General features: G+C 37.6%; 6 protein-coding genes, 1 long non-coding RNA gene and 1 other non-coding gene across 10 annotated transcripts; all 8 read right to left on the bottom strand.

Moving 5' to 3' along the window:
• Positions 1–13,506: 13,506 nt before the first annotated feature.
• On the bottom strand, positions 13,507–13,939 carry LOC138882599 (uncharacterized). The gene is made up of 2 exons (XR_011404147.1): positions 13,799–13,939; positions 13,507–13,711 (listed from the first exon to the last, which is right to left on the bottom strand). It is a non-coding gene; the product is annotated as an uncharacterized lncRNA (long non-coding RNA).
• Positions 13,940–25,136: 11,197 nt separating this feature from the next.
• LOC138884037 (uncharacterized) lies at positions 25,137–26,540 on the bottom strand. The gene is made up of 2 exons (XM_070164776.1): positions 26,415–26,540; positions 25,137–26,372 (listed from the first exon to the last, which is right to left on the bottom strand). The coding sequence occupies exons 1-2, from the start codon at positions 26,538–26,540 to the stop codon at positions 25,137–25,139; spliced, it is 1,362 nt and encodes a 453-aa protein (XP_070020877.1).
• A 3-nt stretch (positions 26,541–26,543) lies between these two features.
• Positions 26,544–28,052, bottom strand: LOC138884036 (uncharacterized). The gene has a single exon (XM_070164775.1). The coding sequence runs from the start codon at positions 28,050–28,052 to the stop codon at positions 26,544–26,546; it is 1,509 nt and encodes a 502-aa protein (XP_070020876.1).
• Positions 28,053–28,795: 743 nt separating this feature from the next.
• On the bottom strand, positions 28,796–30,858 carry LOC104223945 (vinorine synthase-like). Of its 2 annotated transcripts, XM_070165263.1 has the most exons (3): positions 29,889–30,858; positions 29,493–29,777; positions 28,796–29,388 (listed from the first exon to the last, which is right to left on the bottom strand). In XM_070165263.1, the coding sequence occupies exons 1-3, from the start codon at positions 30,770–30,772 to the stop codon at positions 29,364–29,366; spliced, it is 1,194 nt and encodes a 397-aa protein (XP_070021364.1). In that variant the 5' UTR covers positions 30,773–30,858; the 3' UTR covers positions 28,796–29,363. The 2 variants fall into 2 exon arrangements, with proteins under 2 accessions (XP_070021364.1, XP_009773787.1); XM_009775485.2 differs by having other exon boundaries at positions 29,493–30,857.
• An 8,065-nt stretch (positions 30,859–38,923) lies between these two features.
• LOC104223946 (transcription factor MYBC1-like) lies at positions 38,924–40,667 on the bottom strand. Its single transcript, XM_009775486.2, has one exon. The coding sequence runs from the start codon at positions 40,187–40,189 to the stop codon at positions 39,287–39,289; it is 903 nt and encodes a 300-aa protein (XP_009773788.1). The 5' UTR covers positions 40,190–40,667; the 3' UTR covers positions 38,924–39,286.
• A 3,251-nt stretch (positions 40,668–43,918) lies between these two features.
• On the bottom strand, positions 43,919–55,285 carry LOC104223947 (calmodulin-interacting protein 111). Of its 2 annotated transcripts, none has more exons than XM_009775487.2 (11): positions 54,847–55,285; positions 53,915–54,070; positions 52,760–53,586; positions 51,970–52,174; positions 50,592–50,799; positions 48,962–49,413; positions 48,080–48,506; positions 46,893–46,973; positions 46,610–46,800; positions 46,322–46,510; positions 43,919–44,555 (listed from the first exon to the last, which is right to left on the bottom strand). In XM_009775487.2, the coding sequence occupies exons 1-10, from the start codon at positions 55,138–55,140 to the stop codon at positions 46,367–46,369; spliced, it is 2,985 nt and encodes a 994-aa protein (XP_009773789.1). In that variant the 5' UTR covers positions 55,141–55,285; the 3' UTR covers positions 43,919–44,555; positions 46,322–46,366. The 2 variants fall into 2 exon arrangements, with proteins under 2 accessions (XP_009773789.1, XP_009773790.1); XM_009775488.2 differs by having other exon boundaries at positions 53,920–54,070; positions 54,847–54,934.
• A 10,557-nt stretch (positions 55,286–65,842) lies between these two features.
• Positions 65,843–69,201, bottom strand: LOC104223949 (G2/mitotic-specific cyclin S13-7-like). Its single transcript, XM_009775489.2, has 8 exons — positions 69,122–69,201; positions 68,025–68,155; positions 67,620–67,844; positions 67,418–67,543; positions 67,070–67,318; positions 66,769–66,927; positions 66,500–66,678; positions 65,843–66,390 (listed from the first exon to the last, which is right to left on the bottom strand). Exons 1-8 carry the CDS (start codon positions 69,156–69,158, stop codon positions 66,075–66,077), a joined length of 1,422 nt encoding a protein of 473 aa, XP_009773791.1. The 5' UTR covers positions 69,159–69,201; the 3' UTR covers positions 65,843–66,074.
• LOC138884471 (small nucleolar RNA snoR74) lies at positions 68,569–68,703 on the bottom strand. Its single transcript, XR_011404662.1, has one exon. It is a non-coding gene; the product is annotated as a small nucleolar RNA snoR74 (small nucleolar RNA).
• Positions 69,202–71,479: the final 2,278 nt, after the last annotated feature.

The following is a 71,479-nucleotide window of genomic DNA, read 5'->3' as shown; positions in this document are numbered from 1 at the left end:
AAAAAGGGTACCTTTGCAGTGGCGCGATGTTGCTACTTGTTGCCAAAAAAATTTCTTTGCAACGTTATGTGAATAACTAATTAAAATTTTCAGAACGGGAAGTAAGGGTGAAAATGGGTCGGGACGGGTCCGGACGGGCTAAATGGGCTAAGTGGGCTGGAACCGTTAGGACCGCTAGAGGTGGACTTGTGCCGGTCTCATGGACCGGTTCTTAGCCAAGAACCGTTAGGACCTAGCCCGTTTGGCCCACCAAGAGACCGGGATAGGATTGGGACCGTACTGGTCCCTTGGCGGGCCAAACGGACTTGGCTTTTGAAAAAAAAAAGTTGATGGGTGTTTAAAAAATAGTTGTTGACTATTTAAAAAATAGTCATTTAACCCCCTCCTCCCCTCCCCAAAACTTAGTTTTAACCCCAAACTTTTTATTATTAAACTTTCTCCCTATTTTCACTACAAATACCCCTTCATTCTTTTATTTTCCTACAAAATCAATATCAATCTATCACAATCTCCCTCCAATTTTCTTCTATACTTGCTACTATTACTTACTTTATTCCAAAAAATAGTCAAAAAATATTGAGGTTGTTACAATTTGTGAAAAAATTATAAAGTTGGTGAATTGAAGTCTTCAAATCTTCAACGATAATCAATTTTCAACAAGTTCTTCATCAATTCGGTAAACTTGTTCCAACTCCTAAGTCTTAATATTATAGTTTTGTTTATTTTATTTATTTGCTATTACTTGATTAATTAAGATGTCTTCCTTAATAAATATTTTTTGGAAAATTAATAATAAGGGAAAATCCAAGGCTGGCAAGTCTAATGGTATTGTTGTTCCTCCTCCCCTGCCCCATTTCCCCGAACTAAACCTCATACCTGTCCTACACCTGCTATTTTTGATACCAATCATAGTTTATTACAATTTATCGAGACTGAATTTTGCCATAATTTTGCACCCGTGAACATTTAGACCATGATTTAATAAATGCTCTCTATTCTAATAATTATAATACTATTGATAAAAATGATGATGAGGAAATTGATCTTGATGAAACTCAATCGGACAATGATGCACCCACTAGTCCTGCTCCTGATGTTGACCCAACTACTGATAACGCTGCTAATCCAAATGATGACCCATCTGATACTCCCGTTACTGCTCCTACATTTTCTATAGAACCTACCAAACGATGGGAAACATCTCCTGTTTGGCCATTTTTTACTCAACAAATTTCAAAATTAAGGCTAAGTGTAAAACTTGTGGTATGGAGTTAGCTTTTATATATTTTGGATCGCAGGGCTGGACCGGATCTCTGGCTAGACACATAAAATAACACCCTAAAGATAACGTCAAATATCAACGTCTGAAAGCTTTGGCTGAGGGGAAAAGTGTATCCAGTCCTAGTCAGCCTGACCCTAGTACCGGTTCAAATCAATTTCAACCGGGAATTAACTCTGTTACTGGTGGTATTTTATATTATGATCCAAAAAAAGATCGGGAAGAATTGGTGAAAATGGTAACTGTTATGTGTTTACCCTATAGTTTTCCTTCTGACCCTGCATTTGTGCATTATATTAGAAAAATATTTAATCCTACTTATAAAGGTTTTCCTCGTACAACCGTAAAGAGAGCGATATTTATAAATATAAGTATAAATAAGAACAATATTTGCGTTATTTATTTACTCATATAAATTGTCATGTTGCTTTTACAACTGATATTGGTAGAAGTAACAACGACTGTGATTACCTTGCTATTACATGTCATTGGATTGATGAGGATTGGATAATGCAGAAGTTGCATAATTGCTTATAAAATAATTGTTTCACGTCACACAGGGCAGTTTATTGCTAGCACAGTTACAGATAGTTACAGATATTGTTGCATTAATGATAAAATAATGTCGATTTCAATGGATAACGCTACTAATAATACAAATGATATAGACTTGCTTACCACACGCTAAATCCTGCATTTAGTAACATTTTTCATTTTAGATGTATTTGTCATATTTACCATTTAATTGTGGATGATGGTATGAGAATTTTAAATATTCAAATTGAAAAGGTTAAAATGGCTTTTAACTGGCTTTTTCATTCAAATCGTAGAAGTAGACTTAGAGAATATTTTAAAAGATGCGATGAATGTGGCCTAAGAGAAAAAAAAAAGGCTCCTAAACCTTGTCCAACTAGATAGAATTACATGTATGAATGTTTGGTTATTGCATATGAAAATAGAAACCCTTTTATAATGCTCAAACTATTATAAAGGTGCCTAAACTTCCGGAAGCAATAGCCTCAATTAGAATAAATACTCAAACTATTTATAATGCTTATCAAGTTGCATTAAATCATACTAGACCAAATATTCCAACTCCTTCTTCTTCTGATTCTCAATCTTGTAAAAGAACTGCGGGAGTAAGAGGACTTAGTGTTTGGGCGGGGTTTAGGGGTTTTTTTGGTTCTAATAGTAATGATTTTTCACAATTAAATAAGCTTGAAGTTTATTTGTCGTAGCAACTTGAGGAAGTAAATCCCGACGGCACCTTTAATATTTTGCAATGGTGGAAGGACAAAGAAAAACATTTTCCTGTTCTTTCAAGGATGGCCCGAGATATTTTAACTATTCAAGCTTCAACAGTGGCATCGGAGAGCTCTTTCAGTCAAGCAAGATTTCAAATTGGTGATTATAGAGCGTCTATGAGAGAGAGCTTGGAAAAATCAATACTTTTCAGAGATTGGATCAGTTCAAAAATAAGAAATTTTGGACATGCTGAATCACAACCAGAGGAAGAAGAAATGCTAGCTGAACTTGCTGAGGATGATGCTTCGCTCGACAATGGAAGCGACGATGACCAAACTACTTTTCTGCCACCACTAACGAAACTTCCTCCGAACCTTGAAGGATTTATGAAGTTTGTAAGAGATAGCATGTAACTTGTATGAACAAAAATTAGGATGCATTATATAACTTGTGTTTTGGCACATCTTGATTAGTTTCTTTTCTTCTCAATGGTGGTATTAGCACCTTGTTGTGCTTATTCCATAAGGGGGAGGAAGACTAAGAAAGATATTGCCATATTTTTTATTGTCATAATAAAATTACAAGGCATTGCTTTGAATATCTTTTTACAATATTTTTGTCTTTAAATTTGAATTAAGAAATTAGGTCACAATTCTATAATAAATTTACAAGGCATTCCTTAGATATTTTTTTTAACATTTTTTTGTCTCTAATTTCTAGTTAATCCTTTTTATTAATCACTACTTAGCCGTTTGGCCAATTTAACCCGTTGGGACCATGGGTCCGGTCCATTTAGCCCGGGACCATGAGTTTGTAGGTCCGATCCCGGGTCAGTTATTACAGAAAGACGGGCCTGGCCTGGCCCACTTGCCACCCCCTAATGGGAATGGGGAAGCCAGCACGTTAAGAGGAACAATGTACATTTTGGGGAAAGGTTTGACTGTTTTTGGAAGAAAATCATGGCAAGGGATTTGATTTTGCCACCTTTCTCTTTCTTTCACTTTTTTTCCTCTCATCTCTCTCTTTTATCCCATCACCAAATATTCCCCAAAATTTCATCTCCACATTTTCACAAACACATAATAGGCAGAAATCTACGCCCTTCACCTTCATCTTTCTCAGCAGCTAACACATTTTCTAATACTACTAGCTAAAACCATTTTAACTAAGAAAAAATGAATATTGAGCGGCAAAAGTTTTGGGCTACACTTGTGTTTCTCGTTGCCTCTGCTTTTGGCTACGGAGCATGGCTTATCTGTACAGCTGCTTCCGTTTTGTTGGCTGAAGTAGTTCTGGAACTACTCCGCCGCTGTTATATTTCTTACTACGGGGTGAATCTAGTACGAGCACGCCGTCATTGTGATACCCTATGCCCATTTGTCGCGCTCTGTGTAGCGGTTCTCTTGAACCACCTGTACCACAAACAAATTCAGCTATACGTAATTCTGTTTCCGCTTGCTGCAACTGTCTTCTATTTCGTCGTGCTGCTCATGAGTAGGCCGGGCCCTAGACAATTTCGGGTACTGAATGTACTCTTTTTGCTTACGGTGAATCTTGTCTATGGGCAATTTGGATTTGGACTTACAACTTGTCTATGGGTCGTTTCTTTCACTAACATTGCTGTACTTCGAGCACAAGCGCCACCACACAGGGATCGACTAGCAGAGGTAGAGGCAGACGCAGTTGATGATCTCCAGCATCTGATCACCATGGATCAGATCATGTCGAATCTAATTATACGTACATTTTATATTAGTGTTTCTGAGAAGATAATGGTTCTGATATTATGGGAATAATGAAGCTAGCTAGCCAGTGATTACTAGTAGAACCACGTCATTAGTTTTATTACTATGTACGTAGTATGTTGTTGGTTGGCGGTGGACCATTTGGTTTTGTACAGGATGTTGCTTCACTATTAGATATCAAAGAATCCCAGTCGTATGAGTTAGAAGAAAGCTACGTTTTTGGTTCTTTTAAATTGTAATGATGGCTGTAACACTGCCTTTATGCTACACATATATAATATTGTTAGCATTCTCGAAAAATATAACGTTGTTTGTTGGTAAAAAGAATATGGAGTGGAGTATATCATTTTGTATTGTACTGTTTTGTTGAACCAATGTCTAATTCAAAAGAAACTGAGCATTCTTCTATATCAGTTTTCAGTAGATTTTGGCAAAACCAAGTGTATTGGGAAGAAACTGAATTTATATTAAAGATGATGTGGCATGACACGTGGATTAGTTGAATGGTCAAAGAACAGCAATTGACTAAGAGGCACGGATGGAAACAGCCACGGGAAGAAGAATTTAAATAGGCACGAGACGACGTATAGATACGAGTCTCGTACCAATTTAAATTATTTACAGCCAACGATTAGAAGGCATTGAAAGCAAGGATCGGATGACATAAAGGAGTCCAAATTCATTATTAAATATTTGATACGTTATAAAGTTGGTATTTAATAGGAATGATTGTATAACGGCCTATTTAATGTCATTTATTACTCATGATTATATCATTAAAGCTGGTGCTTTATTCCTTTACCTAGAATGATCTATAAAAGGGAGAAGTATCATCATTTGTAAGGACACGGAATACTATTGAGAATTCATTGAAATACTTATCTATTTACTTTTTACCATTGTTCTCAAAAGTATTTTATTTTTGTCTCCTGATTATCAGTAACCCGAATTTCTTTTTTAGCTTTGACCAAGGACTTAGATTTTTGGTTAAATAAATTGGTTCCGTTACCGGGAATCTGATAATCTTTCCTTTTAAGCTATATCTTATCTATTGTCGTCACCATGTCAAACAATAACGCCGACAACAACAGTAACAACACATTGGGAAACCATGAGAATCAAATACATCAAAATCAAGATATCGTGGTTCCCTCTCCTTTAAATTCACCACGTCAATCTCGTGAAGGCACTCCTGTTACTGAATCCCGTGCTGATCAACAAGAGCAATCTGAACATTTTGAAGGAGTTACAACTGAAGCTTTGCAAAAGCTAATCGATGCACAAGTTGGCAAAGCTCTTCAGGCACTTGTTAGTCGATTGCCTGATGCGCCACCTACACCAACTCCTAATAATAATACATTGGAGAACCCCCGTTCTGGTCTTGATAATTCTGGAAACGGAGCAACCCCAAGTGAACCACAAGAAGAGGGACCAGGTAATTTAAATAATTCATATTTGCAAAATTTAGTACTAACCTTGCAGAAACAGCTGAAGGAACAAAATGAGCGTATAGAACAAATCCCTGGAGTTCCACCTGTAATAAAAGGAGTAGACATGGACAAATACTCACAACAACCATGGAAACCTAGTGTTGCTCCCCTTCCAATTCCGAAAAAATTCAAAATACCTGACATCCCGAAATATGATGGTACTACAGACCCACGTGACTGCATTTACAACCGGCGTGAAAGGCAACGACTTGACCAAACAAGAAATTGAATCAGTATTGGTCAAGAAATTTGGAGAAACACTCACCAAGGGTGCATTAACCTGGTATTCTCTTTTATCTGAAAATTCTATTAATTCTTTTGCTGAGCTTGCAGATTCTTTTATTAAAGCACATTCGGGAGCACAAAAAGTTGAGAAAAGGATGGAAGATATTTTCAAAATCAAACAAGGGGATTCGGAGTTGCTTAGAAACTTCGTTGATAGATTCCAACGTGAAAGAATGACTCTACCTCGTGTGCCAGACAATTGGGCTGCTATAGCTTTTGCAAGTAATTTAAATGACAAAAGTTCTGAAGCCACGAGACGACTCAAAGAAAGTCTTCGAGAATTTCCTGCAACCACATGGAATGATGTTTACAACAGGTATAGCACGAAGCTGCGAATCGAAGAAGATACCGTACCTAAGCTCCATCATGAAGAAAGGGGCGGTACCCGAAGGTCAGAAACCGAAAAAAGATCAGGTAAAAACAGGTACGATCCATATATGGGACCCGCAGGAAAGGACCCACGGTCGAAACAAGATAGCCAGCAATACGATCAAAAGTCAAGGAACCGGGATTCTGGCTCTTCTTCAAAGTTCAGGAATGATCGGAACAGACAAGAATCACGAGATGATGACAGGAGTTTAAAGGCACGATTCGGTGGATATAATTTTAATGTCTCTACCTCCGAGCTCGTAGCTGTTTTAAGAAGCATGGGAGATAAGGTACGGTGGCCAAAAGAGATGCGGTCAAATCCAAGTAGACGCAATCCGGATCATTGGTGCGAATTTCACAACGATCACGGACACAAAACTTCAGAATGCAGATTCCTGCAGAGTGAAGTAGATCATTTATTGAAGCAAGGATACCTCACTGAGTTATTTAGTGAGAAAGGAAAACAAGCTTATATGAAAAACAGACAAGAACCACCACAACCTCCTTCACCCAAGAGGACAGTGAATGTCATAAGCGGGGGAGAAGATATTCATGGCATAACTTACACAGCTTCCAACAAGGTTTCTAAGGTAACGATTACACACGGGAAACGGGTGCGGCAGGTCCTTGAAAATGAAAACATTTCGTTCGATGACGCAGATAACGAAGGAGTGACAACTCCACATAATGATGCACTGGTAATATCTTTACTTGTATATGATACTAATGTAAAGCGAGTTTTGATTGATCCAGGAAGTTCTGTAAATATTATATTACTAAGGGTACTGCGGGAAATGCAAGCTGAAGACAAAATGTTACCCAAGGCGCACACCTTGTCAGGCTTCGACAATTCAAGTGTAGTAACAAAAGGTGAGGTAATACTAACAACTTTTGCTATGGGTGTTGTGAAGGAAACTAAATTTCAGGTAGTTGATATGGAAATGGCCTACAATATGATCATGGGAAGACCATGGATACACGATATGGATGTTGTCCTATCAACCCTGCATCAGGTTATCAAATTCCCATTACCATGGGGAATTTGTCAAATTCGTGGGGATCAGCAGATGGCTAGAAGTGTCAACGCTGTAACAAGTACGAGCGCCGTAAATAAAGCAAAATAGCAATTACAGGAAACAGTTGAAGGTAAAAAAGATCAAACTTCAACTGAACAAGAGAAAACAGATTTGGACTCAAGGCCTGACACAATTCAAGAACCTGAAGAGAATGAAAGCATCAAAACGACGATTGAAGAGCTTGATGCAGTGATGTTATTTGATCAACAACCTGAACGGAAGGTTTATATCGGGGCTAATTTAAACACGAACATGCGAGGTATGATAATCGAATTTTTAAAAGCTAACTTAGATTGCTTTGCTTGGTCCCACGCTGATATGACAGGGATACCACCAAATGTGATGACTCACAAACTCAACGAGGACCCTTCTTTCACACCAATAAAGCAAAAGAAATGGAAACAAGGTGCTTTCAAGAACCAGGTGATTCAGGATGAAGTCCAAAAATTATTAAAAATCGGATCAATCCGTGAGGTAAAATATCCTACTTGGTTAGCTAACACGGTGGTTGTACCCAAGAAAAATGGTAAGTGGCGTGTTTGTGTAGATTATACTGATTTAAATAAAGCCTGTCCAAAAGATTCCTTCCTCTTACCACATATAGACCAACTAATTGATGCAACCGCAGGTCATGAACTTTTAAGTTTTTTAGATGCATACTTAGGATATAATCAAATCAAAATGGATCCTGGTGATGAAGAAAAAACTTCTTTCATCACAGACAGGGGGACTTATTGTTATAAAGTAATGCCCTTTGGTCTCAAAAATGCTGGGGCAACCTATCAAAGGTTGGTCACCAAAATGTTCCAAGAACATTTAGGGAAAACAATGGAGGTATATATAGACGATATGCTCGTCAAAACCCAGCAATCTCATGATCATATTTCTCATCTATCTATTACTTTTGAAATTTTGCGAAAATTTAATATGAAACTCAACCCAGAAAAATGTGCATTTGGAGTTGCATCAGGTAAGTTTTTGGGTTTTCTTGTTTCTAACCGTGGTATTGAAGTGAATCCTTCTCAGATCAAAGCAATAGAAGAAATCCCGGATATCCTTACTAATAAAAAGGAAGTACAACGATTAACGGGAAGAATTGCAGCTTTGGGGAGATTTATTTCCAAATCCTCAGAAAGGTGTTTTAAGTTTTTCTCTGCACTTAAAAAGCAAGATCATTTTGAATGGAATGAAGATTGTCAGCAAGCCCTTAGAAATTTGAAAGCTTATTTGTCAAAACCACCGTTGTTGGCAAAACCGAAGGTAGGGAAAAACTTCTCATTTATCTGGTCGTATCTGAAGTCGCGGTAAGTGCTGTTTTAGTCCGCGAGGACCAAGGTAAACAATCTCCTATTTATTACGTAAGTAAGTCCTTATTGGAAGCTGAGACACGATACCCACAGCTAGAAAAATTAGCATTAGCTTTGGTCATGGCATCTAGAAAGTTAAGACCTTATTTTCAATGTCATCCCATTGTTGTAGTTACTGCTTTTCCGCTTCGAAATATTTTGCATAAACACGAACTTTCAGGAAGATTAGCAAAATGGGCTATAGAACTAAGTGAATATGAAGTTATTTATCAACCCAGGACCGCTATAAAGTCTCAAGTACTAGCTGATTTCGTGGCTGATTTTAGCCAGGGGATGCATTTAGAAGCAGAAAAAGAATTATTAGTTTTTAATGGTGCGAACCCGGGGACTTGGGTTTTATACACTGACGGTTCATCTAATGTAAAAGGGGCAGGCTTAGGAATAGTCCTCGTACCACCTGCGGGTGAGACCATTAGACAGGCTATAAAATGTCATTCTATAACTAACAATGAAGCAGAGTATGAGGCTGTAATTGCAGGTTTAGAATTGGCACGAGAACTCGGCATAACACAGATTATAATCAAGAGTGATTCTCAACTCGTGGTTAATCAGATGCTGGGGACTTATACAGCCAGAGAGTCACGAATGCAAGAATACCTCGCAAAGGTACGGGAGTTAATAAAGCAATTCCAAACTTGGAAAGTAGTGCAGGTCCCAAGAGATGAGAATGTAGAGGCAGATGCTTTAGCAAACCTTGCATCCGCAGCAGACGTGGCAAACAATACAGATGCTTCAGTCATACATCTATTTCATTCCGTTCTTGAACCTGATAAAAACGAGGTAAATTTTAATCATCTAACATGGGATTGGAGAAATGAAATTGTTGCCTTTTTACAGCACGGAACCGTGCCTAATGACAAAGGAAAGGCTTACGCGCTTCGCAAAAAAGCTGCACGATATTGTTTATATCAAGGTAATCTTTATCGAAAGATGTTCGGCGGACCACTAGCAAGGTGTCTCGGTCCCTCTCAAACCGAATATGTCATGAGAGAAGTACATGAAGGACATTGTGGGAATCACGCAGGAGGACGGTCACTGGTAAGAACGTTAATTCGCACAGGATATTATTGGCCTAAGATGGAAGAAGAGGCAACCAGTTTCGTGTCCAAGTGTGATAAATGTCAAAGGTACGGCAATAATATGCACAGACCAGCTGAGTTACTACATCCTGTTTTAGCCCCTTGGCCCTTTATGAAATGGGGAATGGATATCGTAGGTCCACTTCCACAAGCAAAAGGTCAGGTAAAATTTCTACTTGTACTTACAGATTATTTCACTAAATGGGTAGAAGCAGGGGCATTTAAACAGGTACGAGAAAAAGAAGTTAAAGACTTCATATGGCGAAATATAATATGCCGCTTTGGAGTACCAAAGGAGATCGTGTGTGACAATGGACCACAATTCATTGGAGCACAAGTTACAGAATTTCTTCGAAGTTGGCAGATCAAAAGAATAACATCTACGCCATATCATCCAGTGGGGAATGGACAAGCGGAATCAACTAACAAAGTTATTATCAATAACTTGAAAAAGAGGTTACAAGATTCAAAAGGTAATTGGCCTGAGGTGTTACCCGGAGTACTATGGGCTTATCGTACAACGACCAAAACAGGCACTGGAGAAACACCATTTTCGATGGTTTATGGTACGGAAGCCTTAATACCAGTTGAAATAGGTGAGCCAAGCACACGGTACGATCAGGCAACGGAGGAATCCAATAATGAGGAGATGCGGGTTAGCCTAGATTTACTTGAAGGAAGAAGAGAAGCTGCTTTGATAAGGATGGCAGCACAAAAGCAAGTAATAGAACGATATTACAATAGGAAAGCACGCCTCAGATTTTTCAAAATTGGGGACTTCGTGCTTAAAAAGGTGTTCCAATCTGCAAAAGCTGCTAACTCAGGAAAGCTAAGTCCAACATGGGAAGGACCATACAAAGTCCGTGGCATTGCGGGAAAAGGAGCATACCAGTTGGAAACAATGGATGATAAAGTTTTACCCTCACATTGGAATGCTGTCCACTTAAAAAGATATTACTTTTAAGAAAGTACCTACGGTCAGGTATCATCATGTTAAAAATTTTCTCTTGGTTTATTAATATTTTACTAACGATTTTAGATGCTAGGCAAAATATCCTAACTCGTGCCAAATGATGAGTCACAACCTGCAAGGCAAAATGGAGTATTCTTAAATTCCTAGCCCAGGGTTACAATTAATCTGATGGAAATACACACGAGTTAGGCAGTCTTCATCTATAATCGCACCGTCGAGTCCCGTATATCTTTCTGTTTCAGGAAAAGGGCCAAAGTAAAAGAAATAAACAAGTGCTCGAGGCTTCATACTTCACCGCTCAAACACTTGGGGGACTACATATTATACACAGATAGGTGCAGAGAAACAGATACGAGTATCGAACAAAAATCGGCCACAAAGAAGCAAGTGTTGAGAAAAAGTTACGAAGTCTTCAGCATTCATGAGAACAACAGAGTCATCTCTCAAACTCATAAACAAAGTCACCTCTCAAACCCTTCTTAACATGTAAAGATAGGGTCATGACTATGTACTGAAACAGGTTATGAAGAAAAACCTTGTTTATTTTATGTTATTTACAAATCTGTTACAAGAAAAACAGTTACGAGAAAAGTTGTAGATGTATTGTAATACATGTAACAGTCAAACACTTGTTAAAAGTTTATGAATGAAAACTTGCCAAAGTTGTTTCATACAAAACGTGTGTTTTCCTATTACTTTCATCGTATTTTAACACCATTATGAAGTTGAGACGTCTTCTTCATTAAGTGTCGATAAAATAAAAGGGCCCTCTTTTATAAGCCTCATGTCAATAAGTCATGAGAAGAATCATAAAGCATTTTCAAAGGATAAAAATGCTAAACTATTCTATAAGTCCTAAATAAGTAAGGAAAAGGCAAGAGTAAAACACATTGAAGTACTAACAAAACTTCTTGATTTAATTAAAAAGACTAAGTAGAAACTTAGTCAATAAAAGTTTATACAAGTGCCCCATTATGATAACTGGGGACTTTCACCAAAAAATCTCTTAAAAACTAAGGGATAAAACCATCATCCAATTGAAGGGGTTAGCACATCAGAAGTTGCAACACGAACGATTTCAGCAGAGCTTGAAATGTTAGGATCAATTGAAGGGGTTGTCACGGAAGCTTCAACTTCCACAGACTGGGTTATAGAAGTTTCACCCTCTGAAGCTGGAATAGCAACATTTTCAGCTGAAGTAGGAATTGTAATCCCAATTGCTTTAGTATTCACTTCCTCATTTAAAAGTTCTTCTGTTCCAGGAACTTCAAGTGCAGCAGAAGGAGTATCAGTAGACTGTTGGCTTTTCTCGATGGTATCTATGACTTTGGCCAGTTCAGGCTGCAAGTCAAAACCTTCTTGAGCAGCTTCCGTCAAAGCATCACGACGAGAATTCAGGAAAGCCCAACTCACTTCTATGTTAAAATTTTCCTCTAGAAGTCCATATTCCTTTTCCCACATAGCAAGATCGTTTTTTAAAATTTGATATTCAGCTAAATGGGAATCAAGGGAAGCTTCAAGAGAAGCATGAGAACTCTTCAAGGCATGAATCTTGTCAGAAGAAGTCTGTAAGTCAGCCTGAGTTTGAGTCAAGCTTTGCACTAACTCTCCTGCATATTCTTCCTTTCTAGCCAAAAGTGCCTTCAGCTCTCTAACTTCTTCACTAGCTCTGGATAATTGTTCTGACAAAGAGCATTCCAAAAGCTCTTTGTCTCTTTTCAATTGGCTTGAAGAGGCTTTGTCAGTTGCCAGTTCGGAAGTTAAACCACGGTTTTGCTGCTCCAGGAGATTTTTATCTTCTTGCAACTCTTCTATGGTCCCTTGAGCATTTTCGAACTGCTCCTTCCAATTGGTTGCTTCAAGCTGGGCTCCCCTAGCTATTTCCTCAGCCTCGTGGACAGACTTTTCAGACTCACGAGCTTTTCTTTCCAGTAGGGAAATTCTTCTCATTAATTCCGTGCCAATAAGGTTAGCCTACAGAGGTAAGTCATGGAAATGAGAGATTGAAGATAATTTTAAAAAAAACTTGTTGGTAGAAATACCTTCAAAGTAGAATGAACTACGTCATTCATCAAAGTTAAGCAGCTATGGCTCTCCATCTTCTTCTTCTCGATATCTCCAATTAGAGGTTCGAGCCAAACATCAGCTCTGCCGGTCTTCCTCAAGAGGCTATGATTGGCAGGAACCTCCAAAGTAACACTTCTCATTGTCATATTTCCGCTGCTAGAACATGTCTCTGTATGATGAACAGAGGGAAGAGGAGCAGTGGAAGGAATGGAGGGAAAAGATGTAGAAACCAACACCGGAGCGGAAGCAGGTGCGGTCGAAGCAGCCAAGGGAACGGATATAGGAGCGGTAGAAATTGGCAAACAAACGGAAGTTGTCAAAACTGGTAAAGAAATACTTACGGCTGGCAGAGGAATGGAGGAAATAGGAACAAATGAGGAAAGAGGAGCTTCATCAAAAATAGGTCCGAGCTCGTCACTCCCGAAACCACTGTCAAAAAGGTGCTGAATTGACTCATTATTATCTCTTGGTTCGGCATCCTCATCAGATTGAATCAAAACAGGCTCGATGGCGGAGGTACGAGCAGGAGTGTTTTCAATTTCATTATCAATGATTATTCGTCTCCTGGCCCTTGGCCTGGTAATTAGGGAGGTACCCTCCTCTTCTTCTTCAGAACTTTCCTTTGTAGCTTTTCTTTTAGGCAGCAAGGCTCGAGCCTTATCTAAATCCAGAGCAGCATTCGCAGACATGCGAATGGCCATAGCTACTTCAGTCGTCATTCCTCTAATGCCAAATCCTGATTAAAGGATGGATATACATGATTAAAGTTGAGGAAAAAGTGCTTAACATGTAAAACAAAAAAAATTTAAAAAAGGGGGGATACCATGTGTTTTGACTTTCCAGCCATGTAAAGAAGAAATTGATTTCCAAGTTCTCTGCTCCCTAGTAGCAATCTTCAAAAGTGAGTCTACCCAACCACGAAAGTTGGGAATAGGTTCCACATCTCCCATGGTTGCTACAAAAAAACAAGAAGGGACGAGGTTAAAAACAACATTCTTTTGAAATTCTCAAAAGTAGGTACGGTAAATAAGAGGAAACCTACGTTCAAAAGTCCACTTCTCAGGAAAGGGAATATTTGTTTCGCCAATCAAGTCCACTGTACGGACAGCAACGTAACGGATATACCATCCACGATCTTTATCATCCTCAGGATTTACCAAAACTTTTTTGCTCCTTGCAGTTAAGGTGAAAACCCCATGGCGTATTAAGTTGGGATGGTATAGATGAATGAGATGAGAAAAGGTGAAATTGACATTGGCCTTGGATGATAAATATCTCAAACAAGCCACTGTTCTCCACACCAATGGACCAATTTGGGCCAAACAAATTGTAAAGAAACGACAAAAATCGAGAATAACTGGGTCAATCGGAGGATTAAAACCTAAAGTGAAGGGGTAAGTGTAAACAGAAGAATACCCATTTCTAAAAGAGGAAATTCTTTGATTTGGGGAAGGAATTGACATTCGGAGACTATCCTTCCAGTTACAATCTCTTCTTATGGTGGGGATTGTAAGCTCGGTTACTAATGTTGGGTAAGTATCGGCTCTTTCTAAATTTTTAATTTGTTTTTGAAGAGACGTTTTGTCACTTTCAAAATACAAATCGCCGGGAACTATATCATCAACTGAGGGTTCTTGAGAAGTATCAAGAATTCCCCTACTTTTAGAAGAAGGGGCTTTTGGGACAAAACTCCTTGAAGAAGAACCAGAGGAGCCGCCTCGCGTAGATTCTAACCCTGTTCGAAGCCTACTTCCTCCGCCTCTTCTGTGTCTAACAGGGGCGTTGGGGAACTGATCTAGAATTGGAACATTTTTACGGTTAGGGTTTGAAGAAGACATTGTTAAGAAGGAAGTATGTGCTGAAGATTTGTGAAGAAGACAAAAGAAGACAAAGTTATGTGTAAAATGGGAACCGTCAACTTTTTAAGTGTAATGATGAAAAGCCTATAATAAAGGCAGCTATCACTTCGTAAATAGTGAGAATGAAGAAGTCTCGAAAAAGGGTATGAATAGCGGAATCAATTAGAAAATGACACATGGACAGAACATTAAATGGAAAAGACTGCTGAGACGTTAGTACTGTCATGAGCATTAATTGTGGCAAAAATTCCTTTTACATGAAGATCCACTTCCCAATTATTTAATTGATAAAAAAATGGAAAGTGGGGGACTATCTGTATTGGGAAAAAACTGAATTTATATTAAAGATGATGTGGCATGACACGTGGATTAGTTGAATGGTCAAAGAACAGCAATTGACTAAGAGGCACGGATGGAAACAGCCACGGGAAGAAGAATTTAAATAGGCACGAGACGACGTATAGATACGAGTCTCGTACCAATTTAAATTATTTACATCCAACGGATTAGAAGGCATTGAAAGCAAGGATCAGATGACAGAAAGGAGTCCAAATTCATTATTAAATATTTGATACGTTATAAAGTTGGTATTTAATAGGAAAGATTGTATAACGGCTTATTTAATGTCATTTATTACTCATGATTATATCATTAAAGCTGGGGCTTTATTCCTTTACCTAGAATGATCTATAAAAGAGAGAAGTATCATCATTTGTAAGGACACGGAATAATATTGAGAATTCATTGAAATACTTATCTATTTACTTTTTACCATTGTTCTCAAAAGTATTTTATTTTTGTCTCCTGATTATCAGTAACCCGAATTTCTTTTTTAGCTTTGACCAAGGACTCAGATTTTTGGTTAAACACCAAGCAAAAAACATCTAAAAGGTAGATCAATTCACTGGCCTGTTACCAGACAGACAACAATGGAAAATGGATACGCCAGTGAGGTTTTCTACACAGAAGGGAAACCAGATGCCGAAAGAGCTAATACCATATAAGAAAAGGTATCCTCACCTATTGTAAATCGTTAAATATAGACGATTACAAGGATCGTGCACCTGACGAGTTTACAACTACTTCAAGCAAGAATGCGGTACTTTTTCTTACACTCATTCAGTACATTGATTCATCTATATGATTTTAGTGCTGGAGTCATTCAATAGAATGAATCTTACCTGAGTAACATTCAATTTTTCTGCCTCAAATGTGATACTTTATTACACTTACACATGCATTATATGTTTAGAAAACATACTCAAAATCAGGGGCAGATCTACCTTATGAGGTAGGGGTGTCACGCCACCCGCTCGCTTCACTAAAATTCTTGCTATGTACATAGTATCTCTGTGAATAAACGTATATATTGATAGAGTGGCACCCAAAAGTCACAAAGTGGACGCGGTTGCCATTGGTTCAATGTCCATTCTGAAGGATGTCGTCGGCCTCATGAATGCAAGGTCGATTCCTTGCTGGACCATCTCAGTTCTTTTTCCTGTTTTTCTACTTATTAAGGTTTCCTTCATTTTCAGTTGGACTGAAAATTCCTTATTTGTTTTTCTACTTATTAAGGTTTCCTTCATTTTCAGTTGGACTGAAAATTCCTTCTTTATCGGTTCTTGCCCTCCTTTTCTTCCTTTCATTTGCTAAATCTCTCTTCTTTATTTTTTTAACTTTAAGTCCTCATTTTGTTTCTATCATTATATCTTACTTTATGAGCAATTATTTTCAATAGGTAATTTGAATTGATTTTAATTAGCGTATAATTTCTTTCTTTTTAGTAAAACGATATTAATGTATATATTAGAGTACAATTTGAACAATATCTTCTATTTGGTTTTGAAAATTGATAGTCGTTTTGAGTCGAATATCATAGGTTGAATGTTGAAGGTTTTTCTTTGAAAATAATTGTCATATAAATCAACAATTAAAATCAATTCAAGAACAACACAAGTAAATTAATCTAGTCAAACAAAGAATATATAGTAGTTAAGTTACTCTTTAAGCAAGTTTTTATATTGGAGGCACTCTTTCATGAAATGTTATTTTACTTTTGCATTTTTATTTTAAAAAATTAAACTAAAATTGGACTTATTTGCTTTGTGAATGAAAGGTCTATTTGAATTAACAAAAAACTAGCAGAATCGATCTATTATTCCTAATATGTCTTTGTAGCTAGTGACATGTATACTGTATGCATAACATGTTGGCACCCGCAACCTTCGAATCCTGGATCCACCGCTGCTTAAAATAAAACTGAAAAACAAATACGAATTCCACTCATAAAAAGAAATAACAAAGGAACTGAAGCAATAACTTGATGCAGCAAGCTCTTCAATTATTTGGCAGATCCAAATGCGAGCAGCTGCAGCTCTAGATCATGCTCAAAAACTATCATACTGTCTTTGTCCTTCAAGCATATTGATCACGCCCAACTATGCCTTATAAAAAGGACAATGCGGACGTTGCAAATATAACCCGAGTATTACGCCCAGGGTCGAATCCACAGAGAGTTAACCTATCAATCACTATCTTTGGACCCACTAAACTCTTCAGAACAAGCTTCCCAAATGTTTGAATCACAAGTTGATGGTTTCTATAGTAACTAAAATTGCAAGTAAATTAAACAGCTGTAAACTAAAATGTTAAGGTTGTAAACAATGATGAGAAAAAAGCTAAGGTAAAGATTTCCCCTATTGATGGAATCCCTTCTGTTTATGCTTCATACAAATTTACCAACACACCTCTATCAATCATGAACACTTTTCTTACCGTAAATCTCTCCCGAGTAATCACAGTAATATACTATTGCACTCTCCTGAGATACACTAGCTAGCTTTAATTAACACAGTTCACTTAAGATTGTACCCAAGGCTTCGTTATCCCTAATTCCGCCTTTAAACCCGCAGTTATAGATCCCTCTTATACTTTGGGAGTGGTGTTGCTCAACAATAACCTAAATATGCACTCTCTCCCAAGTTATGCACACTAAATAGGCACAGCTAATTGAGGATCCTGTCAATTAACTACAACATACACAAAGTTGAACAAATAAAGATTGAGACTAGCAATTTGTATTAACATAAACAAGAAGTTCATCCCCAAATAGGTTCCATCAAAACCTTAGACAAAGGATTTAGCTACTCATAACTATGGGTAAATAAACTAAAACAATATTCATCATAAAACTTGCAAGAAAAATAAAGAGAAGAAGAAACCAAGATGTTTTGGGTGATCTCTCACACTTGTTCTTCTTGCCAAAAATACTCTCCAAAACAATACATGTCTCTCTTGGGCGAAGTCTAGTGTTTAAAATAGGGTTTTGGGCTAAAAATCCCGTGTTTTGCACTTTAGTCCCTGAAATTCCCGCCTCCTGCCGCGGTTCTGCCGCGGTAGAACCGCGGCCAAACATGGCCTCTGATCTTCCTTCTATCCGCGAACATCCTTCACCGCGGTCGCGGTGGAACCGCGGTCGCGGTGGAACCGCGGTAGACTCAGTTTTCTGATTCTTCAGCCTGTTTTGCGTGGTTCACTTGGGATATTTCATGGTTGGCCTCTCTTTCTTCATTTTTTTCACTCCAAAAGTGCTCCCTAGCCTTCCTTAATCATATATAACCTGCAAATCATGAAAAGCACTAATAAGAGCATTTTGTTATCACTTTTATTATCAAAACTATGCAAGAAGGCGGTTATTTAGGGTCTGAATAAAGTTAAATTCACCTATTATCAACACCCCACACTTAAACCTTTGCTCGTCCTCGAGCAAGCTAAACCACACTTCTAGGCCTAACCATTTGACGCATTACCCCATGTATGTCACACCTTCCATTTTGACAGAACAGCCTAAGAAATGTGCCGGTCACACCCCAGTTGCAGACTCTACTGCCATGACACACTTGCGCTCACTCTAGTTACTCTAACAGAGGTGAAGACTTACTTTTTCTTCCTGAGTCACATTCCCTCACATTAAAAATCTGAGAGCAGTTCACACGCATAAAATTTAAACACAAGGAATCGAAGATATCAAGAATTCACTCACTCTCAGAAATAACATTCATATGCCACAAAAGATGCACCATAAGCTTTCCCGTAGTGTACTACTCTACTAATGGAGCTCATTCAATCTAGGATCAATTAGGACTTTATTTGGTTGTAATGTAGGCTGAGGGACGGGTAGGATACATTTAGATATAAGAGTGACTACAACTCCCTTAGCACTTTAATACTTATACTTTAACATTCAAACCTCATACTTATGTCAAGCCAAACTCCACCTTCACATCAATATACATCAACTCCCAAATTATTTAAGCACAATTATATCAAAATTCACCACTATCAAAGAATATTGTTTTTTTATTATTCTTTTTCTTTTCAATTCAAGTGGCTCTTGCTTTTCAAATCAATGCACCCTTTCTCCTTATTTCATTAGAGCCACTCAAAAGCCAAACCAACCACCTCATACTTTAATTTTTACAAAGTTCATAAACAATTCAAGTGCTCATGAGAGGTTACAATGGTTCACAAAGATGGTTAATTCAAGCAATTGGGTAAGGCTTGTAATGTGGTTGCCAAAGAAACAGGATTACAGGCTCAAAGGGGTTAACTACGATATATAACAATTAGGCGGGTAAAATATACATATCTGGCTCAACAAAGAAATGCTTATATCACTTCCAAGAATAAACAAACTACTATTTCGCTTTGCAAACACACCGGGCAAGTTCTAGGCATCAAATGCAATGCACAGAATACCACAAACCTCACACACACACATCATGTAACTCATTCTGAATCAGTTTATCAACACACTCATACAAGCGTTCGAGCAAGGCAAGATGTGCAATATTAAGGCATAGATTTATAAGTCCACAATTGAGCCCAGACTTCACACTCTCAAGTTCGTTTCAGTTGTTTGCAGGTGTGTACATCACGGGTAGAATTCTAGCCTTTACCTATCTCAGTTCTAACTACAAACGGAAAATCTACCTAACCCGGTTCAAGCAAAACCCTTGGAAAAGAACCGTGGCCAAAAGAAAAACCAAGAGGGGCTTGCTACACTACCTAAAAAGAAAAAGAAAAAGAAATAAATAACAAAATTTTTATGGACTACTTCCCTCAAGAGTACTGTCCAAGTGGTCCGTCCTCAGGAAGAGTCCCTTTTTTTTTATATATACAACTTGGACCCTCAAGAGACCCGTCGGCAAGTGTCCGTCGTTGGGTCAAATCAGACTCCTAATATAAGAACAGTTACTTATATACAATAACATCAATTTCATGCTACAACACACACAATATCTATGTACAGTACACATATAACTAGAGCAAGTCTCCCACCCCACACTTAAAAATAATGGCATGTCCTCATGTCATATCAAGAAAGTAAAGAGCAGAAGGGTAAGAAGACTTCCATGAGACTCAATCAGAGTCGGAGACGGTGTTGGGGTACACATGGCAAGCTCTCCCCAAAGCACGGAACCAGGCCATGAACTTGTTCTCAGACCGGGCCTACCTCTGAGACATTGCATCCATTCGTGTGTGTAGGCCATCCACTGAGGCGCGGAGATCCACGACCTCTTCCTCCATGGAACGCAGCATAGGCCTGGTAGACTGAGATCTGGCGAAGCCTGCCCCAGTATGGGGGCGCCGAGAGGGTCCCGCACTGTCAGTCGATCTCCTGGACGGTGCACTCAGAAATGGGTCATCATCCTCATCATCTATCACAATTGTTGCACGTGTACCCCTGCCCACTCTGATGCGTGAAGCTCGGAATGGTGCCTCAGGTGCCAACTCTCCATCGGCAGGACCTGTGGGGACCCCCCTCCGCAAGCATAGTGCAGTCACCAAGGAAGGAAGTAAAACCCCTTTGACAACAGCGGTCCCCGCAGGACCATTTCGTCACTAATTACCCGGGCTACATCAAAGTCCTTCTTAGTCACGAAGCACCATGTCAATAATTCTCTGTTGAAGTTCACATCAGTGGTGTTGCTGGAGGGCATGAACCGGCTGCAGATGACAGTCAACCAACACTTAGCCAAATGCGTGAAAGAATTGGAATTCAGGGTGCTTTGGTCTTTGATCCAGATGGGGTGCCCCCCAGCACAAAGTACATCCGTCATAGCCTCCCACGTGACACATGGTCTGTCATGGTAGAAATCAACGTCGCTTGTGAACTGGGGCAGCTGCAATACCTGTTGGACAGTCACAATAGAGGCATCCACCACTATGCCTCGACAATCACCTCCCGCAGCATATGTGCAGGGCAGTTCGCGTAAAACTCCCTAACAATCATCCGGTTTACCGGGCCGGGGGGATCAAAGAGGAATTCCATTTCGCTCCTCCGAATTTCTTCATACATGTCCTCCTGTTCCACGCGGAGGGCTGCCCGGTCAATTTGAATCTCGTGAATGAAGTTCTTTCCAGCCTTCGCATTAAAATCGTCCTCAGCTCATTCCGATTCAAACCGGGACTCGTCAAATGTCGGCTGGAGGGATGTGCCCGCCCCTCTCCTTTGCCTTTTACGTGCCATAGTACCTGTAGGGAGTTATCAGAAAAAAAAATCAACTTCATCCTAATTAGTGCCAGTCAGATGGGTACTCAGACATCGCCACCTTATGGCACCAAAACAATGCCCCCATATAATTCTTCATGACAACTAGCCGCACAAGCGGGGTGGTGAAGGTCATAACCTCCATAGGGGCCTCACAACAGAACTACTTACCACATTCTGCCAACACCACCCCACACTTACTCCTGTGCATATCTTTCCAAACATAAACAACACCCCCTATCATCGAGTACAACACTCCACAATTAGGGGTGGGTAGAACCCGCCCCGCAATATCACAACAACTCCAAAATTGTGGCCCACATGGTGCCTAACAACAACTATTCCCAAAAGATTAGATTTTTAGACCAAAACATCACAAATAACATGAAGTCCAAACACCTTAACACCAACCAAGTTCACAACATTATCATACAACAACGAAAATCAAGAACAAAGCGAAAATTGATAAAAATTATACGAAGTCTACCCAGGTTTAAACTAAGTAAAAGTATTCTAGATTACACAAAAATAGAAGATTAAATAGAGAAAGAAAAATAAAAACTTACTAGTGTGGTTGAGTAGAAGTGGGTGATGAAGGTGGATGGCAAGGGAGTGTGATAATGGGGTTTTGGGAGGAGAAGAGTGGAAGAGAGAACATAGAGAGAAGATGGAGAAGAAGAGAATGAGAAAAGAAAGGGGGGGTTGTGTTTTATTGTGCTGGGCAGATGGGGGGATTAGTGGTAGGTGGGGGTGGGGTATTTTGGGTAAAAGGGAAAAGAAAAAAAATTGGACCTGGACCCGATCTGTGTTTGCCGCGGTTCTACCGCGATCGCGGTAGAAACGCGGTAGACCAAGTTCAGAGGGTCTTACTTACCGCGGTTCTACCGCGACCGCGGTGGAAATGCGATGACCTGGGTTCAGAGAGGGGTCAGTACCGCGATTTGACCGCGGTCTGACCGCGTCTCTGATTCTGACGTCTTTTTTTTTATGTTATACTTACAACAATTTCGTCAGTTGCCTCCCACGGAGCGCCTGATTTAATGTCGCGGCACGACGCAGGATGAGCGCATTTAAGACTCGCTCGACCTTTGTGGTTCAGTCAGGTGTAGTTCAGACCTTTCCTTAAGCTCGCTCATACCCACATACAACTTCAATCTCTGACCATTGACTCTAAATGTACGAGAGTCATTCTCAGTGGCAACTTCAACCGCTCCTGACGGGAAAACTTCAACTACTCAAAATGGTCTCGACCATCGTGACTTCAGCTTGCCCGGGAACAACCTTAGTCTTGAGTTGTATAGCAATACCATGTCCCCAGGTTTGAAATTTCGCTCAACAATGTTTTAATCGTGTAGTTTCTTCATTCTCTCTTTGTACAGCCTTGTGCTCTCAAAAGCAAGATACCTGAATTCCTCGAGCTCATGCAATTCTGTGACTCTTGATGTGCCCGCAGCTTCCATATCTAAGTTTAGTTGCTTCAGTGCCCACCACGCTTTATGCTCAAGTTCTACAGGTAGGTGACACGCCTTCCCAAACACTAACTTGTATGGTGACATACCAATTGGTGTCTTGAAAGCTGTTCTGTAAGCCCAGAGTGCATCATCTAGCTTCCTTGCCCAATTAGTTCTTGTGGCATTTCCAGTTTTCGTTAACACACTCTTGATTTCCCTGTTGGATACCTCAACCTGTCCACTAGTCTGCGGGTGGTAAGGAGTAGTTACCTTGTGGCGCACATCGTATTTCATAAGCAACTTCTCGAAGGCTCTATTGCAGAAGTGAGTGCCTCCGTTGCTAATAATCGTCCGTGGTGTCCCAAAGCGGGTGAATATGTTCTTCTTTAGAAATCCCACCACCACTTTCGCATCATTTGTGGGTAATGCTACAGCTTCCACCCACTTGGACACATAGTCTACAGCAACAAGGATGTATTTATTTCCATAGGAGCTGACGAAGGGACCCATGAAATGAATCCCCCAAACGTCGAACACTTCTATCTCCTGAACTGGGTTCATGGGCATTTCCTGGCGCCGGGAAATATTCCTGGTGCGTTGACATTCATTACAACCCTTCACCCATGAGTGCGCATCTTTAAACACATTCGGCCAGAAAAATCCGGCCTCTAGCACCTTCGCTGCTGTCCTGATCCCTCCAAAGTGTCCACCATAAGCCGATGCATGACAAGCCTGCAAAATAGAAGATTGTTCTATCTCGGAGACGCATCTCCGGATCATGTTATCCAGGCATATTCTAAAGAGATAGGGCTCATCCCAATAGTACAAGCGGCTTTCACGAAAAAATTGTTTCCTCTGGACCGATGAAAGGTCGTGAGGGACTATACCACTGGCTAGGTAATTGGCCAAGTTCGTATACCATGGCGCTTCCTGATGAGTGGTGGCGAGCAGTTGCTCGTCTGGAAAAGTTTCCAGAATTTCCTCAACTTCAATTGCATTTTCAGATCCCTCAAGTCGTGATAGGTGATCAGCGACTTGATTCTCAGTGCCCTTGCGGTCACGTATTTCAAGATCAAACTCTTGCAGAAGCAGCACCCAACGAATCAGGCATGGCTTAGAGTCTTTCTTTTCTATTAAGTATCTGAGAGCAGCATGGTCAGTGTATACAATTACCTTTGATCCTATCAGGTAGGACCGGAACTTGTCGAATGCGAACACCACAGCTAGCATCTCATTTTCAGTCACCGTATAGTTCAACTGGGCTCCACTCAGCGTTCTACTAGCATAGTAGATTGGGTGCATCAATTTATCTTTTCACTGGCCCAGCACTGCCCCCACTGCGTAGTCACTAGCGTCACACATTAGTTCAAACGGTTGCTCCCAGTTGGGGGCAACAATGATGGGTGTTGTGACCAGCCTCTGCTTCAGCTCCTCAAACGATACCCTGCAATCATCAGAAAATACAAATGGGTGATCTTTCTCTAATAACTTACAAAGAGGATTGGCGATTTTGGAGAAGTCTTTTATGAACCGCCGGTAGAAACCGGCATGTCCAAGGAAACTCCTGATTGCTTTGACCGAAGTTGGTGGAGGCAGCTTTGCTATTACATCAACCTTTGCTTGATCTACCTCTATTCCCTTTCTTGACACCCGGTGCCCCAAGACTATGCCTTCTTGTACCATGAAATGGCACTTTTCCCAATTCAGCACCAGATTAGTCTCGATGCACCTTTTCAGCACACACGTCAGATTCACCAGGCACTCATCAAATGAATTCCCCACCACTGAGAAGTCATCCATGAATACCTCCATTATATCCTCAACCATGTCAGTGAATATGGCCATCATGCACCATTGGAATATGGCGGGTGCATTGCATAGGCCAAAGGGCATCCTCCTAAAGGCATAGATGCCATAAGGGCATGTGAAGGATGTCTTCTCTCGATCCTCAGGTGCAATGGAAATCTAATTGTACCTTGAGTACCCGTCCAGAAAACAAAAGTGTGACCTCCCTGCTAATCTATCCAGCATTTGATCAATGAAGGGAAGTGGGAAGTGGTCTTTCCGGGTGGCTAGATTCAACTTTCGATAATCCATGCAAATTCTCCAGCCTGTGACGGTTCTCGTTGAGATTAGTTCATTATTGTCATTCTTCACAACCGTCATGCCACCCTTCTTAGGCACACATTGAACTGGGCTAACCCAGCTGCTGTCAGAGATTGGGAAAATAATTCCTGCATCTAGCCACTTTATCACTTCCTTCTTCACCACCTCCTTCATATTCGGCTTCAGCCTCCTCTAATGTTCCCTGGAAGGTTTGTGCCCCTCTTCCAGCAGAATCTTATGCATGCCGTACGCGGGGCTGATCCCCTTGATGTCTGCCATGGTCCACCCAATGGCAGTTTTGCACTCCTTCAATACCTGTAGAAGTTGTTGGACCTGCACATCTAACAAACCAGATGAGATAATAATAGGTAGGGTGGAGTTAGGTCCCAGAAATTCATACCTGAGGTGGCCTGGCAATGGATTTAGTTCCAGCTTCGGTGGTTCTTCAATGGATGGCTTAGCTGGAGGAGTCTCCCTCTTTTCTAAGTGTAGGGGCTCAAACTCTAGATTTCTTTCCCAAAACCCTCTACCTTCCAATGTCAACACCCATTCTGCCAAGTCCTCACCGTTCACTTCCTCCAAATTCGTCAAACATGCAGCGAGGGGATCCTCAATCGTCAACACTTCATCCTTAGACTGAACGATTACATCCACGGCATCAATAAGAGAGCAATTTGCGAACTCACTTGGGCGCCTCATAGATTTCTGCACATTGAATATAATCTCTTCGTCATTGAGCCTCATCTTAAGCTCCCCGGTCTTGCAATCAATAAGAGATCTCCCTGTGGCCAAGAATGGTCTTCCTAAGATGATAGGAATTTCTTCATCTACTTTGCAATCCAGTATCACAAAGTCAACAGGGAACACGAACTTCCCCACCTGAATAAGTACATCATCAAGGATCCCAAATGGACGCTTCACAGTCCTGTCAGCCAGCTGCAACAGCATAGAGGTGGGTCTAGCTCTCCCAATGCCCAACCTCTTGTAAATGACCAGGGGCATAAGATTAATGATGTCCCCTAAATCACAGAGTGCTTTCGCAAAAGCAAAGTTTCCAATACTACATGGAATAGTAAAACTCCCGGGATCTGAGAGCTTTTCAGCAACAGGTCTAGTTACCACTGCACTGCACGTCTGAGTAAGTGTCACCGTAGCCAAGTCTTGGAAGTCAAATTTCCGGGACATTAAGTCTTTCATCATTTTTGCATATCCAGGCATCTCCTTTAAAGCTTCGATCAATGGAATATTTACCTGAATTTGCTTGAGCATCTCAAAGAACTTTTTGTATTGCTCCTCCTTTTGGTGTTTAGCCAACCTCTGTGGAAATGGTGCAAGAGGTCTTTTCTTCCCAATCACTTGGAACTTTTCTTTCTCAGCTACTATCTCTACTACTGGCTCTTCAACTGCTTCAGCAACTTTCTCGGTCTCCTACTGAGTATTCTTTTCTTCCTGAGCAGGCTGGACTGTCACATCTGTCAGCCTTATGGATTCATCCAGCTCAATGGGTACTTGAATAAGTGTCTCAGCCTGTATATTGTCACGAACTCTCTCCTGCTCTTCATCGAGATCCCTGTCATTACGGAGACTCACCGCCATCAGCTACTTCGGGCCCTGATCTTTAGGATTGATTTGGGTATCTGCAAGTAGCGTTCCTTGAGGACGATTATTCAGAGATATTGAAATTTGGCCCACCTGCACTTCAATATTTTTGATAGCTGCGTCATGTGCATCTACTCTCTCATTTATCTTCGCAGTGGACCCAATAACCTGCTGCATCATTGCTTCCAGTCTAGCAAACCCATCGTCCTGTCTTCCACCATGCTGCTGCTGAGGCGGGTGGTACCCCTGCTGCTGATTATTGTACCCCTGGGATCTAGGATACGGAGCCATGTTGTTGGAGGGTCTCATACCTCCCATGTTTCCGGCGTTATATTGTGGCAAAGGTGGTTTGTACTGTTGTTGAGTCTGCTGACCCCAGTTCTGATTTCCCTGTCTCTGACCCCCATAGTTAGCTACATAGTTCATATCTTCAGGGTGCTGATGATGATGATCAAGCTCTGTATTCCAAGGATTACCAACTGGTTGACTAATGCAAGATGTGCACAAGCCCCCATTGGTAGTGTCTACTATGTGTACCTGCTGCTTCTGTCTTGATTCCTCCACCTTTTTGGTGAGGATGCTCATTTGTGTCAGGAGGGTCGCCATATTTTCAGCCATAGTGTTTGAAGGATCAAGGGGCACTGAGTGTACCACTGGAGTGATGGGTGCATTCCTGGATGTCCATCCCGAATTCTGTGCCATTTTATCAAGTAAACTCTGACCTTCTCTCCATGTCTTGCTCAAGAATGCCCCACCAGCTGAAGCATCCACAATATTCTTCAACCCATCCGACAGTCCCATATAAAATCGTTGTCCCAACATCTGTTCTGGAATACCATGATGTAGACACATAACCAACATTCCTTTGAACCTGCTCCATGTTTCATGCAGTGTCTCCATTGGTTTCTGCTTGAAGCTCACGATCTCATCAATTTGTTGGGCAGTTTTGTTGGGTGGATGAAACTTGTTATGAAACTGCTTGACTAACTCATCCCACGTTGCTATAGAATTTATGGGGAGTGAGTTTAGCCAAACCTGTGCAGCTCCTGTCACCGAGAATGAGAACAATAATAACCTGATAGCCTCTGGAGTGACATTGGGCTGCCTTTGGGTCTTGCAGATCGACAGGAAGTTCTTCAAGTGTTTCTGAGGATCTTCAAGTTGTGTCCCAGAAAAGAGTCCCTTGTTTTGCAACAAGTGCAGCATATTATTTGTGATCTGAAACGACTCAGCTTGTATTGCAGACACAACTATGGCAGTATCTAAATTGTCAGCTGTGGACTGTGCCCAGTCATACAGTGCACCCTCGAGCACCAGAGGTGCTGCGTTTTTGACATTCAAGTTGACTTGCTCATGCCTGTCGTTTCCGTTAGGGTCGATTGCGTCTCCCATGTCAGTTTTGAATTTGTCTGTTTGTTGAGGTGGTTGAAGTCTTCTGTTGGCACGGTTAAATGCCCTGAATATTTTCTCAGGGTCTACGAGTCCTTCAAGTAGTTCTCCAGTCCTCATAGAGTTTCTAGGCATACACCTGTGCAACCAAGTCAACAACCGTCAAAAATTTCAATCAAAAATTGGGTGTAGAGAAACTGCCTACGCGAAGAATTTTTTTTTTTTTTTTTGTATTTCTAGCAATGGTAATTGATAATTCCGTTAACTTCCCCGGCAACGGCACCAAAATTTGATCACGCCCAACTATGCCTTATAAAAAGGACAATGCGGACGTTGCAAAGATAACCCGAGTATTACGCCCAGGGTCGAATCCACAGAGAGTTAACCTATCAATCACTATCTTTAGACCCACTAAACTCTTCAGAACCAGCTTCCCAAATATTTGAATCACAAGTTGATGGTTTCTATAGTAACTAAAATTGCAAGTAAATTAAACAGCTGTAAACTAAAATGCTAAGGTTGTAAACAATGATGAGAAAAAAGCTAAGGTAAAGATTTCCCCTATTGATGGAATCCCTTCTGTTTATGCTTCATACAAATTTACCAACACACCTCTATCAATCATGAACACTTTTATTACCGTAAATCTCTCCCGAGTAATCACAGTAATATACTATTGCACTCTCCTGAGATACACTAGCTAGCTTTAATTAACACAGTTCACTTAAGATTGTACCCAAGGCTTCGTTATCCCTAATCCCGCCTTTAAACCCGCAGTTATAGATCCCTCTTATACTTTGGGAGTGGTGTTGCTCAACAATAACCTAAATATGCATTCTCTCCCAAGTTATGCACACTAAATAGGCACAGCTAATTGAGGATCCTGTAAATTAACTACAACATACACAAAGTTGAACAAATAAAGATTGAGACTAGCAATTTGTATTAACATAAACAAGAAGTTCATCCCCAAATAGGTTCCATCAAAACCTTAGACAAAGGATTTAGCTACTCATAACTATGGGTAAATAAACTAAAACAATATTCATCATAAAACTTGCAAGAAAAATAAAGAGAAGAAGAAACCAAGATGTTTTGGGTGATCTCTCACACTTGTTCTTCTTGCCAAAAATACTCTCCAAAACAATACATGTCTCTCTTGGGCGAAGTCTAGTGTTTAAAATAGGGTTTTGGGCTAAAAATCCCGTGTTTTGCACTTTAGTCCCTGAAATTCCCGCCTCCTGCCGCGGTAGAACCGCGGCCAAACATGGCCTCTGATCTTCCTTCTATCCGCGAACATCCTTCACCGCGGTCGCGGTGGAACCGCGGTAGACTCAGTTTTCTGATTCTTCAGCCTATTTTGCGTGGTTCACTTGGGATATTTCATGGTTGGCCTCTCTTTCTTCATTTTTTTCACTCCAAAAGTGCTCTCTAGCCTTCCTTAGTCATATATAACCTGCAAATCATGAAAAGCACTAATAAGAGCATTTTGTTATCACTTTTATTATTAAAACTATGCAAGAAGGCGGTTATTTAGGGTCTGAATAAAATTAAATTCACCTATTATCACATATCCATGTGTCTACTCCACTGCTATCTCTTGAATCCATCAATATAACAACATTTATTCCGATCTCTTTAATTGGATTTACCCATGAAGGTCTTCCCCAGCCAAAATCAACGTCATAAAATTGGTAGCCACACAAGCTACTCATATGTATTATCTCTATCTCGCCTCCAAAACGTGCTGCAACAAACTCTGCGTTGGCATAGGATATGGTCAAAATTGCCTCTTCTTGATTCTGTTTATCCGCAAATTCTGAAGTCATTTCTGATAATGCTTTCCTTATACAAGTGACCAAAGTGAGCAAATCAGAGCCATCATTCTCACCTTTACACGATGTGCTAATTGCAACAACATTTCCTACACTATGGTTTGGTAATGGAGGGACTAACCTCTTTCGTATATTTACATTGTGCACCAATTGAGATAACCTTCTGATCTCATTCCCTGAAGCAACCATAGCACATTTCCAGATCAAAGCTGATACTACTTCAACGCGAGTAGGTGCTTGTACTGAATCGCTGACAGCCTTAGCCTTGAGTGATGCTATAGTAGAAGCATCAAAGGCAAAAAATTTAGTGACACGCTGCTTATCAAAAAAGACTTTGATTATTACTTCAGGCATAATAGGCTTGGGTGGAACATGGGGAATAGGTGGTGGCAAGAATTTAGCAGCTGCAACAAATTCTGGCACCAGATTATCGGGGCTACCTCGAGCAATTGTTGACCAGGCGCTGATGAGGGTGCACAACGTGGCACGATCAGCAACTTTATGAGAAGCACATATACCAATAGCCATACCTCCACACTCAAAAAAAGTGACTTGAACAAGCAGGGGATATAAGGCTGAATCAAGCAGTAATGATCCATCTTCAACAGTACTAGGGAGGAACTTTTTATTGACATCTGCAGGCTTTCTAAGAACATCTTCCAACTGATAGTTATGAGCAAAAGCCTCGTACAAAGGCACCCCGTCGTCGTTGCATTCAACTAAGTTGTACTTAATTCGACCAGCAAAAGGGTAAAAGCGAGCAAGAGTTTGAGACAAAGATTTCTTCAAAAGAAGTAATCTTGATGAATGGACTGATCTTGCTTGCTCATAGGAGTATAACTCACCACCATCTGAATGAGGAGAAGGATAAAATAGAGCTAAGGGAACAGGTATGGTTAATACGTGTTGATCCAAAATAGAGAATTCGAAGCATCTAAGATGATTAGGAGTAGGAGAAAGAGGTTTAATGAGCTCAACAGAAACTATCTCGATCTTTCTTTCCATGACTAACTTTAGTTAATTGATCTCTGGCTACTTTTGCCTTAAAGTTGTTGCACACAATTATACAACTAACAACTATTAGGTATAATTTGCTTTTATATATATAAGTGATATATCATGTTTGTGCTTTTTATATAATTCCCAAGTCCCATCTATGGAGTATCAAATTGTAGTACAATGTATATTTTTTCTGATTCTAATTTTTTAATAAAAGGTGAAGTATCAATTGCTAGAATATATGAGCTGTAAATGGTTATCTTAATCTTAAATTAATCCTTGGTAGTTTGCCTTTGCCCTACCACGAATATTAAGTTATTAGTCAACGACAGGATATGGGGAGTTTTTGACCAATATTATCCCTTATCTTTGAGGGTAGGTCTATTTTGGTCCCTCAAATATAACTTTGAGCATATTTAGTCCTTTAAATATGCTAAAATGGAGCACCTTTAGTCTCACTGACAAAATGTGTTCAAAAACTAACGGTGCTAACCAACTCTGATTCATAAATCGAATCTTCTGCTCTGAAGCAACACGGTTCCTTTACTTCTATTGGATAACGCAAATTATCACTTTAATTTCTCATTTTTAGATAATGTCTTCTAAAATTTTGACTTTCACCTTCTGTGCCAGTTTTCAATGAGAAAATGACATTGTATAGCTGCTGTAAAAATAATAGCTGAAAAAATATATAAAATTTGTATATTATTTTGTATATATATATACACACACTTTTATGTTAATATACAAAAATTATACAAATTTTATATACTTTTTCGGCTACCAGATGTAAATAGTTTCTAGTGCAGGCTAAACGTGATAATACAATCTGGTTATTTGTTTGCTTCAATATATGCCTAGAAGTGATCTTGGCAGCTCTATTTTTTTCAAATTTTAATTTTTCTTTTTGGAAAAATCAACCGAGTTTTTAAAAGTAAAAGTTTCAACATTAAAATCTTAAATTTATCATCACTGTACTATTAGTGGGTTTTGGTTCATAAAATATTTTCGATAAGTAAATTAAAAAGACAGTGAGTGTCGAAACCAATCCCGTAATTGATTTAGGACAGATTCTGTCAGTGAAATTAAAGATGCTACATTTTAGCATACTTAAGGGACTAAATATGTTCAGAATTATATTTGATAGACCAAAATAGACCTACCCTCAAAGATAAGGAACAATATTGGCCAAAAACTCGGATATGGGGTACCAAGTGATCTTTTAATTCTTATAGTTAAACCTCTAGGCTTGTAGCCAAATTTCTTTTACGCACGTCTCCTTTACGGACAACCTTTTTACATACTAAATCTTGTCCAAAATGTAGCATTCGCGCTCCTTTTTGTTTGTGACAAATGGACGGTCCCGATTGAATGAAATAATCCAACGGTTTAAGTTCATTTTCTTTAGAGAATTATAAATAAAGAGCTAAAAAAAAATTGTACATAACCAACACGGATCCAAACGAGAATCGAGAATGGAGAAAATTAAGGCGTACCTATTAACAAGCATAAATTGCATTCAATAAATGTGTCTTATAAATTGCATTCGGCAAATGCGACTTATAAATCGCATTTGGAACAAATAAATATGTAGATATGTATTAGACTCTCACTTTGGCCCCTAAAGTGTTTAAATGTTTTAGTTTAGTACTTGTATTACTCTTCTTCTTCTTTGTTATTGTTTTAGAAAACAACACATAAAAAAGATGAGACTTATATTTATGATGATTTTTCTATTTTTTTTTAATTCCTCCCATTCTCAATTTCCCTTTTTTGGACTTTCTTATTAGTTACATATAAGTCTCTTTTAAAAAAATTAGGCGAAATACATAAACGGCCCCTTTAAGTTGTCCTCAACGATCACGCTAACACCTCAACTAAGCCGATTTTCAATTGGACACTTCAAGCTTTGAATAAAATAAGTCAACTAAATACCTCATGCTGACATGACATATTGTGTGTTTCACAATCCAATTTCAGCGTGTGAATGGATTCAAAATACTAACTAAAGTTTGCCCCCACCCCATACGCTGCATCAACCAGCCATCCTAAAAGGTCACTCCGGCCACTGTACCACCCAACAAAACAACTCACCATCCACCAGTAAAAAGGCAGCCCAACTACCAGAACACAAATCCGGTCGACTACTACATTAAAGAAGATAAGTCTACCTTTTCTGTATTAAAAATCATACTTTGTTAGAATAATAGTAATATCATATCAATCTTATTCTCTTGTTCTTCATTTACGGCACTGTGACCGGCACGTTGATTGGTCCATGAAAAATAGGCTCAATTACTTTTGAAATCAAGGAAAATATGAATACTTCAGAAGCCAAATATGCTCAATACCACGGTCCACCAAAAAAATTTCAGATCCACTTCTACCAAATTCAACATCTCCAAGTTGATAATCACTTTCAATAGCTCCCAAACAATCTCACATCACAGCCAAGGTGGCAAAACTAGTGGTGGTGCTTGAAACACAATGGGTTGGTTAACGCGGGTGAGGGCTGGGTATTTAAATTGAAGGAGGATGAGGAGGAAATCTGAAATGAAAATAAGGGGGAAGAAATATGGAAAAAAGAAAATCAAAGAAGGAGGTATGGAATTGAAAATGGTGATTAAGGATAAAAAGAGGAAATAGTTGGTGATAAAAACTGGAGACGAGGAGGAAGGGCCGGCGGTGATTCATAGAGACGTGATTAAAGGAGCTTTTTTCATAATTATTGTTTTTCTTTCTTTTTAAAATTATTATTAATGTTTTTTTTTTGTTGTTGTGTTATAATAGGTGAAGAATTTTTTAATCAAAATTACACATGGTATTTTCTCATTTGTTCGTTTGACATGAATCCGAGAGTGTATTTCACGCGAGGTGGGCTGATGAGGTCGGGTGTTTAGTTGACCTACTTTATTGAAGGCTTGAAGTGTCTAACTGAAAATGGGCTTAGTTGAGGTGTTTGTGTGATCATTGAGGACAACTTAAAGGGCCGTTTATGTATTCGCCAAAAAATTCATATAATTCTTCAATAGAGGATAACAACAACAACAACAACAACAACAACAACAACAACAACAACAACAACAACGACCTAGTATAATCCCACAATTGGGGTTTGGGGAGGGTAATATGTACGCAGACCTTACCCCTACCCCGAAGGGTAGAGAGGCTGTTTCCAGGAGACCCTCGGCTCAAAAATAGTAACAGGAGCCGATATATTAGTACCATAAAAATGCATAATAAAATAACAGCAATATAAGAGATATGAAATACAGAATACGAAATACGAAATAGATGGCTGGTATAGTAAAACTAGCAGGTAAAGCCCTGCATCAATAGACGACCAATGACATTCTTAGTCTAACTCCTAACTGGCTAGTCTCACTCTATTGTGCTGTAGAAATATTCACAACTTTCCCCTAACCTACAACCTTAATGCTCGACCTCCATAATTCCCTGTCAAGGGCCATGTCCTCAGTAATCCTAAGTCGTGCCATGTCATGTCTGATCACCTCTCCCCAATACTTCTTAGGTCGCCCTCTACCTCTCCGCGTCAGCCAGTCGCTCACACCTCCTCACTGGTGCATCAGTGCTCCTCCTCTGAATGTGCCCGAACCATCTGAGTCTTACTTCCCGCATTTTGTCCTCCATGGGGGCCACGCCCACCTTCTCTCGAATATCTTCATTCCTAATCTTATCCATCCTTGTATGCCCGCACATCCACCTCAACATCCTCATCTCTGCTACTTTCATCTTCTGGATGTGTGAGTTCTTTACCGGCCAACATTCAGTTCCATATAACATGGCAGGCCTAACCACTGCTCTATAAAACTTACCTTTTAGTAACGGTGGCACTTTCTTGTCACACAAGACTCCCGACGCTAACCTCCACTTCATCCACCCCACCCCTATACGGTGTGTGACATCCTCGTCAATCTCCCCGATCCCCTGAATAACCGATCCAAGGTACTTGAAACTACCCCTCTTGGGAATGACTTGAGAGTCAAGCCTCACTTCAACTCCCGCTTCCGTCGGCTCAACTCCAAATTTGCACTCGAGGTATTCCGTCTTCGTCCTGCTCAACTTGAAACCTTTAGACTCAAGAGCATGTCTCCAAATCTCTAGCCTCTCGTTGACGCCGCCTCGTGTCTCGTCAATTAGAATAATGTCATCAGCAAATAGCATGCACCATGGCACCTCCCCTTGAATATGATGAGTCAGTGCATCCATCACCAGGGCAAATAGGAATGGGCTGAGCGCAGACCCTTGGTGCAACCCCGTAATAACTGGAAAGTGTTCAGAGTCGCCTCCTACTGTCCTAACCCGAGTCTTAGCTCCAGCATACATGTCTTTAATCACCCTAATATAGTCAACCGGGACCCCTTTATCCTCTAAGCAGCTCCATAAGACCTCCCTAGGAACCCTATCGTACGCTTTCTCCAGATCAATAAACACCATGTGGAGATCCTTCTTCCTATCCCTGTACTGTTCCACCATCCTCCTAATAAGGTGGATAGCTTCTGTGGTAGATCGCCCCGGCATGAACCCGAACTGGTTGTCTGAAATAGACACCGTCCTTCGCACTCTCATTTCTACCACTCTCTCCCAAACTTTCATGGTATGACTTAGTAATTTGATGCCCCTATAGTTGTTACAGCTCTGGACATCACCTTTGTTCTTATACAACGGGACCATTGTACTCCACCTCCACTCTTCAGGCATCCTATTAGTCTTGAATATAACACTAAACAATGCAGTAAGCCATTCCAAGCCTGCTCTACCCACACACCTCCACAGTTCAACCGGAATTTCGTCTGGCCCGGTAGCTCTGCCCCTTCTCATCTTACGCATTGCCTCCATGACTTCATCGATCTCAATGTCCCTACAATTACTTACTTCATGGTGACTGTCGGCATTCCTCGATTCCCCAAGTATAATATCCTGATCCCCTTCTTCACTTAGAAGTTTATGAAAGTAGGTCTGCCACCTCCTCTTAATCTGGTCATCTCCCATCAAAACTTTGCCGTCATCATCTTTTATGCACCTCACTTGGTCCAGATCCCGAGTTGTCCTCTCTCTCGCCTTAGCGAGTCAGAATAACTTCTTCTCTCCACCTTTGTTCCTTAGTTCCTCATACAGACGAGCAAAAGCTGTCGTCTTAGCCTCCGTCACTGCCATCTTCGCCTCCTTCCTAGCTACCTTATACCTTTGACTGATCTCTCTCTTTTCCTCCTCATCAGTGCTCCCTACTAACCGCAGGTAAGCCGCCTTCTTTGCTTCCACTTTACCTTGGACAACTGCATTCCACCACCAATCTCTTTTGTGGCCACCATTGTGGCCCGTAGATATCCCTAACACCTCTCTCGCCGCCTTTCTTATACAGTCCGCCGTCGTCGACCACATTGTGTTTGCGTCCCCACTACTTCTCCAAGCTCTCATTGCCGATAACCTTCCTTCCAACTCCTTAGCTTTATCCTTAGTTAAGGCGCCCCACCTAATCCTAGGGCGTCCTTGTACTGACCTCTTCTTCCTCCTTATCCTAATACAAATGTCCATCACCAAAAGCCTATGCTGCGATGAGAGGGTCTCACCTGGGATAACCTTGCAGCCCTCGCACAACGTTCTGTCGCACAACCTTCTCGCCTATGCTACGTTATAAAAAAAATAAGGTTTCTTCTCTGTGGTGTATCCCCTTGTACAATAAATGATTTGTCAATTTCTCTGATAAATTAAGAAATTTACTGATGCTCTTTGATAAAAATACAAATTCATTGTTCTTCTGTTATGCTTTATCCTTAAATCGTATTCTAGACATTCGTTTTGCATATTTGTCGCATTTTATTGAGCCAAAAGCAATGACAAAACAAGCAAATATGCATATATAAAGCATGTCCCAAAAAAAAAGTGCACATTTTGGGGTAAAAAACATCTATTATATTACATTAAATAGTTTTTTGTCTCCATTAATATAACTGCTGCATCTGTAATATGTTTTTTCAAAGATTTAAATTATTTCACTGAGGATTAGAGGGAAAACAATCATCTGTTTTAAACCAGATCATTAATAGCCCTCCTTTGTACCTAAAAAGGTAAAAGAACTTTGAAGGTAAAAACCATTGCAGTAAAGTAGAACTTAAGAAGGTAACAAGATATTCTGCAGACTTCAAAAAACTGAGCATCTTCTTTCTATATCAGTTTTCAGTATATTTTTGGCATTATACTGAATGATAGTGAAAATCAACCAATGTTGAGTAGAATTCCAAAGCTTAATCCCAATGCAAATTATATATACGGTAGATACAGCCAGCACCATATACGTAGTAAGAAAATACTTTAAAGTTGAAAGGAAAAATATTAGCCACAAGGGCAAGCCAGTATGTTTTGAGAGGAAAAGAAACAAAAAGTCATGCATCATTGTGTTAATATCTAACCAGTAACATTTACATAATTCTTTGAGGTACCAGCAACTGAAGTAGAAGAATCTATCTAACTTGGCGTAACTAGTTACTGACATGTGACTAGGAGGCCACGGGTTTGAGCCATGGAAACAGCTTCTTGCAAAAATGCAGGGTAAGGCTGCGTACACTAGACCCTTGTGGTCCGGCCCTTCCCCGACCCCGCGCATAGCGGGAGCTTATAGTGCACCGACTGCTCTTTTGTTGGAGTCATTCAATAGACTAGGCTGAAGGGGAGCCTTCGAGCAATGACAAAGTTGTCTTCATGTATGACTTGTAGGTCACGGATTTAAGCCACGAAATCAGCCAAGGTGCCATCACACCCCCTCGGGAAGGCGCCCTTCCTCGGACCCTGCGTATTTTGAGGATGAAATTCCAACTCACTTCCATGAGTAAAGAGCAGGAAGAAAAAGGAGCAAGGATTTTGACAAAAGCAAAAAAAAACATCTAACAGGTAGATCACTTGTGACCAGACAGACAACAACTGAAAAAGGAAGCGCCGTGAGGTTTTCTACACAGAAGCGGAAGCAGATGTCAAAGGAGCTAATACCATATAAGAAAATGTCTCCTCATCTAATGTAAATCGTTAAATATAGACGATTACAAGGCTCGTGCACTTGACGAGTTTACTACCACTTCAAGCTAGAAAACTAAGGACTGAGATTTCTAAAAGGTGGTGGTCTCTACTTATATTGGCATTTCAGAGGGGGGAAAGTACCCATTCTCCCCAAACCAACAGAGACAAACACACTTCAGCATGCCTAATAATGTGGAAGGGACAGCTAAACAAGACAAAAGAAGATCTTCAGAAAAGCTGGGAGGTCATTGACTCATTTGTTGCATATGATTAACATCACTAAACTAGATTTTAGTTGTCCAGAAAGACTGAAAATATCTTCTATTACGTAAATTTGGTAGCTGAAATGTAATACAAACTTTTGCCTACTTTGTGATAATCAACAATTTCAGTAGCCATGCATCAACAATATTTCAAATAGTCGGAAGTAAAGCGACAATATTCAGAAAATTTGTGAAATTAATTCCTTCAGTCTTGATTATTGAAGTGGCAACTTGGAGGTGGCTTGCTGTTTATACATAGCAAAAGAAGCAACATAGAGTGGAATATACATGATAGTTCACTAGTTTTTATCTGGCGACTAATTTCAATGGAGCCAATTCTGAAAGGCAATAAGCATTATAAAGGAGTAATCAAGTTACACAGACGCAGAACTTTGATCATGGCTCATTAAAAATGAACACATTGCTAAGGCATCAGAATGATTAGTGTTTTTAAAGATTAACAAAAAGAGTTGCAAGTCCTCGATCCAATCACATAATTTACTAGAAGCAGACTCACTTTTAAGCTAAACCAGGAACAAGAAAACTAATTTCTTATTCAGGAGATACATGAAAGTAGCCAACGAACTTAGTTGATCACTGTCCATTACTGTTGCTAATAACCAAGTATTCAATTTTAGCAATCTGTCATGGGCTGCAACTGATATCAGTTACCTCAGCAAGAACGAGAAAATTTGAGGAAAAACGGACGCTTAAACTAGGGAATAGATTAATAGAGAAACCTTGTCCATATTGATCCATATACTTTGAGAATTTTGTGGCTTATTCCGAGTCAGATTATAACATAAATGCGCCCAAAGTGACTATTACGTTCAACATCAATAACTAGTTGCTGATAGCAGGATAGAAAGAATGCTAAATGAAGCTAACAATAGAAAACACAGTGCTATGCACAACATAATTACAATAGTAAAGCTCATCTAACTGAACAGTTTCATAACAGATACTAAGCACCAAATCCTAATTCTCCGAAAAGTAACAGAGTTTGACCTTAAGAGAATAATGAAGTGGGAAAAGGGGATTCACAGTTCCATGAAGAGTTGAAGACCATAACAACAACTCCATATAGACATTTACAATAAAATACCACTAGTCCAATAAAAGGTACTAAAACAAGGACCAAATGTTATTCAACACAAATTCTAGATTACATGGAAGTCAAATTGACAGGATTTGCAGAAGGCTAAAATCAACAGTTACCCTGATATCAATCATCCCCTGTTGGGAACAAAGTAAGGACCTTTCTCCCATTGACGGGCACGGCTGAAGAATCCACATCATCAACATAAGGTGACACCACAGGACTACCATTATGCACTGATGTCCCCATCCTCTGAACCTGCTGCTGTGATTGCCTAGACAAAAATGGATGATGATCAAAATGTCCATTAGCCGGTGACCCAAATTGCCTATACTGCTGTTGAACTTGAGGATGATGGTGTCCAACAACCACTCCCATATGATGATTATGATGCTGCATAGATGTCACTGGCACAAATGGCAAGAACTGGTCAGGATTACCCCTCCCGGCCGGATGCAAAAAATGTGCTGGCACTGGTGAACTAGCAAACAAATTGTCCATTGCAGAATCAACACCTGCCCCTGATAAAGATTGACCACTGTTTCCACCACTACCACCATTAGAAAGACCTTGCATTCTTTTCAAATAAAGCCTGTATTTTTGCAAATGACTAGCAACATTTTCGCGGGTTAGGCCATCGACACTCATCAGTTGCATTATAGTCTTTGGGACAGCATTCTTGATCCCCAAATGAGCAACTGCATCCACAAACCTCTTGTGTAGCTGTGGGGTCCACACAAGCCTAGGCCTTTTTATTGTCCTAGCTGGTTCATCTCCACCACCTCCTAATCCATTCAATTCAGCAGACTCAAATTCAGCTGATGAATTGGGCTGCTGTTGAGAGGATTGAGGAATCTGAGTCTGCTGCTGCTGTTTGTTTTGAGGATTATTTGGGCTAGTGGGGTTTGCAATATCAAAAGCTATAGCAAGATCAGGAGATATAAGGGTTTGGGATAAAGGCATTAACTCTTCTGGTTTTGGCAATTCTTCTTCCCATTTGGCAAACCAATTTGAATCCTCTTCCCTCATTTTCCTTAACAATTTTGAAAGCTAAAATTTTGGATTTTCAACCAATTATTTGGGTCAAGATCTCAACTTTATGATTGCTCTAACTTGGTGGATAGCTTGGAGTATATGAATTAGCTCTAATATTACTGTCATCAAGAAAAAAACAAAAAAATATCTCACCTTTATGGGAACTTAAAGATTGACAAAAGAATCTAAAATCAGGCTAGAATCAGACAAAAGAGTCTATGTGAAGATATGGGGTGGGAAAAGGCAAGTGTAAACATTGAAAGATGAGATTTTTATGAGATGTGGGTTTGTTTTTTTCTCACCCTCCTCCTCTATAATGAAGAATCTTGATTTCTGGGTGAGGGAGAAAATGAAGGTTTACTTTGGAAATTTGCAAATGTGGATAGCGGAGAGGATTGAGGGAGAGTGAGGGTGGATTGTGGAGAGGGGTTCGAAGTGGATCTTGTTTCTTTTCAGCTTTTTAAGCATTAATGTTACTGTTACAAGATGCTTTTGTTATGATATTTTGTGGAAATCTAGGGGCCATGTGGATGAGAAGCAAGGTGGGGTAGGTGTAGGGTTATAGGATGGTTAGTAGGGGGTATGCAATGGAAAAAATAATACTAATTTTTATGTTCCGAACCTATTTATTTTTGTTCCCTCCAAAAAAAAAAATGATTCATTTCTAAGGACCAATTGGTCCGTAGATATTTTTTCTTTTCCTTTTTTATAAAAAAAACGTTTTTGTCCATAAAATTTTACAGGTTTTTAAAAAATTTCCTCACTCATAAAACTGCAATATTTTTTCAACTTAAATGCATGTCCAAACATAATATCAAATTTCAAATACCATTTTTTTAACTTAACTCCAAATACTACTATTTTTCAAAAATCATATAATTGTTATGTCCAAATTGCCTACTAAATTTAAAAATAATTAAACTTAAAATTCCAATTATTCTCTCAATTAAAAGGTTTTTGTAGCCACACAAATACTCTATCATGTTTAACACCACAAGTTTCAAAAGAACTACAGTCACACAAATGTTATGACTTGTTCAGAATCACAAGTTTTAAATATATTTATTTCTTTCTTAAACTATGTGATCAATCAAATAGGTTCGCATAAATTGAAACAAATGGGGTATTATATTATGTGATATACTACTTTCTTACTGATTCGCTTTTTTAAACATTGATGTAGACATCAAAATTTTATCGAACCAAATCCATATGAAATTTAAGCAAAATCTTAAATTTAAGATACTATCAGTAAAGTCTATCGAGGTTTCTTGGAGGTTATTCTATCTGAAGAATGTTATTCCTTTTCCTGGATATCAAATACATCCTAAGGAAGTTCGCATCATCCTATGTTCGAGAAATACGTTGGTAAAGCCCTCGAATCACGGAGAACAATCTAGAGAAAAAAATCAATGGAACAAACACAAGTATACCTGTATTATTTTATCAATAAAATTATGTTTATTCATATTTATATTGTGGTTTATTTGTATATCGCAAATAATTTATTGCAAACAATTGTGCTGAATTAAATTCCCCCAGATAAATTGGTACGGAGAGTATATTATATACACTTAACACTTCACTACAGTATATGTATTTTCATCTCAATTTACACTGATAAGTTTAATGGTTTGGTAGAAACAGGATCTGTGAGCAAATTTTTAACTAATGTGATGTCACTTTTGCGGGATTTAAGGTTCCTTGTGTGTTGCTTGCTAATTAGCAAAAGAGTCTCTAGAGAGGGAGAGTACATGAGATTTTAATATGATTTTACAAAGGATTGATCTGGCTTTGTCGGTTATAAGTTTCAATGAAAGAAAAAAATTATGATAGCTCAATTATTAGTATAAAGTCATCTGACTATAATTAATCTTTAAAACATTAAGGTAACACTTGTTTCAGAGTTTGAAAATGCTTAAGATAATAATGTGCTAGTTAATTTTCAGTGTTTTCTTAAGTTATCATTTAATCCGACATCAACTTTATTATGCTTATATATCATGACCCAAACCACTGAACTGATCAGATGGCCATGAAAGGTGCTTTTACAGCTCAAGTCAAAGGTCACAGAGATTCTCTTTTTAAAAATACTGTTTGTACATTGTTACAGAAACATAGATGAGGTTGTACAGGAATTATGATTGGATAGAGGATATAAAAGTTATGAAGTGGAAAGAGGGAAACACTTTCCCAAAAATATATTATGATTAGAAAAGAAAGGAGGAGAGAGAGAACAAGATGAAGTCGAATGAAAGAGAAGGAAAGTGGAAAGCTGACCCCATTTAAAATATATGTAATATACTTACTTTATTACAAATGGAGTATGGAAGAGGCAAAATACATAAGTACCCACCTAACTTATCGCTCAAACCCCTTTTATATATTTTCTGTGGACGATAATAATATTACACACGCAACCTTTTAAAATTGTGCCTAATACACACTATTTTTGCCAGATGGCACGCGCGTGTTTAACAAAAAAAATGAGCGCGTCAAACCAATGCATTATCTGTCCAAGTCCTTATATAAGCACACGTGTCTAAATCTTATTTGTCCACTTATTTTTGTTAATTTAATAATTAAATGAAAAGAAAATGATATCCAAGCTCTTCTTCCCCATTTGGAGCCCTCCCCGGAAGCCGGCGACAACCGCAGCCTCCTCATCTCCTCCCTCTAGCATCTCCTCTAAGAAGATGTCAGCCATAACTCGTAATACCGGCAACGACCTCAAGCAACAAGCCGAGAACTCCATTGCCAGGTCATTAGTTTCACTGTCAGTTCATGATCGATGAGCTCAGATCTTCTCCGCGTGGGTGGAGCTATCAGATCTTTCGGCAAGCTGGTATTCTTCGTTCAAATCTGGTCTCGTTTGGTTAAAAAAGGCAAACAACAACGACCTCCATTTTCGACCACTGTTACAGTGGCAAACCCATCGGTGACAATGGTGATTCCACAGCAAACAAAACCTAGAAACTAAAAAAAATGAAAATTTTATAGACTAAAAAATGGTGAAAATTCATGTTAATATTTTGTTCTGGTGGGGATTTTCCATGGCTGATGGAGTTTAGAGGAGGAGGTCGACGAGTTTGGGGTTCAGAAGAAGATGAGAAACGTGGTGGGGGGCTTTGTTTCTTTTAAATATTATCAATTGGTGTAAATTTAGTATTTTCTTTTTTTTCTTGAGTTAGGACACGTGTCACGACCTTATTGGCACGTGACCTCACACATATTTTGAAATGCTGGTCAAGAAAAAAATGGTGTGTACTAACTACACTTTAGAAAGGTTGCATGTGTAATATTATTATCGTCCACAGAAAGTGTGTAAGGGGGATTTGGACCATAGGTTAGGTGGGTACTTATGTATTTTGCCTATGTAAGATGAGGTAGTTTGACTTGGCACGGAGTTCAAAAAAAATTAACTATGTAATTGATGCATATTTTTAATGATTTTGAGAAAATGATTTGAAAGGAGTAATTAATGTTGTGGGCATAACAGGAAAAAGGAAATTGTCTTTTATTGATATGCTAAAAGTGACAAGTAAAAGTGAAAATCTATTTTTAGAATATTGGACGAGTAAAAATGAACGAAGGAGAGTAAATTATTTTTCAATTGTAGAAATGTATCATTCTTTTTGGAACGGACTAATAAGGAAAGCATGTCATCTAAATTGAAATAGAGAGAGTAACCAGGATTATGTGGCTATGTGAAATGCGAAATGGTCACTAGCAACATCTTTTAAGATACCTGCTTCCAAATTGGACAATCCACTAGTGAAAACATCACCAATCAATATTAACTAATCTGTGATTTGGCCTTACACATAAAGGATGTGAAAGACCTGTTCAATCAGAATATTAATGTAACCCACTTTGGTTGTATATAGCTAACAAAAATGTTTATGCATAATACAAAAGATACCATGAACAAATGAAACTGCATTGTATATGCTGCAGACTTCTGGTTTTCTTGTCAAACCCCAGAAGTATACCGATAGTGGAGCATCAAATCAAACATTTCATGAGTATGGAAGCCTTGATTGCAAACGATCTGTTGAAGGATCAGACTGAAATATCAATTCCTGAAACATTGCCCTCGCTGTAGTGACCAATAGAACTCATTCTGGCTTTGCTATTGATGGCTTCTGCAACCAGAAGTACATGACCTTCACTATACAGAACGGACTTTCCCTTGATGCATCTAAATCAACAGCTTTTGGAGATCAATTCCAAATACGTCAAGTTCTTCCTGCTGTATATTGCTGGAGCTAACATGGGATGCAGATTCGTGAAGGGCAGCATATGTGAACAATGGCAACAGCATCCATCTGTGCAAAAACTCCAATCATAATCCAGATGGCTGTAATAAAAAAAAATACCACAACTGGTTAAAGGTCGCACTTTTTTTTTTTGAGATGGAAAGAGGAAGCAACTTCAAGGGAGAAACTTTATGTCCATGCTTACTTTCATGAAGATATATGAATTTGCTAAACAAGTTGGAATAAGGAAGATTTCTAGGAACTCATACAAGGAGACATCCTCGAGAAAGCAGTCAGGAGCAAATTAGCAAGCTCAATGCACCTTATTGACTTGACAAATAATTTGAAAATAAAGAGAAAGATAAAGCTCTTCTGCTTCTACCAGTGCTTCCTATAATATGTAGTGATTTTGTGCAATAAGAACGTTACTGAACTAAAATACATATACAACATACTTAAACATCTTAACATGCATTGCTTGATGATATATTTTAATCAATATCCACGTATCCCGAATTTAAGATTAGAAATATTGCATTGTGACATCAAGTGTCTGCATTCCAGGAGGACCATGCTGCAAACAAAAAGAAGATTTCGTCACAATCCAATACTCTTCTGGTGACGAAAACTTCTGCTGGTTGAAGCACCTTTTAACAAATCAGCTTTTGGGAATCAATCAGTCACAATCCAATACTTAGATGACAGAAATATAATTAACATATTTATTGAAGATTTCGCATCCACAATCAGAAGTGTTAGTACTTAATCAGGTCTTTTCTATCCTTAGGATTTTGCCTCACTGATTTATGGTTGAATCAGATAGTTTTCAACATTCTAAATTTGAAGCATCTTTTGGTCAAAAAGCACTTCGTTTGCAGGTTTGAGAAGTACATGAAACAGAATGTAGATAATGGATACATTCTATTCCTGATCTAATAGGGTGTGTTTTTCCTTTTATCATATTAGACTACTTTCTTAAATTATAATGAAAAACATAACTGATTTAGTTTACAGTTTTCCCATGCTTAGTCCCCCTCCCCCTCGATCTTCCCATTGGATGTCAGAGAACTAAGTTAAAATACATCCAAGTTTGAAACCCCTCCTTGAACTAGCAGCCTTTATATCAAATCCTCTACCAAGAAGTAAAAAGCTACTAAAGGTTCTTAAGAACTTTTTTTTTTTGGGTTAAAGGGGATTGAATATATTAAAAACTAAATGGATAAAATAGGTGCATCAGAGGGGAAATTTGCATCCCCCTGTAGAATCCCCCGTAAGAAAGCATATGATATACTACTCCCTCCGGTCCACAACAAGTGACTTTTTGGTCTTTGGCACATCCCTTAAGAAAATACTAACTCCTAGAAAAAAAATAAGTGTCTCGGCTATATATTACCCTTAATTAAAATTTGTATATTGTTAACTTGACACATTGGGATGTGTAAATAAGGGCAAATTTGAAAAATTAAAGTTAATTCATTCTTGATTTGAACCAAATTAAAAAAGCCAAAAAGTCACTTATTGTGGACCGGAGGGAGTACTATATAGATAAATTTAGCTTCCTCTGCACCAGAAGGCATTTATTCTAACTTCAGTTTCCCCAACAGTTATTTTAAATGGCTTTATTCTGAACACAGTTGATAAGGAACTAAACTTATATCCAACTGCAGCTTGATACATACTTCCACAATTGTGTAAAAAAGTTATAAAATAATAGGTGTAAGCTAAGTAGGTAATACAAAGGCAAATTCAATATAATGCCATGCAAGCACAAGCCATTATTACTCAACCAGTGTCATTTAAGGAAGACAATAGTGGTGGATACAAATTACTAAACCAAGGAAAAGGAGGACAATGGACGAGAATATACCAGCATGGAATTCGACTAGATCTGTATAAGCAATCATTGGTGACACTAATCGTCTTTCACAGAGTTTGAGTGCACAAGCCTCTGAAACCTATTTGATAATTCTTGGTATGAATGAACTTCAGATGGAGGCACTTGTCTAATGGCGGCCTTCAGATGTTTCATTGTTATTTCAGAGGCATCAAGGCTTTCCTGATACCAAAAAAGTTAGTACAGAGGAAAATATGCATAAACAGAAAGAGGGGGCGGAAGGAAGATGTATAGACAGTAGCCACAAAAGAGTAAATTTACTTCAATTGCTGCAATAGCTGCTTCACGACATATCAGAGATATGTCAGCACCAGTACAGCCGCTCGTTAGCCGAGCTAGGTCTTTAATGCATATGTCAGAACTGCATGGCATCTTCTGCAAATGTATGTGGAATATTGCCTCCCTGTCTTTTTTATCTGGAGGTCCGACATACAGCAATCGATCAAAGCGTCCTAACAAAAATTGCAGCACAAGCAGCACACAAGGTATTGGTAGTAGTAGCAGAATTCAAGATGAAAGGTAGTAGCAGAACAGAGGATTTCACCTGGTCTTAGAAGAGCAGGGTCAATCTTGTCTGGCCGATTTGTTGCAGCAATAACAGTGACATTAACTCTCTGGTGCAAACCTTTAACAAAAGAAATGTAAAATTCCAGCTTAAAACGATTAGAAACTTTGACAATCAAGAGTTCCTCATACATAAAAAACTGAGACAATTTTGATCTGCTTTGCCACGTTAGAATCCTATTTCTACCAATTAAACTAAACCATAGATTACGAGCAGCGTTGGCATTTGTATTAAAGGACTTAAATTTTTAGTCAAGAAAAAGAAAATCATATAATGGAATGTCAGTGCCTTTCTCTTCCCCCAGCTACCCGTTAGTGCCTCAGGTTTAATGTGGAGATAAGAATCTCATGTTATACATGCTTAGGAATGATTTTACACAACAAGATATTCAAGAAAATACGTCTCTAGGACCAAATCACTCTTGTAGCCCTCAGCACTATATTACTCCTCCGGCTATTAAAAGACATCCTTAGGCACCTGCTTCCGACGTGAACAAATAATGGCATTGACTCACTGATAAAAAAGAAGAAAAACTATATTATACACTCTACCATGTTAAAAGTGATTGACATGGCATAGTTACTTCATGCAGACCCTTCAAAAATCACTGAAAAGCCTTCTAAAACCTGAACTTATGCATCCCGAATACATACTCCTATGTGATGCTTGAAAAGTTCATGTAACATTTCTGTGTCTTGGCACTGTAACCTCAGCTTCAACCCTCCTGAAGCTCACCACCCTAAACAGGTCATTCATACCCAACCCAAAAGTACCTGGTTTTTTTTAACATCGGAACTTGCGCAGCATAAGGAAAAGGCACAAAGAGGGGAGGCAGTGTCTAGCATATGGCATTGATCTTGATTCATTACTTAGAAATTCTTTCCTAACCCAATGAAAAACATAGAGTGCCTAGTATATGACGTTGATCTTGATTCATTAATCTTAGAAGTTCTTTCCCCACCCCATGAAAAAAGTAGTTACTATCCCTTTAAATTTTGAAGTGGGAACTTTGATAGAATGGTAATCTGGTTTCATTTCAAATTCTGCTTAGTCAAATGGCCACCAACTAAACTTGCTGACCTAAACAAACAAGATCACCCACTAATGTTCTTCAATATAGTTCAAGTGTTGACAGCTGAGAAGTCCTTTAAATGTGGAACACTCACCATCTAATTCAATAAGAAGTTGACTCATGACCCGATCTGCCACAGAAACCCCATCACTTTCTTTGCCACGTACAACAGCAAGGCCATCTATTTCATCAAAAAATATAATTGAGGGAGCATTTGCCCTAGCCTTTGCAAATAAAGTTCTGACAGCTTTTTCTGATTCCCCCACCCATTTACTGTAAAGCTCAGGGCCCTTCACTGCAAGAAAGTTCAACCCTGCTTCGGAAGCAACTGCACGAGCTAACAATGTTTTGCTGCATCCTGGAGGACCGAACATCAAAACTCCAGTAGGGGGACGAGTGCCAATGCGCTTGAAAGCCTCCTGGTGTTTCTGAGGCCATTCAACAGCTTCTATGAGCTGCATCTTCACCTCCCTCTGTCCTCCAACATCATTCCAGCTTACCTTTGGAACCTCAAGTATAACCTGATATTAAGAGGAACCAAGTCAGTACAGGGCAGACTGCAATTCCAGATGTCTACAAATGGTCCTTAAGCAAATCTGTTGAAATAACAGGCAGCATGAACTTCAAGTGGAAAAGCAGGAAAAGATGATCAATTGCAAAGTATATACAGATAAACTTAATTACAGGATGTAAGAATCCATGACTAAACTTGCATCATACCCCTACCGCACTAAATTAACCAAAGACAAGTTAAAAGTTGACCCTTTACATAAACCAACTCATGAATGCAATTTGACTGGGTTCAATCCCAGAACTGCTAGCTCGCTGGCCTAAAACCATTAGAAAAATAGCCTGTTTTCTGAAACTTGTAATCATACAAATATCTGAATATGAAAAGCACATCAACATAGAAAGCATCACCAAATTTAATAACTATGTTTAACAACCAAAAAAACTCTAAACACGTAAAACATACCTCTCTCATGGCACTTGGCCTTATTTTCATTCTAGCCTTTTCAAAATCCTTATAAGTGATCCTAAGAGTGTCTGTTTGTTCCATGCAAGTAAAGTTTCTTGGAATATCTGATGAGATACATGCTTCTGAAATAGATGAAGATGCACCCTCGAAATCACTGTCAGAAGAGAGGTCTTTATTATCTCGCAAGTAATGGGTACCATTCCTGCCAAGGCGTCCATCAAATGCTCGAATTGAAGGTTTACTATGAGTATTGCCAAAGCATGTCTTTGACTCAACATGTTCACGAAGACAATTCAAAGCTGCTTCGTTGCACAGAGCAGCTAGATCAGCGCCCACAAAACCATGTGTAGCTGTTGCAAGGTCTTGAACATCCTTTTCCAGAAGAGCATGTTCCATTTCACTCATCAGTGTATGTAGTATTTCATACCGTTGTCTGGCAGATGGCACGCCTAAACATATTTTTCCATGAAATGAGAAAGGGTCATATATCACATCAAAAACATAATAGCTAACGCAAAAAATACTGACTATGCTCAGCCGACTCGCAGCAAGAATATGAAGAGTAACAGCAGTAATGACTGGTGGATGAAGTGACAGAATCTTAGCATCAAAATGTCTTGACCTCATTCAATATTACATTTAGGAACTCCTTAATTGCGTTCAATTACCATCACAATGTTGAAAATCAAAATAGAAACCAACAAATAAGTTGAACAAGGGGAGGGAAGGCATTCCATTAGAAAGAATGTCTCACTATCAGTACGAAAAGAAGCAAAACGACAAATTGATACAGCAAAAGTCAGATCCTGTTCAGAGACGAGATACTACAATAGGAGAAGAAGAATTGACATGTAATGTACCACAATAGGAAAAAAAAAATACATCCATCCTAACATATCATGAGCATTCACAAGAGTTTCCTTGTCTCTGTCTCTTGTTCTTTTTCTTTTATTGTTTCTCTAGTGGGGATGGGGTGGGGCGGAAGTGAACCTCCTTTCTTAGGAACTTGAGAAAGAAGATTAAATAATTCTATGAGCGTCCAACAATTTCCAGTAGATACCGAAGAGCAAAAAATATAAGAGGCAAGAAGCCTAGACTACACTAGAAGAAGACACAATCAGCAAAATCTTTCTTCTCTCCGAGTCTAATAGACTTAGCTTCTTTTTTAGGCCCAGTACAATTTTATTGACCCCATTTCCTTCAGTAACAAAGTTTCCACTTCTGGAAACTCAAATCAACATGGAATTACACTGGATCACTTTCTCCGTGATATGAGATCTCACTTGCTTTTAACTGTTTAAACTATTATTTTCAACATCTCGACCTAGCTACATGCACAATTTGGACTTTATGCTTAATCTCCTCAAATAGGATCATTTAATGGAGGTACCTGCAAACATACATCAAGCTCAGCTCCTGGAATCATCCCCACCCAAAGACTTGGTAATATTTGTCAAGGAGAAGAAAGACAGGAAGAACCAACAAATAGTCATGTAAAACCTATATGGCGACTTTGGTATAAGCACTTCTAGAATCTAGACTTAGGTTTTCATAATTTAATGTCTAGTCCATTTCTGCAAATGATTAGGTCCCAAAACAATAATTTATAAGGAGATTTTGCAGTGACCTATTTCAATTTCCCTGTCAAGTCTTCCAGGTCGTCTAAGAGCTGGTTCCACACTGTCAGGTCGATTGGTTGCAGCAATAACAAGTACTCCATCAGCTCTTCTTATTCCATCCATCAAGTTTAACAATGTAGCTACCATTCTTTGGGAAAGCTCTTCACCTGCATCTTTACGAGCAGGCGCAATGGCATCCAACTCATCAATGAAGACCTGTAAATGAAAATGGCTCTGGGTTATGGAAAAGTTAATCAATTGACAAGATTTGTATTACAGCAAAGATACAGAAATCAAATTGACTTTTATACGGCCAAAGAAAAAAATAAGGTTAGTTAACTAAATTCAGTGTCAATCCCATAGTTTAGACATACTAGGCTATGCTAATCTCAGACATAGTTATCCATTTTTCCATCTGCACAGTTTACTATCTGAGGCAATAGAGCAACTCCTATCTTCTGTACTAGAGTCCAATACCCGAAGTAATCAGACATCATAGAGCAAGTGTCCAAGAATAACTTAATGGCTAGCACGAATCTGACACAGCAACATTCAATAATCTCTATGTTACCTTCTCAAAGACAATCAACAATCTCTACATATTGTGTATCTTGAAGGATAATGAGAAGTCCATGCAACATAACTTGACAATGATGGGACAGTGCTTCCATCTTTTAATTCCGTTTAAAATCTTTTCTTATAACACTGCTTCCATCTATTACCAATTTGCTTTTACCTATTCAAAAAGAATATTGCTTTAGGAAATCCACGAGTTGTTTCTATCAGAAAAAAAAAAGTTCATTCAGTTGAAGGGAGCAAACCACAATACTAGCTTGCAGAGCTCAAATGTTAGCTTAGAGATTCCGCTGTAGCACTGACGATTCCAAATATAGCCTATCATAATTTATGAATGAGATATAATCAAGAGTTACAGCTTCATGAACTACCCAGGTGCCATGCATTTCTAACAGGAAGATCTAAACTAGATATAAGATTCATGGCTCAGGACTAAAACGTAGTACCTTCAAAACCGATGCGAAGTAATAAAAGGAACCACCAAAACTTTTTGATAAGGTAAAGATTAAAGGAACCACCAAAACTTTTAAATGGACTTCTGATAGTTTCTCGTCTATAATTCATACATTTCAAAAAGATTGTTTTTTTTTAAGAATTACATTTCAAAAAGATTCTTTCCTTGAGATCACAAGAATCGATATCTCGTTGTGACTTCCTACTACCGAAGTTCTATTTTCCATTTTGTTGGCATTGCACATTAAGACACTTTAAGCAGTGAGACTTCAATTTCAGTTATTGTGACAATTGAACTCAAGCAAATTTACTATTTAAACAGAAGATATCTGAACTGTAAGAACTGAGAAAGCAAACCACGGCAGGAGCTGCTTGACTCGCTGAATCAAAGACCTCGTTCAGTGCCCGTTCACTTTCGCCATAATATTGACTAATTACTTCAGGCCCATTGACAGAGAATAGGTTTACACCAGCTTCATGAGCACATAATCGCGCCAAAGCAGTCTTTCCAGTTCCAGGTGGGCCATGAAGAAGTACTCCCTTTGTAGGCCGTAAACCCATGCTGAAATATTGACAACTGAACATCAGCATATGATAGAAAAACAATACGACATGGACATTTTCTACATAGAATGATTTTGTTATATTGGTGTAGTAAGGAAGCTCATTAGCAGTGGTCATGCATCAAAGATATGCATTCGCTTTCAGAAACTCCAACGATTTTCCTAGAGAACAAACTACTCTTCCCCCAAAAACAGAAAGGAAAAGCGGAAAGCTTCAATTTCTGGCAGGAAATTTGAAAATATATTCATGTTATTATCAATGTGCTGCAACAACGGTAAATCTCATAGTAACTGTATATCAAGCTGGAAAAAAGGACTAGTTGAAACAAAAAAATTCCACCAAATAAGGCAGTGAACATTTGACATACTGCACAAAGAAAAATTTAAAACCCATTATCGTAAAAAGGAGAATATTTCTGCAAAGAAATTTTCGAAACCATTTTTTTAAGGGAAAAATTGCATATATATATATATATATATATATATATATATATATATATATATAGGTTCTGAGTCCAAATGCCATTAACCAAAGTTATATCCTTCTAAAAAAAACTGACATTTACATTAGAAAGAGAGCATACCTAGCCATAGTACCTTTCACAGCTGATGATATTATTATGTCCATTAGAACTGCAAATTCTTCAGAAAGACCACCCAATTTTGGGTAGTCAACTCCATCCTTACTGTTGATATTTCTATGTTCAAGCTCTGATGGTGATAATCTTCTAATGGGAGTTCCCATATCAGTATTCTGGGGTAAATGTAGAACTACTTTTGTTTTGTGATCTACAGAGAAAGCAACATTCACATACTCCCCCAAACTTTGTTGAGGAGAAGCACCTGTAACTTGGAAAAAACACAGCCTTGAAAGCAGTGGGACAATCACAAGATTTCCAGAGAGTAAAATACGAGAATACAACCACGAAGCTGTACAGGTTTGTACAAGTTTCTTTGAATGGTCATCTACCAAAACTTCTCTTATATTGAATATGTTGCTAGACATGCCACCTACATCAGAAGAAATTAACACTGATTCTTGATCCTTGGGCGTATTGAACTCCCTGGTGCCAGGAGAATTAAGTCTAGAATGAGAGTGTAATGGAGTCCTTGGAGATGAAACCCTCATAGACTCAGCTCGACCATTTATTGTTTCAGTGGTTGAATATTGAGGGGATATGGAGCTGTTTATCGCAGATTTTCCATTACGAGATACCAGCAACAAAGATAGTTCCTCGCATTTACTAACGGAAAGGGAACTAACTTTATCATTGGACAGTCGATTGCTTCCATTTGCAATACTTCTTATGGTATGATCCTCGATAGGATGAACAAAAATGATCCTACCTGAGGCAGGAGAACCCATACTCCATGAGAGGCTTGAAGATAATCGTGCTCCATCTTTTAAAACCTGCAAAGAGATCAATGTCAAGTCAGTGAAAATTCTATCATTTGTTGCTACAATCCACCTCTCTTTAAATACTTTTGAAAGAATAAGTATCTAAAATAATACTCAGATTCAACAAATACTATAAGCTAACATCAGGTTCAGGAAAATATTATAACGATTTCATGAAGCCTAATAATCGCTCTGGAACATCGCTGTGTTTTCATTTCAAGTTCAGGATAAAATAAACACTTAAACAATCTCCAGGTTTATATGCTTATTTGCCAAACTAAGTAACAGGGACTGGATAGTAGAGAAATTGGAAGAATGAAACAAACATTTGCATCCAAACCTTACAAGAAGGGAAAACAGTCGCAAGAGCAAAGAAGTTTCCTGCTTCATGAGCCACGTTTTCTGTATCCTCAAGCCCAAAATGCCGTGTACACTCATCTACTAATGAGCTAAGCAGGAAGTTACTTTCATATTTCCTCGAAGAAGCAAGGGATACCTGTTAACATTGGAAAGTAAAATAAGATCAAACTCTATGAAACCAATAAGTGTTTAACTCCATAGTATTGCTGAAAATTGATTACACGCACTTACAATTAACTTATGCAGCACATCCATAAATGTAACAAAAACATGTGCAAAGCACCCGAAAAGCACATCCCTTGACAACGCACCTTTCCCAAATCACAAACCAGCTCAAATATCTATTCTTTTATAAGAAATATTTCCTTAAAATTTATGTTGTTATACAAATTTTAAAATTTTCCCCTTATTCACCATTTATCTGGATCAACAATCCATATCAGAAGCTACTTCATCAGCAAAGTTGTGGTTTGGACTTTCAGTTTGTAATTTGGTGTCACATGGCCAACATCTTCTGTAGGATAATTCTTTTGACAGATGTGAAAGAGAAAATAAATGCAGCTCTTTTTTAATTGTTCTCATGGACATTCTTTCGGGTGAAAGAGGCTCATATTAAGTTCCAAGTCGAGCTCAAGTCATAAACTAAGAAAAATATAGAACTCAAATTAGTCACAAATGAATTAAGTCTATTAACCAAATTCAGGCACAATAAGAATTATTTATATCACACACACACACACACACGCACACACACACACACAACACAAGACACACACACACACACACAACACAAGACACACACACACACACACCGAGAGGGAAATTCATATGCATATTTTAGAGGGGGGGGGGGGGGGAAGCAATATTTTTGAAATAGAACAATAGAGATGAAAGAAAAAAAACGAATTTTACCGATACAATGGAGCCAGGGGAAATAGAAGAAGAAAGCATGGAAGATTCGGAAAGCCAAATTTTACAGCCTTTAGTATCCACAGTTTCAACAGCATCTTCTGAAATTCGACCAATGAAAGCTGTTTTCGAAATCAAAGACGGGAACTTTCTAGAAGCTTCTTCAAGACGGAACCTTCTAATCTCTTCTTCACTGAATTCTTCACCGTCGGATGAAACTGATGGAGTAATAGTAGAACTCACTTCTGATTGTGAAAGCCTTGATGCTGAATTTTTATTCTTCTTCTTTGAGGGCATTTTCAAAATTGAATAAATTATACTTAGAAACAACAATTGATATTTTTGATGAAAAAGTTTGTGAATTGAATTGAATTTCTTTGTATATCTGCTGCTGCTGCTCAAAGATTTGAAGGTGCAATGGTGTTTAAACCCTTAACAGAGGTTTAGCGCTTGGGAGAAAGAAGTGTAAAATACTATTCAGGTCCCCAACTTTGTTCTGGATTTGCGCTTTTGTCCTCAAAAACTTCTTATTTTTCAAATGGATCGTGCATTAGCAGTCCCTTTCTAGTTTCGTTTTTCCTTTTTCTTCTTTCATTTATTAAACAGGCAGAATAGCCTAAATGGCACTTGTACTTCACCCACTTTGTCATGCCGGTTCCCAAACTTAGATATTTGCCAATTGAACACTTATACTCAATCAAAACGTGAATAATAAATGTTTATCCAACGTGGCTTATCCTATGTATCATATGTGGCTTCAGTGTGTGATTCATACGCCTACAAGGGGTGTGAAGACAGTTAAAAAAGCCCTAACGGTAATAATTTAGCCTATTTAACAGTCATCTTCTTCTTTCTACCTTATTCTCCATTGTGCTAAATTTAGCAAATTTGATGCCTTCTTCTTTCTTTGTTAGCTTCAACAGTGAAAAATAGAATTTTATTTTCTTGTGATTCTTCGTTGCCCATCAATTTTTGCCATCTCCTTTTGTTTTGAAAGTCGATTTTTTTCGGCTTCTCCTGCAATAAATAAGCTACTACCGCCTCTTCTCCCCCCAACAATGAGGAAGGAACCTTTGTTTTATTGTGGAGTTGCTGCAAATCTTAAAATGTCACGAACACCCACCAATCCTAGAAGGAGGTTCTTGGGCTGCCAAAGATATGAGATTGGTGAAGGTTGTGGCTTTTTCAGATTGATTGATCCTACGATTGAGGAAGAACACTACAAGACTCTTCTTGCGGCTCTTATTAAGAAGAGTGATCGATGTCGTTGTCAAAGAAGACAAGGAAGGTCGAAGTTCAGAGTTGTTGCTATTATAATTGTGGTTGTAGTTGTTCTAATGTTAGCTATTATGTTATTTGTTTAGGATTGATGGTGCACTTTCTTATTTCCTGGGTTTAGGCTACATATTTTGTGTTGATGTAAAAATTGTTCATGGAATATATTGACAAAGGTTTCATTACAACAACAAGTACTAATATAATGGCATGTGTTATAGGTAGTTAATAAAATATCCAATATAAGGGAGTTGGTTTGCAAAATATTGCCAACGATAGGCAGTCAACAAAAACATACATAATGAAGTAGCTTTACAAAATATTGTCTACCATAGTCAACAAAAACATACATATGTAAATATCAGTTGAGCACTTCAATTAATGTCTGTTGTGGCTTGGCTGCTTGGTGTGGATTGCGTAACTGATGTGGCTTGGGTGGTTGTAGCAGACTTTGCCCTTCTGTAACTCTGTTCTTGCAGCTGCCTTTGTGTAACTGCTGCTCGGCCCTTCCACTTTAGTCCAAGTGGTTTGAACCTAAGTTCAATGTTGATAGGAGCAGAACTTATGAGTGTAGAAGGATTGTGTACCACTCTATCAGTAGTTCCAGACTGCACAAAAATAAAAGGTTGAGAGTGAGGGATTATGTAGTAAACCATTGTGTAATTGAGTGGAAATATTTACCCTCTGTATAACAGTACCACTTGAATCAAATAGCACACTATATCATGCTGTATTTGGTCTCTTAGACCCTACATTTGCACCACATCTTCTAGGTTTATTGGTCTTCCTTTTTGGACCTCGTGCAACATTAGTTAATTATTGTGTGCTTGGATCAATGATTGGTGGAGTGAAGGTAACACTTTCCATAGTTGAAGGTGTTGTTGCTGATCTAGTTGCTGATGATGATCCAGCTGCTGGTACTGATGCCCTTCCAGCTGCTGCTGATGCATTTCCAGCTGTTGCTGCTGCAGTTCAACTTTCAACAGTTTCACCTCCAACTGAACTAGTTACAGCCCTTCCCCTTGGTTTCTCTGCATACACATAACAAAACTATCACTAGTAATTGAATTCTTTCAATATTAGTAACAAAACAAACATTTATATTTACTGCTGATGGGCATCCTTTCTTGTTATGTCCTAGAGTCTTGCACAAAGAACATCTCATTTGTTTCCCTATTCTTGTACCCTTCCCAAACTTATTCTTTAGTTCATTAGCAGCTTTTCTCCTTTTTTTCTTTGGCCTTCCTGGCATTGCAGTTATAACAGGTGGCTCAATAACTGGCAGTGTGCTTTTTGGCTACAAATTCATACTAGTTAAAGGTTGAATGAATCTGCTATATGCCTTAAGGTAGGTATCCTTTCTATACCAATGGTCAACATATGGCTCAACCTCATAGTTCTTATAATTCATTGTTGTAATTGCATGTGCACATGGAATTTCTTTGAGTTGCCATGACCTACAAGTACAGGTACATGTCCTAAAGTCAACAACATGTTTATATGGCCCATCCTGGATCTCATACCCTGTTTCACCATTAAATTTGACTTTACATTTGGCTGCCCTTTGAGCATTCTCTCCAAGTATTTCCATAGCCATGGGTGATATCTCACCTACCCATTTTTCAGAAAACTCTCTCATGTTATTCATCCTCTCCATACACTTGATTCTAATTTCCTCTAACATAGTAATGATAGACTTGTGCCTAGCTGCCAATATCTAACTATTGAATGTCTCACACATGTTGTTCTCCACTACATCACACTTACTATGTTCTTTGAAGTATGCCTTATACCATATTTCCTTGTTGTATTTCAGTAAGTCTTGAACAATATCTCCCCTCAGCTGGTCCATTTCATCCAACTTCTTGCTCAAGTAAACTTCAAATGTAGCTCTTGCACACTGCTAGAATTTTTTCCTTCTTTCCTCACCAAGCCAAATTTGCTTCCAATTAGCCCAGATATGTCTAGCACACCATCTCATCTCAACATTTGACAATAACTGAGTTATTGCTAGATGAAGACCATAAAATCATAAAAACTATATTGTTATAACTTAAACATAAATGAAAACAATTACACTTTAAAGAAAGAGTATTAGAAACCATACCTTATGCATATCAGACATGACTGTCAACCCTTCTCCTTCAGTTTCTGTCAAGTTTAGATCATGCTTGAGATATCTGATAAACCAAGACCATGTATCCTTTGATTCCTTTTCAACTACTGCCCAAGCCACAGGGAACATTTGATTATTTCCATCATTGGAAATGCATGAAAGTAGTTCACCTTTACATGTCCCCTTTAGGAATGCACCATCAAAGCCAATTATGTTTCTGCACCCTTCTAACCATCCAGTTTTTAATGCTTCAAGATATAAATGCCTATAAACACCTCTTTGCAAGGAATTGAATCCTTAGATGTTCTTATTTTTGTTGAGTTTTGCCAACTGGACTAGATGGTATCTCATCTACATTTACTTGGGCATACTTCTTTTTGTTGAGTTTAGACTGTCTAATTTCAGCTAAATCATCTTCCAAATCACTACACTCTTCAATGTTCTCATCTATATCAAACAGTGAGTCAAACCTTTCAGAATCATCAAGGTCCTCATCAAAATCTGATTCTGATGTTTGAAGGTGATAGGATGAGAAATTATTACCTTCACCTTCATCTAATTCTTCTATCTCTTCATTTATATCTGCCCCCTTACCTTTATCTTTATTATTTTCAGTCCTATTTATATCATAGTTGGGAGGTGACACATCAGCCCTAGCATTTAACCCACTGTCATGCTCGTCTGTTTGTATAGTGGAGTCTAGTTCAGTTACGTCCTCAACAAGAATAGACTCACTAATTTTATGGACAATACAAATATCAACAAAGTCACCACCTTTCAATGTATTAAGAAACTTTAACATATCAGCATCTGTTTTTAAAATGTAATAGCCACCACTTTTGTTAACTTTGCATCCAAACAAATCAACTTCTAAAAATCCTAAGTCACTAGAAAACTTGTAAAACAACATAATATGTAGCTCATCAACATCAACTGTAGCTAATTGAGGACAAGTTAGTCCATTTGCATACCTTAGGTCAGGGTCGGATACAAAATTACGACTGTGGTGGATTTGTAGGTTAACTAGGGTTGAAGCCATTTTCTTTTCATACCTGTAAAGTAACAAAAAAAACAGTGTTATCAATGACTATTTGTTATCAAAAGTTGCACCTTTACACAACTCCATAAACAAACCAACAAAAAAGGTAGATTTTTAAAGTAAAAAAGCTTCCAAGATTCTTTTTTCGTCCCCACAATGCCTTATAATATTCAAAAATACTGCGGTGGACCACTAACAAGAAGGAGACCCAACAAACATCACAAAAAAATACATAAACATAGGATGAAATTCTGCTTTGACAACAAAAACCCAAAACACTAAACGGAATGACCAAATATGTCATTACATGCATGACACTACATTAAAAAGGGCTTTTACTCTAACTTGTAGCAAAACACAACAAAAGCCTTATATATTAAAGGATATTAAACAGCAATTACGACCTAACCCAACCTTCCCCTAAAACCCTAGACAGAGCAAAAGCCCCATAAATAAAGGGAAATGAAAAACAATAAAGACAAAATATGAAGAACAAATGAAGAAACTTACCCCACAAACTTCGATAACAACTGCACAGATGAAAATCCCGGCAACAACGACGGAGAAAAGAGGAGAGACTCACCGTTATTCGATACTATCTAAGCCCTAAGTACGCGGGTAATTGTAAAATGAGGGGAAAATGTGGGTTCGGGGGGTAAATAATCCTTTGCCGATTTTTTATTCTATTTGGCCATCATATGTGACTTGGAGCCTACTTGGTTTTATTTTATTGATGTGGCATCCTACGTGTAGGTGATTGTCATACACGCACTGGCAGCCTCATTGGATAAGCGTTTATTATTCACGTTTTGAATGAGTATAAGTGTTCAATTGGCAAATATCTAAGTTTGGGGACCGGTATAACAAAGTGGTGTAAGTACAGGTGCCATTTAGACCATTCTGCCTATTAAATACTTCCTCAGTTTTACTTTATGTCCTAGTTTCACTAATCTAATATTGAAAACAAACAAATTTAAAGCTTTGTGATTTTAAACATATCATGTAATTATTAAAGCATGTCATCTAAGATCAAATAAAAAATTTAAAATTAAATTATTTAAAATATACAACAACAACAACAAGAACCCAGTATAATCCCATTAGTGGGGTCTGAGGAGGGTAGTGTGTACGCAGACCTTACCCCTACCCTGAGGTAGAGAGGATGTTTCCAAATAGACCATCGACATCCTTCCCTCCAAGAACTTCCCACCTTTGCTCTTGGGGTGACTCAAACTCACAACCTCTTGGTTGGAAGTGGAAGGTGCTTACCATCAGAGCAACCCACGTGAAATAAATATCACATAAAACAGAACAAAGGTAGAATATAATTGATTATTACTTATTTTACTTCATAAGTAATGTTTATGAGTTTATAACATAGATTTAGGAAAGAAAAGATGAAAAAGATACTTCAATGTTAAAAAATTTGGAAATTGAAGGTTGATAATTTAGAAGTTGAATTCATATTTCGAAAATTATCAAGCAATTGAGATAGGAGAGAGATAATGTCTATATTTTAAAAATTGAGATAAACAACAAAAACAGAGATAACTAACCGCAACAATATACCTAGTGTAATCTCACAAGTGAGTATGGAAAAAGTAGTGTATATGGAGATGTTATTTTATGAATGTAGAGAGATTAGTTCCTATACTCTCGTGTCAACGAAGCCTGACCACATCACAAAAGTAGAGATAAGAAAATTTGATTTTCTCAACCTAGAGTACAAAGTGATAATGCTGCATTGTCCCACACCGTAGTGAGAAATGTGTGTGCATACTTTATAAGTAAAGCACAGGAACTCGAGTGTCACTGGGCTCTGTAACGCGGGCCTGTAACCCAAGTGGGAGTAATAAAGTAACGGAAATGAGTTATTGTGAATTACCCATAAGAAATTGTGCCGAGCACACGATTGTATGAAGGTCCGGTACAATACTCTGACAAGTAGAGATTTTCCCTACCCGTTTGGGTATTGTTATCGGCTGACTTAACAGAGCAGTCGTGGGTATAGTTCACCGCATTGGGTGGGCATTAAGAACTGGATCTCATATTTGCGTTGGCTATGGCCCAATTCCTTATGGGCTCATAATAATTGGACCATTACTTTTTTACTACGGGGCCCCTTGGCTATTCTAGGCAAAGTGCACCTATTGATTAATACTTATTTTGTTCTGAAATTACAAACTAAAAATCTTAATTTCAGGACAACTTCGTATATTTTATCCCAAAAAATTAATCCAATTTGAATGCTCATTCCTACTTTTTTTTATGCCAATATTGGTGACTGAAAATAACGTTCTTCAATTATTCCTACGATGGGAGGGAGTAGGTCTTGCTTCATATTTGTTGATTCATTTCTGGTTTACACGACTTCAGGTAAATAAAGCAGCTATAAAAGCTATGTTTGTCAATCGAGCAGGTGATTTTGAGGTCTCCAAGCCTTGACATTTTGAATTCCGTTGAATGCCTGTAGTTCCGAGACTCAAGTCTAGAGTCGCCAAGTGAGACATTCGGTTCAAAAAATGAACATAGTGTTTCAGCCGCCGATAATAGTTGAAATTGGAAATAATACTAGATAATATTACATAAAAAAATCTTCCAGTTTCAACTATTATCGGCGAATGAAACACTATGTTCATTTTGTTCCATAAATTCAGGACATACTAGCCCTTTAGAATGGCTACCTAGTGTCATTTCTACCCCAATTCCTGTTGAAAATATTGGATTATGGAGAATAAGATTTAGCTTGATGTGTGTCAAGGACATTGTCCTTAAGGATATTTCGCCCACATTGTGATGAATAAAATTAGGCGTATCCCCCAAGATTCAACAAGCTTTCTAGTATAACTAGGAACAGAAACAACAAAGATTAATCACAAAAAAAACCCAGCACAATAAAAGAAATTGAGAAGAATTTTTTTTGTTTTTTTTCACTCTTTCAAACACCTTTCATAAAATGAACACTATATATATATAGTCCAAAGTGGACATATGATTGTCGAGAAAGAAACGTTACAAAACCAAAGCCAAGAAACGTTACATATTTAAAGGCCATTAAGCATGGAACGTTATCAAATGGTCAAATTCAAAAAAACTAATTGATTTTGATAGCCATAATAAATAATAATAGCCATTTAAAGCTAATAAATATTATATTCAAAGTTACTATTACACACATTAAATATATTCAAATTGATAGTATAAAAAAGATCCATTAATATAATATAACAAGAATGAACCTAGACAACAATTTGAATATTTCTTTTTGAGTTACCAAATTATTTTTCTAACAATTCCTTCTAGGCTTATTATAATTGGACCATTACTTTTTCGGAATTTTTTCCTTCCTATACAATATTTGAAACTTATTTACCAAAATTGTCCTAGTTTTGTATATTACACGCCCTAAGCAAAGATTACTTACAAATTATATACAATCCATTATTAGTGCCTTGAATTGGGGAATTTAGTTACATCCTTTTCATATTTTCTCTCCTCTTTTCTCTCTGACACATCTCTCATCAATTTTTCTTTCTTTCTCTCTCAATAAGGTAAGCCTAAAAATTGTCTTCTGCCAATCAACCTATTGAAGTAAGTTTCAGGTCGTAGGAATTGAAGATTCGAATACTAATCTATCATAAAGCTTTGAATTCAAATTTGGGTTTTCAAAAATCATTATTTGTTTTTGCAAACAATTGGGAATATTGTTTTGAGTTTATATATCAATATTGAGAAGAAGAAGAAGAAGAAGAAGAAGAAGAAGAAGAAGAAGAAGAAGAAGAAGAAGAAGAAGAAGAAGAAGAAGACATGACATGCAATATACTTACGAAATTGTAGTAAAGTTATAGTAAAATTGTAGGTAAATTGTATTCTGTTGTAGTTATATTTTTTTATTTATTTGAATGTTGTATGAAGTTGAAAAATAGTTGTATGATAATAAAATCTAGTTGTCTCCCCATGTATAATTTGAGAAACTGGTGATATTTGACATAACAACACCTATTGGCATTTAACTCTAATATTCACACAATTAAGCATCACGAAATTCTTCTTTAGCTAATGTCCTTCAACGAATAATTTTTATCTGATTAAGCTATCGGCTTAACACAATTGATTTCCTTAAACATGCATTACTTTTCGTAATGCGGAGGAAATCAAAACTACATCATAAGCACCGAAAGCCTGCAGGTCAATCACGTAACCAACTTGAAAATAGGGCTCCTTATTACTTAGACAAATGGCAATACTCAGTACAAGTACTGAGAATTGGCACAAAGACATTTTGAACTTATCGACATTTTTGATAATTATAGTCACAAGTTATTTCGTCAAATTACATAATCAAATTTTGCCCTCAATGAAATTATAGTCAATTGCGACTTGGAATGTAATATTGAATTAGTCACATTGCATTTGATTTTGTAATATTGAATTACAACCGACTATACTATATACACTTATTTACAACTAATCTATAATTTATCGATAACTTTCATACATTATTTATACCCAGTTAAATACAACTACAATATCATACAACTTAAATACAATTATTATATAAATTTTATACAATATGTCTTTTTTATATTTTGTATCTTATTTGTATATATTTTGTGTGTAGTGTGTGCTTCTTCCTCTCTAAAATTCCAATCAAAACTTACTCTCTTAATACAATTTTAAAACATATCAACAACTTTATGTAAAAAGATAGTATTGATAACTTAAATACAAATTTTGTACAACGATTCAAACATAATACAACTATTTTTCAACTTTCATATAATATTCAAATAAAAAAATATATATAACTACAACAGAAGACAATTTACCTACAACTTTACTACAAATTCGTAAGTATATTGTATGCCATGTCTTCTTCTTCTTCTTCTTCTTCTTCTTCTTCTTCTTCTTCTTCTTCTTCTTCTTCGAGTTTCAATCTGAAATTCAGCCAAAATAAAGTCTAATCTTCACCAAAACACCCTCAAAATTGAAATATAAACTCCAAATAATATTATCGATTGTTTGCAACAACACCCAATCCAAATAAATAATGGCTTTTGATAATCTAAATTCAATTTCAAAGTTTCAAAGCCTTTTAATGGTTGTCAATGGTGGAAACTCTATTCAACAAGAAATTCATTGATGAATTACTACAATATCTTCGTCTTGAATTTAGTAATTCTTTTCAATGTTTGTAATCCGCACTTTTGAGTTGCAATTTGTTCTGTGAACTCTAAATTTTATAATAACCTACTAAGTGTGAAAGTTCCACTACCATAAATCATATTCTTTTATTAAGATCACATTATTGGAAAGAAAGCTAGACGATGGGTACACTGAAAAAAGCAGAGAGAGACACGAAGAGAGAGAGTGAACAAGTATAAAGGGATAAGGAAATAACTGATATTCCTTATTCAATTCCTAATATAAAGGGATACTCATTTAAAAGTTATTTGTATATAATTGGTAAATTGTATATGACCACGTAATTAAATTGAAACTTGAGCATGGAGGGTAATAATATTTTAAATAGTGTATAAGAATGTAAAAATTCCTACTTTTTTTTACTGCGGGCCCATGCGATTGCAAGCTGGAGCTAATATAGCTTATGACTATAGCAATAGGAGGGCCTCAACAGAGAGAAAAATCGAGACAACAAGCCCTCTGCCCGCCAAGCAGGTGGCAGCAGCAGCTGGTAAGTGCTCTTATATGCTGTTTGGCTAAGCTTTTTTTGGGCCAAAAGTTTTTTCAAAAATTGAGGTGTTTGACCAAGCTTTTGGAAGGAAAAAGTGCTTTTGAGGAGAAGCAGAAGCAGTTTTGGAGAAGCAGAAAAATGTAGCTTCTCTTCAAAAGCACTTTTGAGAAAAATACACTTATAAACAGTTTTCAAAAGCTTGGCCAAACACTAATTACTGCTCAAAAGTATTTTTTAATTAATTAGTCAAACACAAACTACTTCTCACCAAAAACACTTTTTTAAAAATACTTTTAAAAAAAATACTTCTCAAAATAAGCTGATTTTAGAAGTTTGGCCAAATGACTACTAATAAAGCCAATAGAACTGGACCGTATTGCCGCCTAAAGGTGGAGTCATAAGATTTAAAGTGCAAATACTCAATATCGAATCAAGAATTTCCGGTGATATACACTGGTGCCTAAGGGGAACAGCTCCCAAAGCGGATTTCCCTTAAGTTGTAGGATTCTTCTAAATTTTGTTCATTTTTTCCCAGCAAATTATCTTGTAACTAAGGATTGATTTTTTTTTACATGTGTCTTTGTTAGCTTTTCTTTTGGCCCCATTTTGCTTTTTCATTTAAGCTTTAACTCAAGTTCTTCCTTTTTATGGTAGCAAATATAAAATTTTGTCTGAACTATTTTAGTGTATGTCTTTCTTATATATTTCTTGCCAAATAATTTGGAAAACTTGCATATCAAAATCAACGGGGCAAAATGTCTTTAGACGCATCAGGGGAGCTAAAAATGATTTCTGTAGCAATTTATATTTTTGGGAAGTTGTTGATGAACTTTTATGCACAAGAAGAGTTCTGCAATTTTCAAGAACTAAAATATAGTATCATGTCAACAGATCTATTTGGCCAATTGAGGTAGGAGATAAAGCTGAAAAGTACACTCCCTCCTTCCTTTGTTATCACAACAATGGAAAGAGAATACTCCTATTAATCAAGAAACAAAAATCTAAGTCACAACTATGGAGCTCAAGTAGTGCTCGATTTATAGAAACAAAATGAAACCTAGCAAGCAATAAAAGAACAGTTTGGATTCTTGATTAATGAAACCAACTTAAGTCATCTTCCTAGTAGTAGTGCTCTTGCATTGGGGGCATCTTGGATCAGCTTCAGTTACCATGACATACATGTGGCACCTTTGACAACCCACCACCACCATTTTGGATGATGATGTTGCTGCTGCTTCTGTGCTTTTGCGTAAATCAGCTTGCTCCGACAACACACTTGATGATGATGCAGCCAACAAGGATTTGGCCGGAGTTAGTAATGAAACAACACCTCTCTCCGGACTGGAGTACTTCTTGTATATCACCTTTAGCTTGTGAGTCGCAGCCGCAGATTGATAGCTCACTAACAACCTTGCACACTCTCTGTTCCAAAATCAATCAGTCAGTCAATTAACTGCGTCTCAATCCAAAATAGCTGGAAGAAGAACAAAGGGAAGAAAAAAAGGTACTAGAATATAAAAGATTTACTCACATTAGCTGAGACTCTGAGAAACCAGTGTGCAGCTTAAGTGTCTCATTCCAAAATGGTGTCCTATTGAGGGTGTGTCGAGCAGCATAGACCGCTGAGGCAGCAATCATCGAGGGGCAGTAGATAATGGTTGCATAATTCATCAACCCCAGCTCAGCCAGAAAATATACCATGTTCTCAATCTGTTATTTGAAGGGGTTCACAAAAGCAGTCAGTCAATTAGTACCATAAACTCATACTGACAGAAATATCTAAGAATTTCAAAAACTTACTTCTGAATCAGGTAGAGAAGCTTTAATGAAACGGGCGAGAAATACGTAAGGTGTTGGGACTGTTAAGTACCATTCCAATTGCCCAAGAATTTCTTTCTCCATAGCTAACACCTGATCATGAGTGTAACTTTTGTCTGAGATGCACACAAAGTCATTGACCTGAAAAATGACATTCAGAAAGTTGTTAGCTTTAGCCATTCAGAAAGTTGTTAGCTATAGCAGCTCATAGACTCGCATAGTTCTATTTGATAGCAGCTCATAGACTTGCATAATTCTATTTGATGTAACTGTATAAATGTACCTCAGGAGCCCAAATTTCTTCATATTTGGAGGCTATGAGCATGGCACTAATGCCCAGTAACTGCAATTCCCTTCTTGATGTAGTCTTCACCGCAAGGTAGCGATCCACAATGTTGATTGTGAGGTAAAGAGTCTCTGGATTAAGTTCAAATTTTTGGTGGACTTCAACCAACCAATCTATCAGAACTGCCCTCATCCTATCATTTATCTCAGGCTGTGAGTCCATGTAGTCATGAACTCTTGTCTCATTCTACAAACAGGCACAAATATTCAAGTTGATCACACATTAGTAAACAAGAAACAAAAAATAAACAGCAAGAATAGATATATAGTTCAAGACAGTAGATACCTCAGCAAGTTTGTAGAAGCTGTAAATGTCTTCAACATATTCCACAACTGCCAACTCATTGTTCACATCTGCAGCATCAATGTCCACTACCTGCTCCTTTGGTTTTTTACTCAGACCACATGCAGCCTTTTTAATGTTGACAAAATAATCAGATACAATATGTAAATCACAAAAAAGTAAAAACTACGCCTCAATCACAAACCTTGCTTCGAGCAGTGAGAGTAGAAGTAAGAGTTGCTTTCTGTTTTAATGAGTCTTTATCAGCCTTCTTCCTTTGCATCTTCTCCTTCAGTTTTTCTTGGGTGTCAGGACTAATTTCAATAATATCCTCGGGGTTTGGCTTAACTGTGGCTTTCTTCTGAGCTGGTTTCCTTACTGCAGGTACTTTAGCAACATTTGCTCCTTTCACCTTAACAGCCACAGGTTTCTGCAAACAGCAAAAAAAACCACAAGTCCACAACCAAAATCAGTACTAGTATAAGATCATAGAGATTGAAATGCAGAGAAAGATTATGACTTTTGTTGTCATAACCTTCTGATTTTCAGCTGCAGCCTGTGCATTAGCCAACAATTGTACGCAAAAGCTCCTTGTTAAGGGGCGAGATACCTGAGGAAGTGGCTTTTTTCCTTCGAGCCCACGACCTGTAGCCACATTCCCAATATCGCCAAGTGCTTTCCTATTTCTCCCTTCTGGTGCCATATTCTTTTTCTGCTTTACTGCCCCAGGGACTGCCTCACCTAAACAATATAAAAGTCCATCTATATTAGGAGTACCAAACAAAATACCATTAACATTCAATACATAGTACTGATATTTATAGAGTTGATTATGTAACATCATATACTGAACCAAACCATCCATCATCAACATTTCAAGAGGTTCACCCTATAACAATGGATGGTACAGAATAGTCTATCTACTTAGTATCAAACTAAATACCACTAACATGCTCTAATATTTAGAGAGTGATTATATGTAACATCATTTAACATGAGATGGTTCACCCAATAAGAAATGTTTATGTCCCTGAAAGTTTACTGAGCGACCCATTTACAGAAAAACCAATAGGCCACTGCCTTTTTAATCAGTTAATCTTAACACAACCGTTCCATTTCTTTTTTAAAAGGTAAAGAAACAACATATAATGATTAAATGTGCATCATTTACTGAAAAACTATATCACGAATAGCCAAATAGGTCGACTGGTTCACCCAAAACAATGCAAATTTATGTCCTGAATATTACAAGAAACCCACATATAGAATAGCAATAGGCCCCATTTCTCATCAGATCACGCTCTAAGTCTCCAACAATGAATTTACTAACAGTCTTTTGTTTATTCTTTCTTTTATTCAGATTTACATCTAAAGTTCATAGCATTTATGAATGTTTAGCTAGTCATTGGGACACGAAAAATCCTAAAGCGTATTGCAGAAATATCCAATTAGTTCAAGCATATCAATACCACTAGATAGTATTATATTTTTACAATTAATTTAAGCATCTTTATATCACACAATTAATGGTAAAAAACGACTTGGGTCAGTAGTAATCGAAGGACCCATCACAGAACTTGAGAAATCATTGAACCAATAAAGATTCAGAACATCAAATGAACACAAGAAAAAAATACGAATCAAAAGATAAGTACAGTATAGAAAGAAAGAAAACATCAAAACGCTTATTAAAAAAAATAATCTAACCTCTATTCTGCTGTTGAAGAACGATTCTTGAAGCCATTTTTAGAGAAACCTTGAAACTCTTTCTCCGAAAGGTTTTTGAGAGAAAGAAGAGATATTTGGGAGAAGTGAAGAATACACCCTTTTTGAAGCTGCACAATCGGCGCTTCACTCCCAACGGTCTTATTTTTCCTTTAAATCTTAGCCGTTGATGGAGTTCCAGATCAACGGTCGTAATTGGGATTTAGACAATTACGCCTATTACCGTTTGGGTTTAATTGTATTAAGCCTACTGCTTTTGATTTAGTGTGCACTCCTCCACTACAAGCTTTACTAATTCCAAATATATAGCTAGAATTAATAATACTAATCTATATTTTATTAAAAGGAGAGTAATATGCAATGTGGTTAAGCCAAGTGGCAAGCTAAAATGAAGTCACTTGGCAATTATAAGACAATATTAATTATTAGAAATTATAAATGGAAAGTAATTAAGAGAAGTAGTTTAATGAATCTTATACATAATCTAAATATATCTTAGACAAATATAATCTCTCTCTTTATATATATATATATATATATATATATATATATATATATATTGATTCACTAATAGATTTTCTTCTAAATTAGCTAGAAATATGGAGGTAAAAAATTAATTAAAAAACTATAATTGGAAAAAATAAAAAATATAGAAAAACGTAAATTGAGATAACCTATGACTATTTATATTTTGAAGTAAGTTAAAATATAAAATAAAACTAAAATTTACTTATGATATTAAAGATTTATTGACTTCAAAAATTAAAATATTCAAGCAGTAAAATAAGATCTTACATAAAGTATACAATTATTTATATGATAAGAAAAAACTTAAATATTTATATCTTCTATATATATTATATTAAAAGGAAGGTAGTGAGGCATGACATTAAGCCAAGAGGCATATTCAGAAAATGTCACTTAGCATTTTTAAGACATAATCTAAATAGATTTTTAGACAAATTTAATCTATATTATATTAAAAGGAGAGTAGTATGCATTGTGGTTAAGCCAAGTGGCAAGCTAAAATGAAGCCACTTGGCAATTATAAGACAATATTAATTATTAGAAATTATAAATGGAAAGTAATTAAGAGAAGTAGTTTAATGAATCTTATACATAATCTAAATATATCTTAGACAAATTTAATCTCTCTCTCTCTCTCTCTCTCTCTCTCTCTCTCTATATATATATATATATATATATATATATATATATATATATATATATATATATATATATATATATATTGATTCACTCGTAGATTTTCTTCTAAATTAGCTAGAAATATGGAGGTAAAAAATTAATTAAAAAACTATAATTGAAAAAAATAAAAAATATAGAAAAACGTAAATTGAGATAACCTATGACTATTTATACTGTGAAGTAAGTTAAAATATAAAATAAAACTAAAATTTACTTATGATATTAAAGATTTATTGACTTCAAAAATTAAATTATTCAAGCAGTAAAATAAGATCTTACATAAAGTATACAATTATTTATAAGATAAGAAAAAACTTAAATATTTATATCTTCTATATATATTATATTAAAAGGAAGGTAGTGAGGCATGACATTAAGCCAAGGAGTATATTCAGAAAATGTCACCTAGCATTTTTAAGACATAATCTAAATAGATTTTTAGACAAATTTAATAAGGATTAAAACAACTTAGATTTGATTAAATTTAATTTATGGTAGAAATCAATTAAAATTTACTCACATTCTTATAGTAAATAAATTTTGATAGCTTTCCAAATATAATTATTTACTAACCACTTGATCTGTTTTCTTTTCATTCATTTCATAATTTTATTATTTTTAGAAATAGTACATAAAGAAATAAAATGATAATGAAAACATTATCATTAGATATAATGTGTTCAAACAAATAAGAAACTAACTTTTATGATTAATACTAAAATGAGTGTGGTAGAAATAGATGTTAAATTAACAAGCTAATGAAAGCCACATAACAATGTAATAATATTATGTATTGAATAATAGAATAGCAAAAATAAGGAATAAATAGAGAGAAATTAATCAAATCTTTCATCATAAAGAAAATAATAAAACTTATTTAATTTGAGATGAGAAAGTTGTTATTTATCTATTATGATAAGAAATATCATATTGTGGATAATACCATGCAACTTATGTTTAACAGATAAAATAAGAACTTAAAAATATTTAAAATAAATTAGAAATAGCGTGAGAATATTTATGCTAAGAATTAGTTTAGAAAATAAAATATTTAAAAATACTATTGATAAATTTAAATAACTTAAGAATTCAAGAAATATTTTTAAAATAAATAGATATTTATTTTAAGATTAA

This window comes from Nicotiana sylvestris, chromosome 12 (genome assembly GCF_000393655.2).
Source record: "Nicotiana sylvestris chromosome 12, ASM39365v2, whole genome shotgun sequence".
In the NCBI taxonomy this organism is placed as follows: Eukaryota; Viridiplantae; Streptophyta; class Magnoliopsida; order Solanales; family Solanaceae; genus Nicotiana; species Nicotiana sylvestris.
This window is presented reverse-complemented; position numbering and strand designations above follow the sequence as displayed.

Coding starts and splice junctions, on each gene's coding strand:
- LOC138884037 (XM_070164776.1), bottom strand. CDS start 26,540: ATGGCGGTGAGTCTCCGTAATGACAGGGATCTCGATGAAGAGCAGGAG. Junction 26,373..26,414: donor AATCCATAAGGCTGACAGAT/GTGACAGTCCAG, acceptor AATACTCAGTAG/GAGACCGAGAAAGTTGCTGA.
- LOC138884036 (XM_070164775.1), bottom strand. CDS start 28,052: ATGAGGACTGGAGAACTACTTGAAGGACTCGTAGACCCTGAGAAAATA.
- LOC104223945 (XM_009775485.2), bottom strand. CDS start 30,772: ATGGAAAGAAAGATCGAGATAGTTTCTGTTGAGCTCATTAAACCTCTT. Junction 29,389..29,492: donor ACATGGATATGTGATAATAG/GTGAATTTAATT, acceptor CATGATTTGCAG/GTTATATATGACTAAGGAAG.
- LOC104223946 (XM_009775486.2), bottom strand. CDS start 40,189: ATGAGGGAAGAGGATTCAAATTGGTTTGCCAAATGGGAAGAAGAATTG.
- LOC104223947 (XM_009775487.2), bottom strand. CDS start 55,140: ATGCCCTCAAAGAAGAAGAATAAAAATTCAGCATCAAGGCTTTCACAA. Junction 50,800..51,969: donor GTCAAGCAGCTCCTGCCGTG/GTTTGCTTTCTC, acceptor TTTCATTTACAG/GTCTTCATTGATGAGTTGGA. Junction 49,414..50,591: donor TGACAGGGAAATTGAAATAG/GTCACTGCAAAA, acceptor AAATATGTTTAG/GCGTGCCATCTGCCAGACAA.
- LOC104223949 (XM_009775489.2), bottom strand. CDS start 69,158: ATGGCTTCAAGAATCGTTCTTCAACAGCAGAATAGAG. Junction 67,544..67,619: donor CTCTCACTGCTCGAAGCAAG/GTTTGTGATTGA, acceptor AACATTAAAAAG/GCTGCATGTGGTCTGAGTAA. Junction 66,679..66,768: donor CTTCTCTACCTGATTCAGAA/GTAAGTTTTTGA, acceptor TTCAAATAACAG/ATTGAGAACATGGTATATTT.